The 72089-nt window shown below is 38.2% G+C and overlaps 2 long non-coding RNA genes across 8 annotated transcripts; both read right to left on the bottom strand.

Annotated features, from left to right (window-relative positions):
- Window positions 1-30123: 30123 nt before the first annotated feature.
- On the bottom strand, window positions 30124-32695 carry LOC146690164 (uncharacterized). Its single transcript, XR_014915758.1, has 4 exons — window positions 31937-32695; window positions 31417-31569; window positions 30968-31055; window positions 30124-30380 (listed from the first exon to the last, which is right to left on the bottom strand). It is a non-coding gene; the product is annotated as an uncharacterized LOC146690164 (long non-coding RNA).
- A 1600-nt stretch (window positions 32696-34295) lies between these two features.
- On the bottom strand, window positions 34296-41536 carry LOC146690165 (uncharacterized). Of its 7 annotated transcripts, XR_014915640.1 has the most exons (8): window positions 41142-41531; window positions 40347-40407; window positions 38584-38765; window positions 38069-38485; window positions 37379-37540; window positions 37019-37127; window positions 36792-36913; window positions 34296-34889 (listed from the first exon to the last, which is right to left on the bottom strand). It is a non-coding gene; the product is annotated as an uncharacterized LOC146690165 (long non-coding RNA). The 7 variants fall into 7 exon arrangements; XR_014915637.1 differs by having other exon boundaries at window positions 37379-38485; window positions 38584-38760; window positions 41142-41536; XR_014915638.1 differs by having other exon boundaries at window positions 37379-38457; window positions 41142-41536.
- Window positions 41537-72089: the final 30553 nt, after the last annotated feature.

Here is a 72089-nt window from a genome sequence, read left to right on the forward strand (position 1 = left end):
GAGTTCTATAAGATAAAGCCATAAACATGTGTATCCGAGTCTTCTATCAAAAGTTACAGCTATTTATATGAAGTTGTACAAAAACGCTTTCTTTTGCCAAGACAGTGCGTTTCTCACTGTTACATGCATTTGAATGGGGAACTCGACCGAAACAAAGTATAGGTTTTCATTATGTGAATAACTTGGAAATCTTAGCTCAAACAGCTGCAAAACCTGTTTTCCCAGCACGGAGACCTTGAGTTCTATAAGATAAAGCCATAAACATGTTTGTCTGAGTCTTCTATCAAAAGTTACAGCTATTTATATGAAGTTGTACAAAAACGCTTTCTTTCGCCAAGACAGTGCGTTTCTCACTGTTACATGCATTTGAATGGGGAACTCGACCGAAACAAAGTATAGGTTTTCATTATGTGAATAACTTGGAAATCTTAGCTCAAACAGCTGCAAAACCTGTTCTCCCAGCACGGAGACCTTGAGTTCTATAAGATAAAGCCATAAACATGTGTATCCGAGTCTTCTATCAAAAGTTACAGCTATTTATATGAAGTTGTACAAATACGCTTTCTTTCGCCAAGACAGTGCGTTTCTCACTGTTACATGCATTTGAATGGGGAACTCGACTGAAACAAAGTATAGGTTTTCATTATGTGAATAACTTGGAAATCTTAGCTCAAACAGCTGCAAAACCTGTTTTCCCAGCACGGGAACCTTGAGTTCTATAAGATAAAGCCATAAACATGTTTGTCTGAGTCTTCTATCAAAAGTTACAGCTATTTATATGAAGTTGTACAAAAACGCTTTCTTTCGCCAAGACAGTGCGTTTCTCACTGTTACATGCATTTGAATGGGGAACTCGACCGAAACAAAGTATAGGTTTTCATTATGTGAATAACTTGGAAATCTTAGCTCAAACAGCTGCAAAACCTGTTTTCCCAGCACGGAGACCTTGAGTTCTATAAGATAAAGCCATAAACATGTTTGTCCGAGTCTTCTATCAAAAGTTACAGCTATTTATATGAAGTTGTACAAAAACGCTTTCTTTCGCCAAGACAGTGCGTTTCTCACTGTTACATGCATTTGAATGGGGAACTCGACCGAAACAAAGTATAGGTTTTCATTATGTGAATAACTTGGAAATCTTAGCTCAAACAGCTGCAAAACCTGTTTTCCCAGCACGGAGACCTTGAGTTCTATAAGATAAAGCCATAAACATGTTTGTCTGAGTCTTCTATCAAAAGTTACAGCTATTTATATGAAGTTGTACAAAAACGCTTTCTTTCGCCAAGACAGTGCGTTTCTCACTGTTACATGCATTTGAATGGGAAACTCGACCGAAACAAAGTATAAGTTTTCATTATGTGAATAACTTGGAAATCTTAGCTCAAACAGCTGCAAAACCTGTTTTCCCAGCACGGAGACCTTGAGTTCTATAATATAAGGCCATAAACATGTTTGTCTGAGTCTTCTATCAAAAGTTACAGCTATTTCTATGAAGTTGTACAAAATAGCTTTCTTTCGCCAAGACAGTGCGTTTCTCACTGTTACATGCATTTGAATGGGGAACTCGACCGAAACAAAGTATAGATTTTCATTATGTGAATAACTTGGAAATCTTAGCTCAAACAGCTGCAAAACCTGTTTTCCCAGCACGGGAACCTTGAGTTCTATAAGATAAAGCCATAAACATGTGTATCCGAGTCTTCTATCAAAAGTTACAGCTATTTATATGAAGTTGTACGAAAACGCTTTCTTTCGCCAAGACAGTGCGTTTCTCACTGTTACATGCATTTGAATGGGGAACTCCACCGAAACAAAGTATAGGTTTTCATTATGTGAATAACTTGGAAATCTTAGCTCAAACAGCTGCAAATCCTGTTTTCCCAGCACGGAGACCTTGAGTTCTATAAGATAAAGCCATAAACATGTGTATCCGAGTCTTCTATCAAAAGTTACAGCTATTTATATGAAGTTGTACAAAAACGCTTTCTTTCGCCAAGACAGTGCGTTTCTCACTGTTACATGCATTTGAATGGGGAACTCGACCGAAACAAAGTATAGGTTTTCATTATGTGAATAACTTGGAAATCTTAGCTCAAACAGCTGCAAAACCTGTTTTCCCAGCACGGAGACCTTGAGTTCTATAAGATAAAGCCATAAACATGTGTATCCGAGTCTTCTATCAAAAGTTACAGCTATTTATATGAAGTTGTACAAAAACGCTTTCTTTCGCCAAGACAGTGCGTTTCTCACTGTTACATGCATTTGAATGGGGAACTCGACCGAAACAAAGTATAGGTTTTCATTATGTGAATAACTTGGAAATCTTAGCTCAAACAGCTGCAAAACCTGTTTTCCCAGCACGGAGACCTTGAGTTCTATAAGATAAAGCCATAAACATGTTTGTCTGAGTCTTCTATCAAAAGTTACAGCTATTTATATGAAGTTGTACAAAAACGCTTTCTTTCGCCAAGACAGTGCGTTTCTCACTGTTACATGCATTTGAATGGGGAACTCCACCGAAACAAAGTATAGGTTTTCATTATGTGAATAACTTGGAAATCTTAGCTCAAACAGCTGCAAAACCTGTTTTCCCAGCACGGGAACCTTGAGTTCTATAAGATAAAGCCATAAACATGTGTATCCGAGTCTTCTATCAAAAGTTACAGCTATTTATATGAAGTTGTACGAAAACGCTTTCTTTCGCCAAGACAGTGCGTTTCTCACTGTTACATGCATTTGAATGGGGAACTCCACCGAAACAAAGTATAGGTTTTCATTATGTGAATAACTTGGAAATCTTAGCTCAAACAGCTGCAAATCCTGTTTTCCCAGCACGGAGACCTTGAGTTCTATAAGATAAAGCCATAAACATGTGTATCCGAGTCTTCTATCAAAAGTTACAGCTATTTATATGAAGTTGTACAAAAACGCTTTCTTTCGCCAAGACAGTGCGTTTCTCACTGTTACATGCATTTGAATGGGGAACTCGACCGAAACAAAGTATAGGTTTTCATTATGTGAATAACTTGGAAATCTTAGCTCAAACAGCTGCAAAACCTGTTTTCCCAGCACGGAGACCTTGAGTTCTATAAGATAAAGCCATAAACATGTGTATCCGAGTCTTCTATCAAAAGTTACAGCTATTTATATGAAGTTGTACAAAAACGCTTTCTTTCGCCAAGACAGTGCGTTTCTCACTGTTACATGCATTTGAATGGGGAACTCGACCGAAACAAAGTATAGGTTTTCATTATGTGAATAACTTGGAAATCTTAGCTCAAACAGCTGCAAAACCTGTTTTCCCAGCACGGAGACCTTGAGTTCTATAAGATAAAGCCATAAACATGTTTGTCTGAGTCTTCTATCAAAAGTTACAGCTATTTATATGAAGTTGTACAAAAACGCTTTCTTTCGCCAAGACAGTGCGTTTCTCACTGTTACATGCATTTGAATGGGGAACTCCACCGAAACAAAGTATAGGTTTTCATTATGTGAATAACTTGGAAATCTTAGCTCAAACAGCTGCAAAACCTGTTTTCCCAGCACGGAGACCTTGAGTTCTATAAGATAAAGCCATAAACATGTTTGTCTGAGTCTTCTATCAAAAGTTACAGCTATTTATATGAAGTTGTACAAAAACGCTTTCTTTCGCCAAGACAGTGCGTTTCTCACTGTTACATGCATTTGAATGGGGAACTCGACCGAAACAAAGTATAGGTTTTCATTATGTGAATAACTTGGAAATCTTAGCTCAAACAGCTGCAAAACCTGTTTTCCCAGCACGGAGACCTTGAGTTCTATAATATAAGGCCATAAACATGTTTGTCTGAGTCTTCTATCAAAAGTTACAGCTATTTCTATGAAGTTGTACAAAATAGCTTTCTTTCGCCAAGACAGTGCGTTTCTCACTGTTACATGCATTTGAATGGGGAACTCGACCGAAACAAAGTATAGATTTTCATTATGTGAATAACTTGGAAATCTTAGCTCAAACAGCTGCAAAACCTGTTTTCCCAGCACGGGAACCTTGAGTTCTATAAGATAAAGCCATAAACATGTGTATCCGAGTCTTCTATCAAAAGTTACAGCTATTTATATGAAGTTGTACGAAAACGCTTTCTTTCGCCAAGACAGTGCGTTTCTCACTGTTACATGCATTTGAATGGGGAACTCCACCGAAACAAAGTATAGGTTTTCATTATGTGAATAACTTGGAAATCTTAGCTCAAACAGCTGCAAATCCTGTTTTCCCAGCACGGAGACCTTGAGTTCTATAAGATAAAGCCATAAACATGTGTATCCGAGTCTTCTATCAAAAGTTACAGCTATTTATATGAAGTTGTACAAAAACGCTTTCTTTCGCCAAGACAGTGCGTTTCTCACTGTTACATGCATTTGAATGGGGAACTCCACCGAAACAAAGTATAGGTTTTCATTATGTGAATAACTTGGAAATCTTAGCTCAAACAGCTGCAAAACCTGTTTTCCCAGCACGGAGACCTTGAGTTCTATAAGATAAAGCCATAAACATGTGTATCCGAGTCTTCTATCAAAAGTTACAGCTATTTATATGAAGTTGTACAAAAACGCTTTCTTTCGCCAAGACAGTGCGTTTCTCACTGTTACATGCATTTGAATGGGGAACTCCACCGAAACAAAGTATAGGTTTTCATTATGTGAATAACTTGGAAATCTTAGCTCAAACAGCTGCAAAACCTGTTTTCCCAGCACGGGAACCTTGAGTTCTATAAGATAAAGCCATAAACATGTGTATCCGAGTCTTCTATCAAAAGTTACAGCTATTTATATGAAGTTGTACGAAAACGCTTTCTTTCGCCAAGACAGTGCGTTTCTCACTGTTACATGCATTTGAATGGGGAACTCCACCGAAACAAAGTATAGGTTTTCATTATGTGAATAACTTGGAAATCTTAGCTCAAACAGCTGCAAATCCTGTTTTCCCAGCACGGAGACCTTGAGTTCTATAAGATAAAGCCATAAACATGTGTATCCGAGTCTTCTATCAAAAGTTACAGCTATTTATATGAAGTTGTACAAAAACGCTTTCTTTCGCCAAGACAGTGCGTTTCTCACTGTTACATGCATTTGAATGGGGAACTCGACCGAAACAAAGTATAGGTTTTCATTATGTGAATAACTTGGAAATCTTAGCTCAAACAGCTGCAAAACCTGTTTTCCCAGCACGGAGACCTTGAGTTCTATAAGATAAAGCCATAAACATGTGTATCCGAGTCTTCTATCAAAAGTTACAGCTATTTATATGAAGTTGTACAAAAACGCTTTCTTTCGCCAAGACAGTGCGTTTCTCACTGTTACATGCATTTGAATGGGGAACTCGACCGAAACAAAGTATAGGTTTTCATTATGTGAATAACTTGGAAATCTTAGCTCAAACAGCTGCAAAACCTGTTTTCCCAGCACGGAGACCTTGAGTTCTATAAGATAAAGCCATAAACATGTTTGTCTGAGTCTTCTATCAAAAGTTACAGCTATTTATATGAAGTTGTACAAAAACGCTTTCTTTCGCCAAGACAGTGCGTTTCTCACTGTTACATGCATTTGAATGGGGAACTCCACCGAAACAAAGTATAGGTTTTCATTATGTGAATAACTTGGAAATCTTAGCTCAAACAGCTGCAAAACCTGTTTTCCCAGCACGGAGACCTTGAGTTCTATAAGATAAAGCCATAAACATGTTTGTCTGAGTCTTCTATCAAAAGTTACAGCTATTTATATGAAGTTGTACAAAAACGCTTTCTTTCGCCAAGACAGTGCGTTTCTCACTGTTACATGCATTTGAATGGGGAACTCGACCGAAACAAAGTATAGGTTTTCATTATGTGAATAACTTGGAAATCTTAGCTCAAACAGCTGCAAAACCTGTTTTCCCAGCACGGAGACCTTGAGTTCTATAAGATAAAGCCATAAACATGTGTATCCGAGTCTTCTATCAAAAGTTACAGCTATTTATATGAAGTTGTACAAAAACGCTTTCTTTCGCCAAGACAGTGCGTTTCTCACTGTTACATGCATTTGAATGGGGAACTCGACCGAAACAAAGTATAAGTTTTCATTATGTGAATAACTTGGAAATCTTAGCTCAAACAGCTGCAAAACCTGTTTTCCCAGCACGGAGACCTTGAGTTCTATAATATGAGGCCATAAACATGTTTGTCTGAGTCTTCTATCAAAAGTTACAGCTATTTCTATGAAGTTGTACAAAATAGCTTTCTTTCGCCAAGACAGTGCGTTTCTCACTGTTACATGCATTTGAATGGGGAACTCGACCGAAACAAAGTATAGATTTTCATTATGTGAATAACTTGGAAATCTTAGCTCAAACAGCTGCAAAACCTGTTTTCCCAGCACGGGAACCTTGAGTTCTATAAGATAAAGCCATAAACATGTGTATCCGAGTCTTCTATCAAAAGTTACAGCTATTTATATGAAGTTGTACAAAAACGCTTTCTTTCGCCAAGACAGTGCGTTTCTCACTGTTACATGCATTTGAATGGGGAACTCGACCGAAACAAAGTATAGGTTTTCATTATGTGAATAACTTGGAAATCTTAGCTCAAACAGCTGCAAAACCTGTTTTCCCAGCACGGAGACCTTGAGTTCTATAAGATAAAGCCATAAACATGTTTGTCTGAGTCTTCTATCAAAAGTTACAGCTATTTATATGAAGTTGTACAAAAATGCTTTCTTTCGCCAAGACAGTGCGTTTCTCACTGTTACATGCATTTGAATGGGGAACTCGACCGAAACAAAGTATAGGTTTTCATTATGTGAATAACTTGGAAATCTTAGCTCAAACAGCTGCAAAACCTGTTTCCCAGCACGGGAACCTTGAGTTCTATAAGATAAAGCCATAAACATGTTTGTCTGAGTCTTCTATCAAAAGTTACAGCTATTTATATGAAGTTGTACAAAAACGCTTTCTTTCGCCAAGACAGTGCGTTTCTCACTGTTACATGCATTTGAATGGGGAACTCGACCGAAACAAAGTATAGGTTTTCATTATGTGAATAACTTGGAAATCTTAGCTCAAACAGCTGCAAAACCTGTTTTCCCAGCACGGAGACCTTGAGTTCTATAAGATAAAGCCATAAACATGTTTGTCTGAGTCTTCTATCAAAAGTTACAGCTATTTATATGAAGTTGTACAAAATAGCTTTCTTTCGCCAAGACAGTGCGTTTCTCACTGTTACATGCATTTGAATGGGGAACTCGACCGAAACAAAGTATAGGTTTTCATTATGTGAATAACTTGGAAATCTTAGCTCAAACAGCTGCAAAACCTGTTTTCCCAGCACGGGAACCTTGAGTTCTATAAGATAAAGCCATAAACATGTGTATCCGAGTCTTCTATCAAAAGTTACAGCTATTTATATGAAGTTGTACAAAAACGCTTTCTTTCGCCAAGACAGTGCGTTTCTCACTGTTACATGCATTTGAATGGGGAACTCGACCGAAACAAAGTATAGGTTTTCATTATGTGAATAACTTGGAAATCTTAGCTCAAACAGCTGCAAAACCTGTTTTCCCAGCACGGAGACCTTGAGTTCTATAAGATAAAGCCATAAACATGTTTGTCTGAGTCTTCTATCAAAAGTTACAGCTATTTATATGAAGTTGTACAAAAACGCTTTCTTTCGCCAAGACAGTGCGTTTCTCACTGTTACATGCATTTGAATGGGAAACTCGACCGAAACAAAGTATAAGTTTTCATTATGTGAATAACTTGGAAATCTTAGCTCAAACAGCTGCAAAACCTGTTTTCCCAGCACGGAGACCTTGAGTTCTATAATATAAGGCCATAAACATGTTTGTCTGAGTCTTCTATCAAAAGTTACAGCTATTTCTATGAAGTTGTACAAAATAGCTTTCTTTCGCCAAGACAGTGCGTTTCTCACTGTTACATGCATTTGAATGGGGAACTCGACCGAAACAAAGTATAGATTTTCATTATGTGAATAACTTGGAAATCTTAGCTCAAACAGCTGCAAAACCTGTTTTCCCAGCACGGGAACCTTGAGTTCTATAAGATAAAGCCATAAACATGTGTATCCGAGTCTTCTATCAAAAGTTACAGCTATTTATATGAAGTTGTACAAAATAGCTTTCTTTCGCCAAGACAGTGCGTTTCTCACTGTTACATGCATTTGAATGGGGAACTCGACCGAAACAAAGTATAGGTTTTCATTATGTGAATAACTTGGAAATCTTAGCTCAAACAGCTGCAAAACCTGTTCTCCCAGCACGGAGACCTTGAGTTCTATAAGATAAAGCCATAAACATGTGTATCCGAGTCTTCTATCAAAAGTTACAGCTATTTATATGAAGTTGTACAAAAACGCTTTCTTTCGCCAAGACAGTGCGTTTCTCACTGTTACATGCATTTGAATGGGGAACTCGACCGAAACAAAGTATAGGTTTTCATTATGTGAATAACTTGGAAATCTTAGCTCAAACAGCTGCAAAACCTGTTTTCCCAGCACGGAGACCTTGAGTTCTATAAGATAAAGCCATAAACATGTTTGTCTGAGTCTTCTATCAAAAGTTACAGCTATTTATATGAAGTTGTACAAAAACGCTTTCTTTCGCCAAGACAGTGCGTTTCTCACTGTTACATGCATTTGAATGGGGAACTCGACCGAAACAAAGTATAGGTTTTCATTATGTGAATAACTTGGAAATCTTAGCTCCAACAGCTGCAAAACCTGTTTTCCCAGCACGGAGACCTTGAGTTCTATAAGATAAAGCCATAAACATGTTTGTCTGAGTCTTCTATCAAAAGTTACAGCTATTTATATGAAGTTGTACAAAAACGCTTTCTTTCGCCAAGACAGTGCGTTTCTCACTGTTACATGCATTTGAATGGGGAACTCCACCGAAACAAAGTATAGGTTTTCATTATGTGAATAACTTGGAAATCTTAGCTCCAACAGCTGCAAAACCTGTTTTCCCAGCACGGAGACCTTGAGTTCTATAAGATAAAGCCATAAACATGTTTGTCTGAGTCTTCTATCAAAAGTTACAGCTATTTATATGAAGTTGTACAAAAACGCTTTCTTTCGCCAAGACAGTGCGTTTCTCACTGTTACATGCATTTGAATGGGGAACTCCACCGAAACAAAGTATAGGTTTTCATTATGTGAATAACTTGGAAATCTTAGCTCAAACAGCTGCAAAACCTGTTTTCCCAGCACGGAGACCTTGAGTTCTATAAGATAAAGCCATAAACATGTTTGTCTGAGTCTTCTATCAAAAGTTACAGCTATTTATATGAAGTTGTACAAAAACGCTTTCTTTCGCCAAGACAGTGCGTTTCTCACTGTTACATGCATTTGAATGGGAAACTCGACCGAAACAAAGTATAAGTTTTCATTATGTGAATAACTTGGAAATCTTAGCTCAAACAGCTGCAAAACCTGTTTTCCCAGCACGGAGACCTTGAGTTCTATAATATAAGGCCATAAACATGTTTGTCTGAGTCTTCTATCAAAAGTTACAGCTATTTCTATGAAGTTGTACAAAATAGCTTTCTTTCGCCAAGACAGTGCGTTTCTCACTGTTACATGCATTTGAATGGGGAACTCGACCGAAACAAAGTATAGATTTTCATTATGTGAATAACTTGGAAATCTTAGCTCAAACAGCTGCAAAACCTGTTTTCCCAGCACGGGAACCTTGAGTTCTATAAGATAAAGCCATAAACATGTGTATCCGAGTCTTCTATCAAAAGTTACAGCTATTTATATGAAGTTGTACGAAAACGCTTTCTTTCGCCAAGACAGTGCGTTTCTCACTGTTACATGCATTTGAATGGGGAACTCCACCGAAACAAAGTATAGGTTTTCATTATGTGAATAACTTGGAAATCTTAGCTCAAACAGCTGCAAATCCTGTTTTCCCAGCACGGAGACCTTGAGTTCTATAAGATAAAGCCATAAACATGTGTATCCGAGTCTTCTATCAAAAGTTACAGCTATTTATATGAAGTTGTACAAAAACGCTTTCTTTCGCCAAGACAGTGCGTTTCTCACTGTTACATGCATTTGAATGGGGAACTCGACCGAAACAAAGTATAGGTTTTCATTATGTGAATAACTTGGAAATCTTAGCTCAAACAGCTGCAAAACCTGTTTTCCCAGCACGGAGACCTTGAGTTCTATAAGATAAAGCCATAAACATGTGTATCCGAGTCTTCTATCAAAAGTTACAGCTATTTATATGAAGTTGTACAAAAACGCTTTCTTTCGCCAAGACAGTGCGTTTCTCACTGTTACATGCATTTGAATGGGGAACTCGACCGAAACAAAGTATAGGTTTTCATTATGTGAATAACTTGGAAATCTTAGCTCAAACAGCTGCAAAACCTGTTTTCCCAGCACGGAGACCTTGAGTTCTATAAGATAAAGCCATAAACATGTTTGTCTGAGTCTTCTATCAAAAGTTACAGCTATTTATATGAAGTTGTACAAAAACGCTTTCTTTCGCCAAGACAGTGCGTTTCTCACTGTTACATGCATTTGAATGGGGAACTCGACCGAAACAAAGTATAGATTTTCATTATGTGAATAACTTGGAAATCTTAGCTCAAACAGCTGCAAAACCTGTTTTCCCAGCACGGGAACCTTGAGTTCTATAAGATAAAGCCATAAACATGTTTGCCTGAGTCTTCTATCAAAAGTTACAGCTATTTATATGAAGTTGTACAAAATAGCTTTCTTTCGCCAAGACAGTGCGTTTCTCACTGTTACATGCATTTGAATGGGGAACTCGACCGAAACAAAGTATAGGTTTTCATTATGTGAATAACTTGGAAATCTTAGCTCAAACAGCTGCAAAACCTGTTTTCCCAGCACGGAGACCTTGAGTTCTATAAGATAAAGCCATAAACATGTTTGTCTGAGTCTTCTATCAAAAGTTACAGCTATTTATATGAAGTTGTACAAAAATGCTTTCTTTCGCCAAGACAGTGCGTTTCTCACTGTTACATGCATTTGAATGGGGAACTCGACCGAAACAAAGTATAAGTTTTCATTATGTGAATAACTTGGAAATCTTAGCTCAAACAGCTGCAAAACCTGTTTTCCCAGCACGGAGACCTTGAGTTCTATAATATAAGGCCATAAACATGTTTGTCTGAGTCTTCTATCAAAAGTTACAGCTATTTCTATGAAGTTGTACAAAATAGCTTTCTTTCGCCAAGACAGTGCGTTTCTCACTGTTACATGCATTTGAATGGAGTTCTCGCCCGACACAAAGTATAGGTTTTCATTATGTGAATAACTTGAAAATCTTAGCTCAAACAGCTGCAAAACCTTTTTGCCCAGCACGGGGATATTGAATTCTATAAGGTAAAGCCATAAATATGTGAGTCTGAATCTTCTGTCAGAAGTTACACCGATTTATATGAAGTTGTGCAAAAACGCTTTCTTTCGCCAAGACAGTGCGTTTCTCACTGTTACATGCATTTGAATGGGGAACTCGACCGAAACAAAGTATAGGTTTTCATTATGTGAATAACTTGGAAATCTTAGCTCAAACAGCTGCAAAACCTGTTTCCCAGCACGGGAACCTTGAGTTCTATAAGATAAAGCCATAAACATGTTTGTCTGAGTCTTCTATCAAAAGTTACAGCTATTTATATGAAGTTGTACAAAAACGCTTTCTTTCGCCAAGACAGTGCGTTTCTCACTGTTACATGCATTTGAATGGGGAACTCGACCGAAACAAAGTATAGGTTTTCATTATGTGAATAACTTGGAAATCTTAGCTCAAACAGCTGCAAAACCTGTTTTCCCAGCACGGAGACCTTGAGTTCTATAAGATAAAGCCATAAACATGTTTGTCTGAGTCTTCTATCAAAAGTTACAGCTATTTATATGAAGTTGTACAAAAATGCTTTCTTTCGCCAAGACAGTGCGTTTCTCACTGTTACATGCATTTGAATGGGGAACTCGACCGAAACAAAGTATAAGTTTTCATTATGTGAATAACTTGGAAATCTTAGCTCAAACAGCTGCAAAACCTGTTTTCCCAGCACGGAGACCTTGAGTTCTATAATATAAGGCCATAAACATGTTTGTCTGAGTCTTCTATCAAAAGTTACAGCTATTTCTATGAAGTTGTACAAAATAGCTTTCTTTCGCCAAGACAGTGCGTTTCTCACTGTTACATGCATTTGAATGGAGTTCTCGCCCGACACAAAGTATAGGTTTTCATTATGTGAATAACTTGAAAATCTTAGCTCAAACAGCTGCAAAACCTTTTTGCCCAGCACGGGGATATTGAATTCTATAAGGTAAAGCCATAAATATGTGAGTCTGAATCTTCTGTCAGAAGTTACACCGATTTATATGAAGTTGTGCAAAAACGCTTTCTTTCGCCAAGACAGTGCGTTTCTCACTGTTACATGCATTTGAATGGGGAACTCGACCGAAACAAAGTATAGGTTTTCATTATGTGAATAACTTGGAAATCTTAGCTCAAACAGCTGCAAAACCTGTTTTCCCAGCACGGAGACCTTGAGTTCTATAAGATAAAGCCATAAACATGTGTATCCGAGTCTTCTATCAAAAGTTACAGCTATTTATATGAAGTTGTACAAAAACGCTTTCTTTCGCCAAGACAGTGCGTTTCTCACTGTTACATGCATTTGAATGGGGAACTCGACCGAAACAAAGTATAGGTTTTCATTATGTGAATAACTTGGAAATCTTAGCTCAAACAGCTGCAAAACCTGTTTTCCCAGCACAGAGACCTTGAGTTCTATAAGATAAAGCCATAAACATGTTTGTCTGAGTCTTCTATCAAAAGTTACAGCTATTTATATGAAGTTGTACAAAATAGCTTTCTTTCGCCAAGACAGTGCGTTTCTCACTGTTACATGCATTTGAATGGGGAACTCGACCGAAACAAAGTATAGGTATTCATTATGTGAATAACTTGAAAATCTTAGCTCAAACAGCTGCAAAGTCTTCTATCAAAAGTTACAGGTGTCTTTAAGAAGACCATGAAAAAACGCTTTATTTCACCACGTTAGTGCGTTTCTCACTGTTACATGCATTTGAATGGGGAACTCGCCTGAAACAAAGTATAGGTATTCATTATGTGAATAACTTGAAAATCTTAGCTCACACAGCTTTAAAACCTGTTTGCCCAGCACGGGGATATTGAATTCTATAAGATAAAGCCATGAATATGTATTTCTGAGTCTTCTATCAAAAGTTACAGCTGTCTTTATGAAGACCAAGAAAAACGCTTTATTTCACCACGTTAGTGCGTTTCTGACGATTACATGCATTTGAATGGGGAACTCGCAAGAAACAAAGTATAGGTTTTCATTATGTGAATAACTTGAAAATCTTAGCTCAAACAGCTGCAAAGTCTTCTATCAAAAGTTACAGCTATCTTTATGAAGACCAAGAAAAACGCTTTATTTCCCCAAGACAGTGCGTTTCTCACTGTTACATGCATTTGAATGGGGAACTCGCACGAAACAAAAGTGTAGGTTTTCATTATGTGAATAACTTGGAAATCTTAGCTCAAACAGCTGCAAAACCTGTTTTCCCAGCACGGGAACCTTGAGTTCTATAAGATAAAGCCATAAACATGTGTATCCGAGTCTTCTATCAAAAGTTACAGCTATTTATATGAAGTTGTACGAAAACGCTTTCTTTCGCCAAGACAGTGCGTTTCTCACTGTTACATGCATTTGAATGGGGAACTCCACCGAAACAAAGTATAGGTTTTCATTATGTGAATAACTTGGAAATCTTAGCTCAAACAGCTGCAAATCCTGTTTTCCCAGCACGGAGACCTTGAGTTCTATAAGATAAAGCCATAAACATGTGTATCCGAGTCTTCTATCAAAAGTTACAGCTATTTATATGAAGTTGTACAAAAACGCTTTCTTTCGCCAAGACAGTGCGTTTCTCACTGTTACATGCATTTGAATGGGGAACTCGACCGAAACAAAGTATAGGTTTTCATTATGTGAATAACTTGGAAATCTTAGCTCAAACAGCTGCAAAACCTGTTTTCCCAGCACGGAGACCTTGAGTTCTATAAGATAAAGCCATAAACATGTGTATCCGAGTCTTCTATCAAAAGTTACAGCTATTTATATGAAGTTGTACAAAAACGCTTTCTTTCGCCAAGACAGTGCGTTTCTCACTGTTACATGCATTTGAATGGGGAACTCGACCGAAACAAAGTATAGGTTTTCATTATGTGAATAACTTGGAAATCTTAGCTCAAACAGCTGCAAAACCTGTTTTCCCAGCACGGAGACCTTGAGTTCTATAAGATAAAGCCATAAACATGTTTGTCTGAGTCTTCTATCAAAAGTTACAGCTATTTATATGAAGTTGTACAAAAACGCTTTCTTTCGCCAAGACAGTGCGTTTCTCACTGTTACATGCATTTGAATGGGGAACTCGACCGAAACAAAGTATAGATTTTCATTATGTGAATAACTTGGAAATCTTAGCTCAAACAGCTGCAAAACCTGTTTTCCCAGCACGGGAACCTTGAGTTCTATAAGATAAAGCCATAAACATGTTTGCCTGAGTCTTCTATCAAAAGTTACAGCTATTTATATGAAGTTGTACAAAATAGCTTTCTTTCGCCAAGACAGTGCGTTTCTCACTGTTACATGCATTTGAATGGGGAACTCGACCGAAACAAAGTATAGGTTTTCATTATGTGAATAACTTGGAAATCTTAGCTCAAACAGCTGCAAAACCTGTTTTCCCAGCACGGAGACCTTGAGTTCTATAAGATAAAGCCATAAACATGTTTGTCTGAGTCTTCTATCAAAAGTTACAGCTATTTATATGAAGTTGTACAAAATAGCTTTCTTTCGCCAAGACAGTGCGTTTCTCACTGTTACATGCATTTGAATGGGGAACTCGACCGAAACAAAGTATAGGTTTTCATTATGTGAATAACTTGGAAATCTTAGCTCAAACAGCTGCAAAACCTGTTTTCCCAGCACGGAGACCTTGAGTTCTATAAGATAAAGCCATAAACATGTTTGTCTGAGTCTTCTATCAAAAGTTACAGCTATTTATATGAAGTTGTACAAAAATGCTTTCTTTCGCCAAGACAGTGCGTTTCTCACTGTTACATGCATTTGAATGGGGAACTCGACCGAAACAAAGTATAAGTTTTCATTATGTGAATAACTTGGAAATCTTAGCTCAAACAGCTGCAAAACCTGTTTTCCCAGCACGGAGACCTTGAGTTCTATAATATAAGGCCATAAACATGTTTGTCTGAGTCTTCTATCAAAAGTTACAGCTATTTCTATGAAGTTGTACAAAATAGCTTTCTTTCGCCAAGACAGTGCGTTTCTCACTGTTACATGCATTTGAATGGAGTTCTCGCCCGACACAAAGTATAGGTTTTCATTATGTGAATAACTTGAAAATCTTAGCTCAAACAGCTGCAAAACCTTTTTGCCCAGCACGGGGATATTGAATTCTATAAGGTAAAGCCATAAATATGTGAGTCTGAATCTTCTGTCAGAAGTTACACCGATTTATATGAAGTTGTGCAAAAACGCTTTCTTTCGCCAAGACAGTGCGTTTCTCACTGTTACATGCATTTGAATGGGGAACTCGACCGAAACAAAGTATAGGTTTTCATTATGTGAATAACTTGGAAATCTTAGCTCAAACAGCTGCAAAACCTGTTTCCCAGCACGGGAACCTTGAGTTCTATAAGATAAAGCCATAAACATGTTTGTCTGAGTCTTCTATCAAAAGTTACAGCTATTTATATGAAGTTGTACAAAAACGCTTTCTTTCGCCAAGACAGTGCGTTTCTCACTGTTACATGCATTTGAATGGGGAACTCGACCGAAACAAAGTATAGGTTTTCATTATGTGAATAACTTGGAAATCTTAGCTCAAACAGCTGCAAAACCTGTTTTCCCAGCACGGAGACCTTGAGTTCTATAAGATAAAGCCATAAACATGTTTGTCTGAGTCTTCTATCAAAAGTTACAGCTATTTATATGAAGTTGTACAAAAATGCTTTCTTTCGCCAAGACAGTGCGTTTCTCACTGTTACATGCATTTGAATGGGGAACTCGACCGAAACAAAGTATAAGTTTTCATTATGTGAATAACTTGGAAATCTTAGCTCAAACAGCTGCAAAACCTGTTTTCCCAGCACGGAGACCTTGAGTTCTATAATATAAGGCCATAAACATGTTTGTCTGAGTCTTCTATCAAAAGTTACAGCTATTTCTATGAAGTTGTACAAAATAGCTTTCTTTCGCCAAGACAGTGCGTTTCTCACTGTTACATGCATTTGAATGGAGTTCTCGCCCGACACAAAGTATAGGTTTTCATTATGTGAATAACTTGAAAATCTTAGCTCAAACAGCTGCAAAACCTTTTTGCCCAGCACGGGGATATTGAATTCTATAAGGTAAAGCCATAAATATGTGAGTCTGAATCTTCTGTCAGAAGTTACACCGATTTATATGAAGTTGTGCAAAAACGCTTTCTTTCGCCAAGACAGTGCGTTTCTCACTGTTACATGCATTTGAATGGGGAACTCGACCGAAACAAAGTATAGGTTTTCATTATGTGAATAACTTGGAAATCTTAGCTCAAACAGCTGCAAAACCTGTTTTCCCAGCACGGAGACCTTGAGTTCTATAAGATAAAGCCATAAACATGTGTATCCGAGTCTTCTATCAAAAGTTACAGCTATTTATATGAAGTTGTACAAAAACGCTTTCTTTCGCCAAGACAGTGCGTTTCTCACTGTTACATGCATTTGAATGGGGAACTCGACCGAAACAAAGTATAGGTTTTCATTATGTGAATAACTTGGAAATCTTAGCTCAAACAGCTGCAAAACCTGTTTTCCCAGCACAGAGACCTTGAGTTCTATACGATAAAGCCATAAACATGTTTGTCTGAGTCTTCTATCAAAAGTTACAGCTATTTATATGAAGTTGTACAAAATAGCTTTCTTTCGCCAAGACAGTGCGTTTCTCACTGTTACATGCATTTGAATGGGGAACTCGACCGAAACAAAGTATAGGTATTCATTATGTGAATAACTTGAAAATCTTAGCTCAAACAGCTGCAAAGTCTTCTATCAAAAGTTACAGGTGTCTTTAAGAAGACCATGAAAAAACGCTTTATTTCACCACGTTAGTGCGTTTCTCACTGTTACATGCATTTGAATGGGGAACTCGCCTGAAACAAAGTATAGGTATTCATTATGTGAATAACTTGAAAATCTTAGCTCAAACAGCTGCAAAACCTTTTTGCCCAGCACGGGGATATTGAATTCTATAAGGTAAAGCCATAAATATGTGAGTCTGAATCTTCTGTCAGAAGTTACACCGATTTATATGAAGTTGTGCAAAAACGCTTTCTTTCGCCAAGACAGTGCGTTTCTCACTGTTACATGCATTTGAATGGGGAACTCGACCGAAACAAAGTATAGGTTTTCATTATGTGAATAACTTGGAAATCTTAGCTCAAACAGCTGCAAAACCTGTTTTCCCAGCACGGAGACCTTGAGTTCTATAAGATAAAGCCATAAACATGTGTATCCGAGTCTTCTATCAAAAGTTACAGCTATTTATATGAAGTTGTACAAAAACGCTTTCTTTCGCCAAGACAGTGCGTTTCTCACTGTTACATGCATTTGAATGGGGAACTCGACCGAAACAAAGTATAGGTTTTCATTATGTGAATAACTTGGAAATCTTAGCTCAAACAGCTGCAAAACCTGTTTTCCCAGCACAGAGACCTTGAGTTCTATAAGATAAAGCCATAAACATGTTTGTCTGAGTCTTCTATCAAAAGTTACAGCTATTTATATGAAGTTGTACAAAATAGCTTTCTTTCGCCAAGACAGTGCGTTTCTCACTGTTACATGCATTTGAATGGGGAACTCGACCGAAACAAAGTATAGGTATTCATTATGTGAATAACTTGAAAATCTTAGCTCAAACAGCTGCAAAGTCTTCTATCAAAAGTTACAGGTGTCTTTAAGAAGACCATGAAAAAACGCTTTATTTCACCACGTTAGTGCGTTTCTCACTGTTACATGCATTTGAATGGGGAACTCGCCTGAAACAAAGTATAGGTATTCATTATGTGAATAACTTGAAAATCTTAGCTCACACAGCTTTAAAACCTGTTTGCCCAGCACGGGGATATTGAATTCTATAAGATAAAGCCATGAATATGTATTTCTGAGTCTTCTATCAAAAGTTACAGCTGTCTTTATGAAGACCAAGAAAAACGCTTTATTTCACCACGTTAGTGCGTTTCTGACGATTACATGCATTTGAATGGGGAACTCGCAAGAAACAAAGTATAGGTTTTCATTATGTGAATAACTTGAAAATCTTAGCTCAAACAGCTGCAAAGTCTTCTATCAAAAGTTACAGCTATCTTTATGAAGACCAAGAAAAACGCTTTATTTCCCCAAGACAGTGCGTTTCTCACTGTTACATGCATTTGAATGGGGAACTCGCACGAAACAAAAGTGTAGGTTTTCATTATGTGAATAACTTGGAAATCTTAGCTCAAACAGCTGCAAAACCTGTTTTCCCAGCACGGGAACCTTGAGTTCTATAAGATAAAGCCATAAACATGTGTATCCGAGTCTTCTATCAAAAGTTACAGCTATTTATATGAAGTTGTACGAAAACGCTTTCTTTCGCCAAGACAGTGCGTTTCTCACTGTTACATGCATTTGAATGGGGAACTCCACCGAAACAAAGTATAGGTTTTCATTATGTGAATAACTTGGAAATCTTAGCTCAAACAGCTGCAAATCCTGTTTTCCCAGCACGGAGACCTTGAGTTCTATAAGATAAAGCCATAAACATGTGTATCCGAGTCTTCTATCAAAAGTTACAGCTATTTATATGAAGTTGTACAAAAACGCTTTCTTTCGCCAAGACAGTGCGTTTCTCACTGTTACATGCATTTGAATGGGGAACTCGACCGAAACAAAGTATAGGTTTTCATTATGTGAATAACTTGGAAATCTTAGCTCAAACAGCTGCAAAACCTGTTTTCCCAGCACGGAGACCTTGAGTTCTATAAGATAAAGCCATAAACATGTGTATCCGAGTCTTCTATCAAAAGTTACAGCTATTTATATGAAGTTGTACAAAAACGCTTTCTTTCGCCAAGACAGTGCGTTTCTCACTGTTACATGCATTTGAATGGGGAACTCGACCGAAACAAAGTATAGGTTTTCATTATGTGAATAACTTGGAAATCTTAGCTCAAACAGCTGCAAAACCTGTTTTCCCAGCACGGAGACCTTGAGTTCTATAAGATAAAGCCATAAACATGTTTGTCTGAGTCTTCTATCAAAAGTTACAGCTATTTATATGAAGTTGTACAAAAACGCTTTCTTTCGCCAAGACAGTGCGTTTCTCACTGTTACATGCATTTGAATGGGGAACTCGACCGAAACAAAGTATAGATTTTCATTATGTGAATAACTTGGAAATCTTAGCTCAAACAGCTGCAAAACCTGTTTTCCCAGCACGGGAACCTTGAGTTCTATAAGATAAAGCCATAAACATGTTTGCCTGAGTCTTCTATCAAAAGTTACAGCTATTTATATGAAGTTGTACAAAATAGCTTTCTTTCGCCAAGACAGTGCGTTTCTCACTGTTACATGCATTTGAATGGGGAACTCGACCGAAACAAAGTATAGGTTTTCATTATGTGAATAACTTGGAAATCTTAGCTCAAACAGCTGCAAAACCTGTTTTCCCAGCACGGAGACCTTGAGTTCTATAAGATAAAGCCATAAACATGTTTGTCTGAGTCTTCTATCAAAAGTTACAGCTATTTATATGAAGTTGTACAAAATAGCTTTCTTTCGCCAAGACAGTGCGTTTCTCACTGTTACATGCATTTGAATGGGGAACTCGACCGAAACAAAGTATAGGTTTTCATTATGTGAATAACTTGGAAATCTTAGCTCAAACAGCTGCAAAACCTGTTTTCCCAGCACGGAGACCTTGAGTTCTATAAGATAAAGCCATAAACATGTTTGTCTGAGTCTTCTATCAAAAGTTACAGCTATTTATATGAAGTTGTACAAAAATGCTTTCTTTCGCCAAGACAGTGCGTTTCTCACTGTTACATGCATTTGAATGGGGAACTCGACCGAAACAAAGTATAAGTTTTCATTATGTGAATAACTTGGAAATCTTAGCTCAAACAGCTGCAAAACCTGTTTTCCCAGCACGGAGACCTTGAGTTCTATAATATAAGGCCATAAACATGTTTGTCTGAGTCTTCTATCAAAAGTTACAGCTATTTCTATGAAGTTGTACAAAATAGCTTTCTTTCGCCAAGACAGTGCGTTTCTCACTGTTACATGCATTTGAATGGAGTTCTCGCCCGACACAAAGTATAGGTTTTCATTATGTGAATAACTTGAAAATCTTAGCTCAAACAGCTGCAAAACCTTTTTGCCCAGCACGGGGATATTGAATTCTATAAGGTAAAGCCATAAATATGTGAGTCTGAATCTTCTGTCAGAAGTTACACCGATTTATATGAAGTTGTGCAAAAACGCTTTCTTTCGCCAAGACAGTGCGTTTCTCACTGTTACATGCATTTGAATGGGGAACTCGACCGAAACAAAGTATAGGTTTTCATTATGTGAATAACTTGGAAATCTTAGCTCAAACAGCTGCAAAACCTGTTTCCCAGCACGGGAACCTTGAGTTCTATAAGATAAAGCCATAAACATGTTTGTCTGAGTCTTCTATCAAAAGTTACAGCTATTTATATGAAGTTGTACAAAAACGCTTTCTTTCGCCAAGACAGTGCGTTTCTCACTGTTACATGCATTTGAATGGGGAACTCGACCGAAACAAAGTATAGGTTTTCATTATGTGAATAACTTGGAAATCTTAGCTCAAACAGCTGCAAAACCTGTTTTCCCAGCACGGAGACCTTGAGTTCTATAAGATAAAGCCATAAACATGTTTGTCTGAGTCTTCTATCAAAAGTTACAGCTATTTATATGAAGTTGTACAAAAATGCTTTCTTTCGCCAAGACAGTGCGTTTCTCACTGTTACATGCATTTGAATGGGGAACTCGACCGAAACAAAGTATAAGTTTTCATTATGTGAATAACTTGGAAATCTTAGCTCAAACAGCTGCAAAACCTGTTTTCCCAGCACGGAGACCTTGAGTTCTATAATATAAGGCCATAAACATGTTTGTCTGAGTCTTCTATCAAAAGTTACAGCTATTTCTATGAAGTTGTACAAAATAGCTTTCTTTCGCCAAGACAGTGCGTTTCTCACTGTTACATGCATTTGAATGGAGTTCTCGCCCGACACAAAGTATAGGTTTTCATTATGTGAATAACTTGAAAATCTTAGCTCAAACAGCTGCAAAACCTTTTTGCCCAGCACGGGGATATTGAATTCTATAAGGTAAAGCCATAAATATGTGAGTCTGAATCTTCTGTCAGAAGTTACACCGATTTATATGAAGTTGTGCAAAAACGCTTTCTTTCGCCAAGACAGTGCGTTTCTCACTGTTACATGCATTTGAATGGGGAACTCGACCGAAACAAAGTATAGGTTTTCATTATGTGAATAACTTGGAAATCTTAGCTCAAACAGCTGCAAAACCTGTTTTCCCAGCACGGAGACCTTGAGTTCTATAAGATAAAGCCATAAACATGTGTATCCGAGTCTTCTATCAAAAGTTACAGCTATTTATATGAAGTTGTACAAAAACGCTTTCTTTCGCCAAGACAGTGCGTTTCTCACTGTTACATGCATTTGAATGGGGAACTCGACCGAAACAAAGTATAGGTTTTCATTATGTGAATAACTTGGAAATCTTAGCTCAAACAGCTGCAAAACCTGTTTTCCCAGCACAGAGACCTTGAGTTCTATACGATAAAGCCATAAACATGTTTGTCTGAGTCTTCTATCAAAAGTTACAGCTATTTATATGAAGTTGTACAAAATAGCTTTCTTTCGCCAAGACAGTGCGTTTCTCACTGTTACATGCATTTGAATGGGGAACTCGACCGAAACAAAGTATAGGTATTCATTATGTGAATAACTTGAAAATCTTAGCTCAAACAGCTGCAAAGTCTTCTATCAAAAGTTACAGGTGTCTTTAAGAAGACCATGAAAAAACGCTTTATTTCACCACGTTAGTGCGTTTCTCACTGTTACATGCATTTGAATGGGGAACTCGCCTGAAACAAAGTATAGGTATTCATTATGTGAATAACTTGAAAATCTTAGCTCACACAGCTTTAAAACCTGTTTGCCCAGCACGGGGATATTGAATTCTATAAGATAAAGCCATGAATATGTATTTCTGAGTCTTCTATCAAAAGTTACAGCTGTCTTTATGAAGACCAAGAAAAACGCTTTATTTCACCACGTTAGTGCGTTTCTGACGATTACATGCATTTGAATGGGGAACTCGCAAGAAACAAAGTATAGGTTTTCATTATGTGAATAACTTGAAAATCTTAGCTCAAACAGCTGCAAAGTCTTCTATCAAAAGTTACAGCTGTCTTTATGAAGACCAAGAAAAACGCTTTATTTCCCCAAGACAGTGCGTTTCTCACTGTTACATGCATTTGAATGGGGAACTCGCACGAAACAAAAGTGTAGGTTTTCATTATGTGAATAACTTGAAAATCTTAGCTCACACAGCTTTAAAACCCGTTTGCCCAGCACGGTGATATTGACGTCTAGAAAATAAAGCCATAAATATGTATTTCTGAGTCTTCTATCAAAAGTTACAGCTGTCTTTAAGAAGACCATGAAAAACGCTTTATTTCACCAAGACAGTGCGTTTCTCGCTATTACATGCATTTGAATGGGGAACTCGCCTGAAACAAAGTATAGGTTTTCATTATGTGAATAACTTGAAAATCTTAGCTCAAACAGCTGCAAAACGTTTTTGCCCAGCACAGGGAAATTGAATTCTATAAGATAAAGCCATAAATATGTATTTCTGGCTTTAAGTTACAGCTGTCTTTATGAAGACCATGAAAAAGGCTTTATTTCACCACGTTAGTGCGTTTCTGACGATTACATGCATTTGAATGGGGAACTCGCACGAAACAAAGTATAGGTTTTCATTATGTGAATAACTTGAAAATCTTAGCTCAAACAGCTGCAAAACCTGTTTGCCCAGCACGGGGATATTGAATTCTATAAGATAAAGCCATGAACATGTATTTCTGAGTCTTCTATCAAAGGTTACAGCTATTTATATGAAGTTGTGCAAAAACGCTTTATTTCGCCAAGACAGTGCGTTTCTCACTGTTACATGCATTTGAATGGGAAACTCGCCTGAAACAAAGTATAGGTTTTCATTATGTGAATAACTTGAAAATCTTAGCTCAAACAGCTGCAAAACCTTTTTGCCCAGCACGGGGATATTGAATTCCATAAGAAATAGCCATAAACATGTATTTCTGAGTCTTCTATCAAAAGTTACAGCTGTCTTTATGAAGACCATGAAAAAGGCTTTATTTCACCACGTTAGTGCGTTTCTCGCTATTACATGCATTTGAATGGAGTTCTCGCCCGACACAAAGTATAGGTTTTCATTATGTGAATAACTTGAAAATCTTAGCTCACACAGCTTTAAAACCTGTTTGCCCAGCACGGGGATATTGAATTCTATAAGATAAAGCCATGAATACGTATATCTGAATCTTCTATCAAAAGTTACACCGATTTATATGAAGTTGTGCAAAAACGCTTTATTTCGCCAAGACAGTGCGTTTCTGACGATTACATGCATTTGAATGGGGAACTCGCACGAAACAAAGTATAGGTTTTCATTATGTGAATAACTTGAAAATCTTAGCTCAAACAGCTGCAAAACCTTTTTGCCCAGCACGGGGATATTGAATTCTATAAGAAATAGCCATAAACATGTATTTCTGAGTCTTCTATCAAAAGTTACAGCTGTCTTTATGAAGACCATGAAAAAGGCTTTATTTCACCACGTTAGTGCGTTTCTCGCTATTACATGCATTTGAATGGAGTTCTCGTCCGACACAAAGTATAGGTTTTCATTATGTGAATAATTTTAAAATCTTAGCTCAAACAGCTGCAAAACCTGTTTGCCCAAGACGGGGATATTGAATTCTATAAGATAAAGCCATAAATGTGTATTTCTGAGTCTTCTATCAAAAGTTACAGCTGTCTTTATGAAGACCAAGAAAAACGCTTTATTTCGCCACGTTAGTGCGTTTCTGACGATTACATGCATTTGAATGGGGAACTCGCACGAAACAAAGTATAGGTTTTCATTATGTGAATAACTTGAAAATCTTAGCTCAAACAGCTGCAAAACCTTTTTGCCCAGCACGGGGATATTGAATTCTATAAGATAAAGCCATGAACATGTATTTCTGAGTCTTCTATCAAAGGTTACAGCTATTTATATGAAGTTGATGAAAAACGCTTTATTTCGCCAAGACAGTGCGTTTCTCACTGTTACATGCATTTGAATGGGGAACTCGCCTGAAACAAAGTATTGGTTTTCATTATGTGAATAACTTGAAAATCTTAGCTCAAACAGCTGCAAAACCTTTTTGCCCAGCACGGGGATATTGAATTCTATAAGATAAAGCCATAAATATGTATTTCTGAGTCTTCTATCAAACGTTACAGCTGTCTTTATTAAGACCAAGAAAAACGCTTCATTTCACCACGTTAGTGCGTTTCTGACGATTACATGCATTTGAATGGAGTTCTCGTCCGACACAAAGTATAGGTTTTCATTATGTGAATAACTTGAAAATCTTAGCTCAAACAGCTGCAAAACCTGTTTGCCCAGCACGGGGATATTGAAGTCTATAAGATAAAGCCATGAATACGTATATCTGAATCTTCTATCAAAAGTTACACCCATTTATATGAAGTTGTGCAAAAACGCTTTATTTCGCCACGTTAGTGCGTTTCTGACGATTACATGCATTTGAATGGGGAACTCGCACGAAACAACGTATAGGTTTTCATTATGTGAATAACTTGAAAATCTTAGCTCAAACAGCTGCAAAACCTGTTTGCCCAGCACGGGGATATTGAATTCTATAAGATGAAGCCATGAACATGTGAGTCTGAATCTTCTATCAAAAGTTACAGCTATTTATATGAAGTTGTGCAAAAACGCTTTATTTCGCCAAGACATTGCGTTTCTGACGATTACATGCATTTGAATGGGGAACTCGCACGAAACAAAGTATAGATTTTCATTATGTGAATAACTTGAAAATCTTAGCTCAAACATCTGCAAAACCCGTTTGCCCAGCATGGGGATATTGAATTCTATAAGATAAAGCCATAAACATGTATTTCTGAGTCTTCTATCAAAGGTTACAGCTGTCATTATGAAGACCATGAAAAACGCTTAATTTCACCACGTTAGTGCGTTTCTGACGATTACATGCATTTGAATGGGGAACTCGCACCAAACAAAGTATAGGTTTTCATTATGTGAATAACTTGAAAATCTTAGCTCAAACAGCTGCAAAACCTGTTTGCCCAGCACGGGGATATTGAATTCTATAAGATGAAGCCATGAACATGTGAGTCTGAATCTTCTATCAAAAGTTACAGCTATTTATATGAAGTTGTGCAAAAACGCTTTATTTCGCCAATACAGTGCGTTTCTGACGATTACATGCATTTGAATGGGGAACTCGCACGAAACAAAGTATAGGTTTTCATTATGTGAACAACTTTAACATCTTAGCTCAAACAGCTGCAAAAACCGCTTGCTCAACACGGGGATATTGAATTCTATCACGCAAATGCATTTGAATGGCGTTCTCCCCCGACACAAAGTCGGGGATATTGAATTCTATAAGATAAATCCATAAATATGTATTTCTGGCTTTAAGTTACAGCTGTCTTTATGAAGACCATGAAAAACGCTTAATTTCACCACGTTAGTGCGTTTCTGACGATTACATGCATTTGAATGGGGAACTCGCACCAAACAAAGTATAGGTTTTCATTATGTGAATAACTTGAAAATCTTAGCTTAAACAGCTGCAAAACCCGTTTGCCCAGCACGGGGATATTGAATTCTATAAGATAAAGCCATAAACATGTATTTCTGAGTCTTCTATCAAAGGTTACAGCTGTCTTTATGAAGACCATGAAAAACGCTTAATTTCACCACGTTAGTGCGTTTCTGACGATTACATGCATTTGAATGGCGTTCTCGCACGACACAAAGTATAGGTATTCATTTTGTGAATAACTTGAAAATCTTAGCTCAACAGCTGCAAAACCTGTTTGCCCAGCACACGGATATTGGATTCTATAAGATAAAGCCATGAATACGTATATCTGAATCTTCTATCAAAAGTTACACCGATTTACTTGAAGTTGTGCAAAAACGCTTTATTTCGCCAAGACAGTGCGTTTCTCGCTATTACATGCATTTGAATGGAGTTCTCGCCCGACACAAAGTATAGGTTTTCATTATGTGAATAACTTGAAAATCTTAGCTCAAATAGCTGCGAAACCTGTTTGCCCAGCACGGGGATATTGAATTCTATAAGATAAAGCCATGAATACTTATATCTGAATCTTCTATCAAAAGTTAAACCGATTTATATGACGTTGTGCAAAAACGCTTTATTTCGCCAAGACAGTGCGTTTCTGACGATTACATGCATTTGAATTGGGATCTCGCACGAAACAAAGTATAGGATTTCATTATGTGAATAACTTGAAAATCTTAGCTCAAACAGCTGCAAAACCTTTTTGCCCAGCACGGGGATATTGAATTCTATAAGATGAAGCCATAAACATGTGTGTCTGAGTCGTCTATCAAAAGTTACAGCTATTTATATGAAGTTGTGCAAAAACGCTTTATTTCGCCAAGACAGTGCGTTTCTGACGATTACATGCATTTGAATGGGGAACTCGCACGAAACAAAGTATAAGTTTTCATTATGTGAATAACTTGAAAATCTTAGCTCACACAGCTTTAAAAAGTAGCTGAGCAGATTTCATCTCAAGTAAGCAATTAAAGTAAGCGTTTGTTCATCTGTTCTTCCACTTAAAGAGCATTTAAGGACGTCTTTCGAGTGTCCAGTTGAATTAATTCTACTGGCTCCCATGGTCCTTTGTTATTATAGACATATTTTTCATGTTCATACAGCTATTTAGTAAATTCTATCTATTTAGTAATATCCGTCAGCTATAAAATGTAATATAAATATAAAAAATATCCAAATATCTCCTGCCCTTTCTATTTTAATGATGTAAGTCTGTTATCGTGTAACATATCAATGAGATGCTGTACAGTACAATCCTACTGACGCAGCAAAGGGATAACGACGGCTATTCAACATTTGAGCTGCATGACACAGACAAAGTGACTAAATCATCTTTTTTGTGGTTTATTGTCTTCAAACCAGCAGACAAAGCTGATGGCAGAAGATGTCGGAGAAGAACTTCAGGCCGTGTACTGAAAAGGTATTTTTTTCTTGTTATCAAAAGACATTTGGAGTGACGGCTTCTACAACTGGTTGTGCTAAAGTAAAGCTTACAGTCTAAGAAATCACAGTGTTGATATTCAGCACAAAGAGAAAAAAATTTATTTACAATCATAGTTTTACAAATTCTGACTGTAAACATCTTTTACAGCTTTGATATTGTTTGACACTAGATATCAGGTTTAATTTAAAGGTTTCTGTGTCCCAATGAGCCATTTACACTGACCAGTGTTTCACTTTAACTGTAACACATTCATTATTTAGTTCCAACATTTCTAAGAGAAATAACTGAATGTAAAAAATGGCAGCCCTCAGGCCAGGTTTAATTGATAGAGATATATGCATGCATTATGAAATTTATGTATCCCATATAATTGTTATTCATCTAATCATGGCATACCCACCCCTTCCTCCCTAGTTAACTGCAACCCAAAAGAACTAGTGGGGCTATTTGCACACTCACAACCAGTGTAGGGTAAAAAGAGCCACCAAAAAGCTGTCAGCCACAGATGTGCTAGAAGAGTCAGAAACTCTACTTATGGAGAAACTTTCTAAGTCTAACAGGGGACAGGAACTCCTGCCCAAATAACATGATATAACCCCACATACAGCCCAGCCATAAACTGAACCAAGTCATTTAGTTAAAGACAGCATTGGGACCAAATCCCTGTACCAACCTGGCATTTCTTCCTCCTGAATTAAATGAATGAATGGATGAAAGTTAAATGACTACAAATGTAAAGCCACTAGTTCCCACACTGGAATTCCCTGACACAGTGTGTTAACCATAGTTAGCTTGTATCAACAGTTGTAACAGGCTAAGCCACTTGAGACACTGCATTGAATTTGTTCCTGTCTTAATGATTTCAGCTGACTGGTTTCAGCTCAGATGTTCTTCCTTTCAGTAGATCAAATCAGCTCGTGCTCCTTCTGCTTCCAATTTAATGGCAAGAAGAAGAAGAAGAAGAAGAAGAAGAAGAAGAATGTTCAGCGAAGTGGCATTCATGGTCTCAGTGAACAGTCATGGTCACACACTGCATGTGGTTTTAAAAGCAACATGTCTGTTCACTACAACGATCGAGATGTGTAATATTAGTGCAGCTACAGTTTGTTTTTGAACATCAGTTCTGTTTTCTACTTTGATCACTTAGACCAAAAAAGTGTTGTTTTCAGATTCTTTCTTTTAAATCTATAAAGCACCTGCTCATTTTTTATTACAATTAGTTTCACATAAATGTTAGTGTTTCCTGTATGATCTTTTAATGCTTACACTACACTGAAAAAAATATGTTGTTGGATTTACTTAATTCAATGGTGGACATTTGTTGCACACAGATGTTTTGCTTTGGCAGCAACTTAAACAATTGAGTTAAATTAACACAATTTATTCATGTTCAATAAACCTGTGCAATTTGTGTTGATAAAATGTGACTTAAACATGTTTTGATGAAGTAATTTGAGCTCTTGAAATATTTTAATCCTTCACAATTTTCTCACTTTATCCCAACACCATTCAATAACTTTTACCCAATACTACTTGGTCACTTAAATGCTACATGTTATCTTCAAATTACATTTTGCTATTATATTCTAGCATCAAATACACAATTTTCAAATGGAGGCCTTATAACAGATTATATTGTTCTCTTCCAAGATGGTTGCTGGCATCCACCAGTAACCTTTCAAAACACAATGTCTAATTTCACTGCATTGACAGTAGGTAAAGAATTAAACTGACATTACTCCTCCACTGAATCTATATAAATCAACAGTTAAATAATGTCAGTTCTTCCGTGTTCTCTGGAATCAATCACAGCAAAGAAATTAGACTGTTTCTTTTGAAAAATGTTGGGAAAGAACAAATCAAAACATTCTATTTAAGGCCTCTGACGTCAAGATTCAGTTAAACAACAATTATAACTAAACAATTTGAGGTAATGTTAGTTTCCATTAACATTAAATTAGGTTACTGAATTGGCAAACACCTTCCTATTAACACCTCCCATTTTACCCCAATAACTAAAGAAATTAGCACCTGCAGGTCAAAACCTTTATTCAAGAGATGCAAAAATAACATTGATACAGTGACTGTCAAAAATACAGCACTGATCATACTGTGACATCTTGGTTCAAAACAGCACACTTAGAAATATTCAACGTTCTTTACTTCAAATGAATGAAACTGAAAATACCATTTCACACGACCCATATGGGATATTTAGACTGTATAACTGTTCACGCTACATCTCTTCACTAGTAAAAGAAAGAAAAAATACAAAGACAAATTTAAAAATGCTGCCAAACAGACAAACAGAACTTGTACAGAGCAAAAGGAAAAACAAACAACAAAAAAAACGGCTCGTCCTCATGGCAGTTGCAGAGTATATAAAAATGAACCCTGCGATCCGTTTCTGGAATTGAGCTTCAAAATGCAGCAGAACAAGTGTGAGATTTAAATGTCCTCTCACCTAGAGCTGATCAGCTTGCATGCATAACAGTGAGCTTTCCTTGCAGGAGCAGTTTTGTCTCAGTTGTGAGCTTTTCTTGAGAGCTGAGTTGCATCCAACTCCATTACCACCCTTTGAATCACCTCAAAAGTGTAGCAGAGTTGTGATGGGTAACTCATATTGAAGGAATAAAAAAGGTCCAAACAGCATGGCTACTGCAAAGGTCACGTTATCCAGATCTTGAAGAACTACTATACCCTCGATGATGATGCCAACATCAGAAAAGTCATTGCCTGGTGCATCCTCTGGAGACAGATGTTCATTGTGGTTTTCTCAATCTGTGCAGTGGCCTCAGTCAAGTCCTGGTTAAACACAAAACATTTCTTTAAGATTCCTTTTTAAACTCATCTCTTTTGAATCTACCAGTTCTAATGTTAGAGTAATTTAAACCAATGCAAGCAACATAGTAAATAGCTATAGCCAAAGAGTTGCCTGCCATGCTGCCATTCATGGTCTAACGGAGTTTCTAAGACAGAGTGAAAAACATAATAATTTCAAATGCTTTACATTAGTTTTTGTTAGAAAGACACCGGCCCATCAGAAATCCAGGTTTTGTCACTCAGAAGATGTTAGAATTTAGACTTTCAGCCCCACAATTTGGTTAGCTGTTGGTCTTTTTTTTTTTTCAAACAAAAGCTAATGTAAATACTGGTGGGATTTTCCTTTGTTCACTAGAATGACAAATTTAAAGTTTTTTCACACTGATGTGACCCCTAATATAGGGGGGTGGGGCCTCAAGGGGGGGCGGCCGAGTTCACTACCAGGCCTCATGTGAACTTCAAATTATTAAAGAGGACTACTGGTCCTAACTGGTCCAATGAGGATCAAGTGGATAACTAAATGCATTTTTAAATGTTGCAAAGCCACAATCTACTCATAAAACACTCACCATGAACTCCTGCACCAAGATGTTGCAATTGTCTTTCACACGGATGCGGAGCACTTTGATGAGACTCCCTTCGAGCATTAACGTCATCCTAAAGTATTATAACAAAGAAAACAGAGATTTGTGAACTTTTCAGTAGCACAGAAGAAAATGATCCCAGACAAAAACTTAAACCAGTCAACATGCAACACCAGCATCTACAAAGAAATATCAAAAGTTTCTGTTTGACATCAACTTTATGGATATATAGTTTCCAGAACATTTATTTTTTTAAAAAGATAAATTTTTCTCAGTGGGCCAGTAAATGCATAACGAAAATTATGGCATCCTTTCGGTGGAATCAGTACTCACAGGTAATAGTTGACTGTTTCAATGGATGCAGCATAAAAATCTTTTACTGACCTAATGCAATACATATACACTTTGTAGTTAAAGAATTTTAAAGTTCTTACTGTCATCATGGCAGCTACATCCTTTAGCTTTGTGCCCTGTTCCCCCGATCACTTTGCAAACACTTTCAGCAGACTGTCAGAGAGAAACTCAGCTCCGTCAGAAACCTTGACTGTAAAGGCATGGTTGGGATGCACTGGAATGCTGCATTTCATCTGAAATGACATAAAATTATTTTGAAATAACAGCAGGCACTGTGCTTGGTTAATCAGTAATGTTTTGTTGAATAAAAACTGTGTTTCCAGATCTTATGGGATTAAAAAAATCCAAAGATGTTTGTTTCTGATTTGCAACCCAAGAACCCACAAGTTACAACCTCATTTTAGTTCAAGTGTGCATTAATGTGAGTCCAGTAATCACCTTTCTGACAATACATACAGGTTAAACCTATGGCAGATTTTGGATTTCTCAGTTGTATTAATAGGGTGGTCTATTTGAGTATGCATGCACCTAATAATTATAAAAAACCTATTATAATTAAGTTACAGAAACCTTAAGCGAAAATAGAATATACTTTCTTACCATAACACCTTGAACCCACAATCCATCAGCTGACTCCTGGTGAAATGCAGAATAGAGGTCGTCTCTCAATGTGCAGCAAAAAAAAACAAAAACAAAAGGACAGCAGGTGAGGGCAGGAGGGGTAGGGATGTAAGCTAGCATAATGCCGCTGATGATATTAGCTAAAGCTGTTCAATGTCCAAAATCTCACTAACACCACGGTGCAGTAAATACACAATGTAACTGAAGAGTCAGTTGGCAAATCTATTCACACAGAAAACCAAATTATGTTATGAGTGCCTCGTAATTAGGTTTAATGTGATATTACGGCTCTTGTGCCAAAGACAAATTCAAATGAAAAAGCGCCAATTCTTTGACAACAGATAAAACAGCAAATAAGCTAACGGCTCTTTTTTAGCATGTTACATGGCGGCACTCTAGACGTTTAACTACATTTGGCTGAAATATGGTAAATATTAATTCAAAAAATCAAGACATACCAAAAAACGTAGAGTTGGCTGCTCGACTTGACTGAGATGGATGCATTTTTTAAACCACGATCCAAAGCCCGCGAGATGAAATCACGCGTGGTTTCACGAGATTTAACGTTGCTATCTTATTGACTTACTTCACCTGAACATGATATGAACAATTTAATACACCCTTTCTGCATATCATGTAGTTTTTACACTATATAGTTACATTTATCTTTAAAACATGAGGCAATTGCGTTAAATACATGCAAGATGCTTACATAAATCCAAGAGATGGCCAGTCCCTTTTTTTCAGTGTACACTGTACATGTCTACATTAGAGACATTTCTGTTACCTGTTTCTGTTGACTCAGAGTTGTGAAATGTTCTTTTATTTGATACACAATATGAAGTTCATAATTTTCTTACAAATAAAACTCTAATGACAAACATGAACAGCTGTGCTTATTTCTGAGACATGAGTTTTTGAATGTGTGCATCTGTATGCTGAAACTGTAATGGTGAACCTGAGGTGATGGTCAACAGAAGGCAAATATATATCAATATAAAACAATATTGAAGTAATGTCTTTACCCTCTGCAGAGTGTGGACGCTGTGCACACAATCACCTTATTTACTGCAGTAAACATGCACCGCTAGCTCACGGGACTGACTGTCTCCATAGTTACATCGTATATTATTAGCTATGTAAACAGCTTCCAAAGATACCGCCATAGCTCTCTGTAGCTGTAACACTTTCACACTTTGCAAATCATTTCACGTTTTTGATAGTTATGAAGACAGAATATGTTTTTAAGGTCATGCTAGGCGGTTGCTATGGTGGTTGCTGTGGACTTGGCTGGACCGCGTCCGATTCCTGTTATTAGCTGTCCGCCGTAGGAAGGCTGCGTTCCATTTACAAGTAGTGACAGTCTGCCGTAACTCGAACTCAAACCCCGCTTTGATCTTTAATTATAGGCCTTTTATAGCCGTTCATGACACGGGCACACACACACATAAAGCACTTTGCCTCACCATGAGAATGCAACTTTACCTAACCTATCCTTTAAAGTTAGGTTAGGTAAAAAAGTGTACAGTTAGCAGGAAGGGGAAAAAAACAGCTACAATCTGGGTTTGGAGTTTTGTTGCTGTTCCTTTCTTTCTTTGTCTGATATAGGATAGAAAAATGAAGCAACCAGAGATTTAATGATGAATACTATGGGTTCTGTAGTGACCTGAATGACTCTTTGCATACAATTTATTGAAGAGGACTTTAGAATGCACTTTACATTTAGACTGTTGCTGTTTAATTTTTTACATTGTTGCCGTGTTATGTCATGAATGATCAGCTGGACAATACAGTCAAAGACAGACCATTCATCATATGCAAGAATCCTAGTTGGATTTTTGTTGTCACTCATGTTTTTGAACCAAATATTGAAAACAATTCTGACAGACTGGATACCTGGCCAAGGGTGTACATTACCTTGTACTCAAGCATCCCAGGACAGAGCCCTGCCCCACCATGAGCCTGGGTGGATACGTGGTTATAATATAAAAGGATCGATACTGAATATGAATATTTCATGAAAATTGAATTATAATACAAATTAGTAATAAGGGTTTCTTATCTACCCCATACTCAAAGAGCTGCGGGCAGAGAGGGTGACAGGAGAGGATGGCACTGAAGAGAAGATGCTCGGTTTCTGGAGTCTCCTGGTCCTGTCAGTATTAGTAGGATGCATCTGCTGTGTCTTCTCGTGGATGCTCACCTACCTTGACTCGTTCCAGCCTGGTATGGATTTCCCAACACTGCGGACAGTGGTGAGTTAATAAAAGGAATCTGTGACACATGCAACACATTCACAGAGGAAGAGGACACAAAGGGAGGACACGAAGAGTCTGTGTTAAAGTCAGAAATCCAAATCTTTAGTCAAAAACAGGCGGCGGTAACAAACAGGAAGACAAGCAGTCCATCAAACTGTCTACAGGGTCAAACATTCAGAGAATTCAAACAGCAGTAAAAAATAACTGGACACTGAAAAACTTAAAGCAATGTGTGACGCAATAAAAGGAAGCAGCGCAGTATATTCACTGCAGCGCAGTGACTTTTGTAATTGTCATCAATTACAAAAGAGAAAAAGAGAAAAGGAGAAAAACTATGATTTCTAAGAAATTAAACCTTGACGCAGAATGTAAACTGTGTGAGTTTGGTGAACTTTGTTAGTAACAAATGAGGTAAAAACCCAAAACAGACAAAACACAGAAAGAGGCTCTCAGTATTCATTAATAATTAGAAAGCATCTAAACATTCTGGTCGTGGATTTTTACAGTCTTAGTTCTGCTCGCTGTCATCATTATAATCATCATAATCAATGGGTCCTGAGGTGGGCGGGACTGTCTCTGGTGATGTCACCATGAAGGAACAGCATCTGGCACGTGTTGCTGAAACATCCCAGTACACTGGTGTAGTTTCTTCTCCAGCTGTTTGACATTTGACACTTGAACATTAAGGGGAAGAGGAAGAAACAGTGTTAGGTCAGGTGACCACATGGTTTCTAAAGTAACTGACAGGTACTCACACTCTCATTACAAATACATATAGGATCTTGGGGGTGGGCACGATGCACGGAATCCAAGTTACCATCACGGTGTACACCTCACCCCTGGCGTCGTTGCCCACCTCTCAATTTTAAATACACGTAGACATTGAGGGCTAGCAGGAGGGACCATGCGCTTACCTGCTGCTCTCTGGCAGGTAGCTCCATGCCCTCCTGGGTTTTAAATGCACCTTAGAACACACATGTATCAACACTACAATGAGCGGGTGGAGGGAGGTTTGGAGTCTTCTCTCACCCCCATTCTCTGCGGCTTGTTGGAGCGGGGGGCTAGGAGGAGGAGTTGGCCGTCCGGCTGCGGTCTGGAGTGTGGGGCCTCCTTGCTGCTGTGGAGTCGGGGCGGTCTGCCTCTCCCCACCGCAGGGAAAAGGGTAACACCACCTGGGTCTAGGTGCAGTTCCCCCCTCCAGGGGCAAGGGTACCTAGACCCGATTCGTAGAGTACGCTTGGGGAGTGTGATCGTGTGTACAGCGTCTCTTTATGTCTGTCTCCACGTTGGTTGAGTAAGTGCATATGAGAGCATGAGGGTGGGAATGGATGTTTGTATCTGTGTGTGCCTGTATGTCTGTGTCTACATGTCAGGTTGGGTATCAGACGCCACCTCTCTGGGGACATCTCAGGCCCTCCAAGGTTTGGAGGTCTATCTCCCCCCACCACTCCCCCTGCCAGTGGCAGACTCCCTCAGACATCGGTGCGTTGGTGGTTCTTTATGTCTGGGGATGGGCATCCGGGTACACACCGGCTCACTCCTTGGCGGCCGCTTATCGGGGCCTGGAGCCTGGGGCTCGCTCGGGCCACTTCGGAGGTGGGGTGCCCCCGGCCTCTCGGCCTGGGGCTCGGTCACTCAGGCACAGCTGGCTGGAGCCGGCGGAGCTCACGGGCGCGTCACTGCAACTCCCACTGGCTTCTGCTCCGCGGCTGCTGAGTGAGCCCTCATCTGGGACTCTCCTCAGCTCTTTCTGGGACAGTGGTGCGGCTGCCCCTCTGTTGGTCTTCCTTGGTCTCTTGTGTTCTGGGGGCCTCTGGATGTCTGGAGTTTTGATCTCCTCCATACCTGCTTCATGCCCTGGAGGACGGGGCTGTGGCCCCCCCACACCCTCTAGCAGATCATTACATGAAGGAACCTTTTAAAAAAGCAAGCGTGTCCATGCTCACAGGTGTACACACGGGTGATCACACCCACAAACTACACCCTTTTTGGCTCCTACCTCAAAGCACACTGTGTTCTGTTGATCTTATGTGCTGCACAATAATGTTTAATATTTAGTATTTACTGTCATATTCCCATATATCATTGTGATGTTGTTTATTCTATTACTCTTGTTCTCTTCTGCTTGTTTTCTTTTTTCTTTCTCAACAGGTGATCCCAGGTGATCGATATATGCATTTTCTTTTTTCCCTGCCCATTCTGTTGGTTTTTGTCTTTTGCCCTTCTCCCCCGTCCCTCTTCTCAGCTGTTTCTCTTTCCCTCTTTCTTTCTCCCCTTCTTTCCCCCAGTCAAGTCTGTCCCGTATTCAGTAAATGAAAATAAAATAAACAATAAAAGGTGAATCAAATGGACCATTATGGCAAGGCTGGGATGGTCAATTTGGTAAAGTAAATCCGTTGGGCATCTTTCTTTGCCTTTAGACAATAATTCTGATGGCAAAAGAGCCAAACGGGACAGGCAAAAAAATAAAAATAAAAAAAATAAAAAATAAAATAAAGTAACTGACAGGAAGTAACCAGGCCGTTAGAAATGGATGGCATGTGTTTAGAGTTACTGGAGTTGGGTAACTCACTTACCAAAAGCAGCAGCACACAGATGAAGGATCAGATGCTGAATGTTGCAGGAACATGCTCATGTGCGGTGGTCATTCAATGCTGCTCCGGCAGGTTAGACAGTCCAAGACTGATATCCTGCCCATCTGAGAGTTTGAAAACACACATGCAAAGATTTATTTTGTATTACAGTCAAACTTGGATGTTCATTTTTGTCCTTTAAAAATGTTTGTGTATTTGAAAGCACTAACATTTAAGGATGACTTGGATCGTCTCCTTTAAAGGGGAGACAAGTGTATCCACTGATCTACGTCACTTTACCTGGATGATGACTCCTCTCCCCCTCACTCAGAAACACTCCTAATATAACCAAGCAAATAAATAATATTGAAGATTTACTTACATCATTACAAAAACATCAAAAACATCTCCCTTTGATTCTATTTCTCCATTCCTGCTGAACATCAGGCAACAAATATCTCAATAAATCACAGTAAAATGTAAAGCACATATTTTCTCTGCTTTGTCTAACCTCTGCAGAGCCTCTGTCAAGAAAAACATATCTGTAAGCATAAAACAAATATACATTCATAACACGTCACTGGACAAACCTCGGTCAGTTGATTTCCTCTGTGCAGTGCAGACGAACATCAGTCAGCAAGTCAAGGTGGTGAGATGGACTGGTGTCCTTTGTGACTCTGCTGGTTCTTCTGAGGAAACACCACCGTCTCTCCACACTGTCACCATCTGTGAGCACAAATTGCCGCTCTGCTCTGCCAGCATGTAGGAAATCACATATCACACACACAGGGGTGAAGAAACATCAGAGCTCAACTTTGGATACTTTAGATCTAAACAGATCAAACTAGCTCTTAGTTTCAACAATCAGTGAGCAGACAAACAATGATACCATACTGATTCTATATGAATACAATATGGTATTTTCAATACAGGTGTCAAATTAATTAATTAAAACTAATACAGACATATGTATATATATTTTTTTGATAAATTAGTTTGCTTAATTATAAGAATATATATTTTTTTCATTTAACAATTGCAACTGAAAGAAATTAAATATTGAACAAAAATATATTGTCACATTCTGAGCATGCTCAGCATGCTGACAGACTTGAAGTTGCTACAGATTTTAAGAAGTGATAATTATAGGGATTATAGGGTTTAATCAAACATTTGATGCCTCAGCTGTCTCAGTCCTATAGCATTCTGCAACTACAACTAAGCTGAAGCTTGGATTTGGCTGCAGGTGCCCCTGTACATCCTTCTCAACATGTTGGTACCATTTAATCACACTTCTTCCTGAGCTTTGCTTCATCACAAGACCAAAGGTGGCATCCCGTGTCACGGTCATATCATCATCCAGAAGAAACATTTGAAGAAACATCATGGAGAAGAAACATTTACGCGCCTCCTGGTTTTGCTTTCTGATCCTGCAAAAAGACTGAGGACAACAAAGCCCAGAGAACACGAGATACACAACATCCAACATTCAGACTCAACAGCCTCCATAAATGAAGAGCACCAGGTTGGTTCAGTTATAGTAGATATGAGCATACTTCACATTACTGGGTATGAATAATAATCAAGAGACAAACTTTAAAGATGCAGAGCATGATGTCCCATCATCAGACTGTAAACAAACATCCACCAGGCTTCTTTGTTGGATCTCCTATCAGGGATCAGTAGAGTGTATTAACCTGTGGTATAAGCAGCAGTCACTGAAATATTACTGTTTCAGATAAGAAATCCAGCACATAAAAGCCAGGGTAGGAGGGATCTCTGCAAACTGACTTACCTCTGCAAGTGTGAAGCTCAACAAAAATCTGACTCTCCAGTCACTGACAAACAAAAACCTCCAGCTGGGAGATAGAAAACGCTGTCTGGGTCCTGCTGGATGTTGCTGGTCAGAGTCCACACATTAGCAGAGTGCTTCTTGGTCCCACTGACCCATATGGACAGCGACTGTGGAGAACTGTTCTGGAAAACAGAAAAGAGAATTAAAATAACAAAAAGCCAAACACGATTTCCACAAAGACTATCTTGGAATCAGCAATCAAAAAAAAAACACTGGTTCATATTTCAATTAAATATGAACAGGTTCCTCAAATGTACGCAGTTCAGACCTGATTTAATTTAATTTCCTTCACACAGCACATTCGTCCAGGCTGACAGGTAAACATAGAATTAATCTCAGGTAACATGACTCATAGTAGAGATTCAGTAAGAAAGATTACTAGCTCTAATATTATTACCACACAATCCAAGGACACACCAACAGCTCAGATTTGTAGAACTATTTAAACAAATGTCTTCTGAATATTCAATTCATGTTCACAGTGGGAGGGTGGGGGGGGGGGGGGGGGGTCGTGGAATTTTTTAAATAAAGTCTGCAACACAGAAAGAGCTGTGATCAAGCTATTTATTACTGCGCCAACACACATCAAACATTACAGTTCAGTCATGTCAGCGCTGCCACAGACGTTGTGCTCCTCCTCCTTTATGCATTCCAAGGAAGAGGGAGGAAGTTACAAACTGATCCTACCACACTTCACGTGTCTCGCTATGAAACCTAACGGATCAATGGTTAAGCTGTTTTGTGCCCTTGGCCTTATCAGCACCTGTAAAGGGAGTTGTTTTCTCAAACTGCTGACGCTGAAGTAAGTTCATCTAGTTTTAGAAACTTTCACTGAACACTCTATAACAGTGTCACAACTAAGCATATGCATAAGCACTTAAATACTTTAAATGAAAATATCAGAAAAATTCTATTACAGAGGCTAGAGCCTGTCCCAGTAGTCATAGGTAGAGCACACCTGGACAGGTCACCAGTCTGTCAGAGGACTAACACAGAGACTGTCACGGCTGGCGGAGTGAGCCGTGTGGTGTGGAGGAAAAGGAGGACCCAAAATGCGGCAGTGACTGATGATTCGAGTGACGTTTATTTGCAAGGTGGCAGTGGCAGAAACAGGCAGCGAATCGTGAGAGATTACTAACGGAAACCTAAACTGGGAGAAACTAAAGAGCAAACCTGAAATCTTAACAAAACGGAGAGCAGAGCAGAGAGACGCAGACTAAGGAACAGGATACCAAGAAACACAGAGATACACAGATGAACGCAGATGAGCTGACAATGAACACAGACCGACACCCACTAAATATACACACACACAAGGTAATCACACACAGGAGGGACGAACAGCTGAACCCAATACACATGAGGACCGGAGGAGACAGGCTGAACACAATGACAACAGACACAGACCTTCAGAACAAAACAGGAAATCTAGAACCCTAACCGGACACAAGGGGGGAGGACACAGAATAACTAGAACAGAGGAAAATAATCACAAAACACAAAACGCTGGGTCAACGACCCAGGACCATGACAGAGACAGACATCAGAGTAACAAATCTATTTAAAATTAATGTAAGTTTGCTGCAGCTGTATGTATGAACGTGTTTCTGTGCTCACAGTCCACCTCTCAGGAAAGTCTACTTTAAACAGACCTCACAAAAGGCTGATGTGGCTGGATCAGTAGTGTGATTTAAGTACGATACCTTTGGCCAGGGATTAATCTGGTACATCGCTTCACTGCAGTCTTACGTATTTTCCCCACACCTGAATTAAAAAAAAATACTGATATATACAAATAACAGCTTCAGCTGATGCAGCCTGACTCAATCCTAAATGTTCAGCACACAGAGACACAGAGGTACTGTTTAAAGTTTAGTGTTAACTTGAGTCACTGATCATTTGCAGTATTACAGAGTCTGGCAGTCTTTGCATGATGTCAACGTCACTGTACGTTTCTAGCTGACTCTCAGGTGTGACAGGTGTGCCAGCAGGAAAGAGTAATAATAGCCTGCATCCTGAGGTTTGCCATGCAGGATTAAAGGAGCCAGGCTTTATTCACACAGCTAGGATTGTATTTTACACTGACCCTGGGTCAGTATAAGTATCATACAGTTTAAACGAAGCACTGAAACTTGCACATATTTATTACAGATGCACTGAAGCTAATCGAGATATTTGCTGTCAATCTGTGGCTGCGATTAAACACTTTAATGGAAACTTTATTAACTAGTAATGACATCTGTCATGACAGAAGCTAATATTTCTGTGCAAACGTCGTTTAAACAGTAACAGCTTTACTCTAATATAAGCTAACGTTTACACCGTAACTTTAAGCTAGCACCATAAAGACGGTAAAACACGTAATAACATCTACAAATGCATCTTAAAGCTATTATATTAGCACTCGGTGTATTACTAACATAACCACATTAACATTATTGACACTCGCTGACTTTTAATAGTCATTCTATAAATGCTGTCCGTTTAAACGGTCTTACCTGTAAACACTGCTGTATCCACCGGATTCCAGCCAGAGTGAATTCTGGAGTCTTCCCACGCTCCTGTTAGTGATCCTCCATCTGGATGGATGATAACAACCTTCTGAACAATCTAGCAGGAGATTGTCCATATCTATGGGACTGATTTGTGCTAATAACGCCCATTGTATGGACTGATAACAGCCGAAGCGGGTGAATAAAGTCACCCAGTCGCTAGCTGTGCCATTACCCAGCATACACCAGCACAATATTAGGCACAGCACCACCATAGACATTTTCAGTGGTTTTGAATGCAGGACATGGTTATCTTACCCTGTAAAATGCATGACAATAAAACAGCTAACCACCATAAAATGGTGTGTGTGTGTGTGTGTGTGTGTGTGTGTGTGTGTGTGTGTGTGTGTGTGTGTGTGTGTGTGTGTGAGAGAGAGAGAGAGAGAGAGAGAGAAAGAGAGGGGGGGGGGGGGGATCAAAGGCGTGCGTTTATGTTTTTTCTTGATCAAGCGTGAGCCTCCTCTCTCTTATTGGATATGCTATAGCATGTTTATTCAGGTGCACCTTTGAAGTCTATGAGAATACTTTACAGCCTGGTCTGAGTGCTCATTTCTGCACAGACACAATGAAGCGTGCACTCAGTTTAGAGGAGGCTGTTGCTGCGGTTTTGCACTCTTCAGAAAGTGAAAACGATACCACAAGCAGTGGAGATACTTCTGACAGCGAAGAAGAATTTTTGCCAGGCACCGAGGAGCTTTGCAGCTCATGTGAGGAGGAGGACGACGAAGAGCAGGATGAAGAGACAAGACTGGAGGATGGCCAGTGGAGATCTAAAAATGGAAAAAATGTGGCAACCCACACATGAAGAGGTCCTGCCATTTTTTCCTCCTCCCATTTTAACCCGAGGACCATTATGCAATTTGTAGCAGCCCTGTGAGCACTTTCCATCTTTTTTTTGCAGAGGACATTATGCAGCTAATCCTGCATTTCACCAACCTGCAGGGCAACAGGTAGGTAAAAGACTGGAAGGACATAGATGAGGAGGAGTTGCAGGCTTACATGGGGCTTGTAAGCCTGCAACTGGCCTGTACTGGTCTCACATGAAACAACAACAAGCCTGTGGGATCGGGAGACAGGGCTCTTCTATTTCCTGCTACCATGTCAAAAAAAAAGATTTGAGCAAATTAATCGGGCTGTAAGATTCGATAATCGTCTCTCCTGTCCAGGTCGCTACAGGGGGGATAAGGCTGTGGTTTCCTACATCCCCAAGCAAAGAAAAAATGTTGTCTTATTGGGCACCAGGCACCTTGAGCTACAAGTCCAGGACTCTGGGAAGAGAAAGCCCCACATCATCCTGGATTATAACAAATCCAAAGGGGCTGTGGATCATCTGGACCAGGTAAGCACAATTATAAGTCATTTATTTGCAAATTGTTGACCGTTTAGACTATGATAGTTTTGATAGTTACAGAAAGGAGGGGGGGGGGGGTCTAGTTTGACGCCCACAGGCAGGAAGACTCTATGAAGTTTATGAAAAAACGCTTTATTTCACCACGTTAGTGCGTTTCTCGCTATTACATGCATTTGAATGGAGTTCTCGCCATACGCAAAGTATAGGTTTTCATTATGTGAATAACTTGAAAATCTTAGCTCAAACAGCTGCAAAACCTGTTTTCCCAGCACGGGGATATTGAATTCTATGAGATAAAGCCATGAATACATATATCTGAATCTTCTATCAAAAGTTACACCGATTTATATGAAGTTGTGCAAAAACGCTTTATTTCGCCAAGACAGTGCGTTTCTGACGATTACATGCATTTGAATGGGGAACTCGCCCGAAACAAAGTATAGGTTTTCATTATGTGAATAACTTGAAAATCTTAGCTCAAACAGCTGCAAAACCTGTTTGCCCAGCACGGGGATAATGAATTCTATAAGATAAAGCCATAAATATGTGAGTCTGAATCTTCTATCAGAAGTTACAGCGATTTATATGAAGTTGTACAAAAACGCTTTCTTTCGCCAAGACAGTGCGTTTCTGACGATTACATGCATTTGAATGGGGAACTCGCCCGAAACAAATTATAGGTTTTCATTATGTGAATAACTTGAAAATCTTAGCTCAAACAGCTGCAAAACCCGTTTGCCCAGCACGGGGATATTGAGTTCTATTCATAATAATATAATAATAATAATAATTCTATTCATAATGTGTCTGAGTCTTCTATCAAAAGTTACAGCTATTTATATGAAGTTCAATATCCCCGTGCTGGGCAAACAGGTTTTGCAGCTGTTTGAGCTAAGATTTCCAAGTTATTCACATAATGAAAACTTATACTTTGTTTCGGTCGAGTTCCCCATTCAAAATGCATGTAACAGTGAGAAACGCACTGTCTTGGCGAAAGAAAGCGTTTTTGTACAACTTCATATAAATAGCTGTAACTTTTGATAGAAGACTCGGATACACATGTTTATGGCTTTATCTTATAGAACTCAAGGTTCCCGTGCTGGGCAAACAGGTTTTGCAGCTGTTTGAGCTAAGATTTCCAAGTTATTCACATAATGAAAATCTATATGAAGGAAAAAATGTCCATCCCGGTTTTCCCTCCAAGGCACGAGCGATAAGCAGAGTTCTGTCCTTTCCTTCTAAGATTCCTAATTATTTAAAGTAACACTCAGGTGTGCCATTCAGCGTGTTAGTACGAGCTCGGGAGCAGCTTGGGAGAACAAGAAAACAGAGACTGCTTTAGGTTGCCTTCCCAATCGACTCAAAGGTTTATTTGATACACAGCAGTTTATATAGAGGAAAAAAGGTTCGTGTGTCAGCTTTCCCAGTTCAAACCGGTACAGACTAAATAAGGAAACGTCTTCCTGCCTTCTGAGCAAAGTATCCCTTGTGTAGTTTATCAGTTCAGCTATAATTTATGATCATCCCAGCAAAATACACTCCTAGACATAAAATACAGAGTTCTTTCATTAGTGAATTCTGAAACAAACCACCTAGCCTTTAACGAGCCTTTTCCAGGAGATAAAGAAAAAGGGAGGATGGGAGTAAGGAAGTGGTCTCATCTCTGTGGTGTTTTCGACCTTCTGGTACCAGCTTGTGAGTCCTACACATTAATTCTTGGGTCACAGAGAAAGAGAAAAACAACTAGTATATGGGCCTTATTGAGTAACAGTTTTCCTGTATAAAACAATCTTCTGTAAATGCTAACCGTGGTATCAAAATATCATAACACTATACTTTGTTTCGGTCGAGGTCCCCATTCAAATGCATGTAACAGTGAGAAACGCACTGTCTTGGCGAAAGAAAGCTATTTTGTACAACTTCATAGAAATAGCTGTAACTTTTGATAGAAGACTCAGACAAACATGTTTATGGCCTTATATTATAGAACTCAAGGTCTCCGTGCTGGGAAAACAGGTTTTGCAGCTGTTTGAGCTAAGATTTCCAAGTTATTCACATAATGAAAACTTATACTTTGTTTCGGTCGAGTTCCCCATTCAAATGCATGTAACAGTGAGAAACGCACTGTCTTGGCGAAAGAAAGCGTTTTTGTACAACTTCATAGAAATAGCTGTAACTTTTGATAGAAGACTCGGATACACATGTTTATGGCTTTATCTTATAGAACTCAAGGTCTCCGTGCTGGGCAAACAGGTTTTGCAGCTGTTTGAGCTAAGATTTCCAAGTTATTCACATAATGAAAACCTATACTTTGTTTCGGTCGAGTTCCCCATTCAAATGCATGTAACAGTGAGAAACGCACTGTCTTGGCGAAAGAAAGCGTTTTTGTACAACTTCATATAAATAGCTGTAACTTTTGATAGAAGACTCGGATACACATGTTTATGGCTTTATCTTATAGAACTCAAGGTCTTCGTGCTGGGCAAAAAGGTTTTGCAGCTGTTTGAGCTAAGATTTCCAAGTTATTCACATAATGAAAACCTATACTTTGTTTCGGTCGAGTTCCCCATTCAAATGCATGTAACAGTGAGAAACACACTGTCTTGGCGAAAGAAAGCTATTTTGTACAACTTCATATAAATAGCTGTAACTTTTGATAGAAGACTCGGATACACATGTTTATGGCTTTATCGCATAGAACTCAAGGTTCCCGTGCTGGGCAAACAGGTTTTGCAGCTGTTTGAGCTAAGATTTCCAAGTTATTCACATAATGAAAATCTATACTTTGTTTCGGTCGAGTTCCCCATTCAAATGCATGTAACAGTGAGAAACGCACTGTCTTGGCGAAAGAAAGCTATTTTGTACAACTTCATAGAAATAGCTGTAACTTTTGATAGAAGACTCAGACAAACATGTTTATGGCCTTATATTATAGAACTGAAGGTCTCCGTGCTGGGAAAACAGGTTTTGCAGCTGTTTGAGCTAAGACTTCCAAGTTATTCACATAATGAAAACTTATACTTTGTTTCGGTCGAGTTCCCCATTCAAATGCATGTAACAGTGAGAAACGCACTGTCTTGGCGAAAGAAAGCTATTTTGTACAACTTCATAGAAATAGCTGTAACTTTTGATAGAAGACTCAGACAAACATGTTTATGGCCTTATATTATAGAACTCAAGGTCTCCGTGCTGGGAAAACAGGTTTTGCAGCTGTTTGAGCTAAGATTTCCAAGTTATTCACATAATGAAAACTTATACTTTGTTTCGGTCGAGTTCCCCATTCAAATGCATGTAACAGTGAGAAACACACTGTCTTGGCGAAAGAAAGCGTTTTTGTACAACTTCATATAAATAGCTGTAACTTTTGATAGAAGACTCGGATACACATGTTTATGGCCTTATATTATAGAACTCAAGGTCTCCGTGCTGGGAAAACAGGTTTTGCAGCTGTTTGAGCTAAGATTTCCAAGTTATTCACATAATGAAAACCTATACTTTGTTTCGGTCGAGTTCCCCATTCAAATGCATGTAACAGTGAGAAACGCACTGTCTTGGCGAAAGAAAGCTATTTTGTACAACTTCATATAAATAGCTGTAACTTTTGATAGAAGACTCGGATACACATGTTTATGGCTTTATCTTATAGAACTCAAGGTTCCCGTGCTGGGCAAACAGGTTTTGCAGCTGTTTGAGCTAAGATTTCCAAGTTATTCACATAATGAAAATCTATACTTTGTTTCGGTCGAGTTCCCCATTCAAATGCATGTAACAGTGAGAAACGCACTGTCTTGGCGAAAGAAAGCTATTTTGTACAACTTCATAGAAATAGCTGTAACTTTTGATAGAAGACTCAGACAAACATGTTTATGGCCTTATATTATAGAACTCAAGGTCTCCGTGCTGGGAAAACAGGTTTTGCAGCTGTTTGAGCTAAGATTTCCAAGTTATTCACATAATGAAAACTTATACTTTGTTTCGGTCGAGTTCCCCATTCAAATGCATGTAACAGTGAGAAACGCACTGTCTTGGCGAAAGAAAGCGTTTTTGTACAACTTCATATAAATAGCTGTAACTTTTGATAGAAGACTCGGATACACATGTTTATGGCCTTATATTATAGAACTCAAGGTCTCCGTGCTGGGAAAACAGGTTTTGCAGCTGTTTGAGCTAAGATTTCCAAGTTATTCACATAATGAAAACCTATACTTTGTTTCGGTCGAGTTCCCCATTCAAATGCATGTAACAGTGAGAAACGCACTGTCTTGGCGAAAGAAAGCTATTTTGTACAACTTCATATAAATAGCTGTAACTTTTGATAGAAGACTCGGATACACATGTTTATGGCTTTATCTTATAGAACTCAAGGTTCCCGTGCTGGGCAAACAGGTTTTGCAGCTGTTTGAGCTAAGATTTCCAAGTTATTCACATAATGAAAATCTATACTTTGTTTCGGTCGAGTTCCCCATTCAAATGCATGTAACAGTGAGAAACGCACTGTCTTGGCGAAAGAAAGCGTTTTTGTACAACTTCATATAAATAGCTGTAACGTTTGATAGAAGACTCGGATACACATGTTTATGGCTTTATCTTATAGAACTCAAGGTCTTCGTGCTGGGCAAAAAGGTTTTGCAGCTGTTTGAGCTAAGATTTCCAAGTTATTCACATAATGAAAACCTATACTTTGTTTCGGTCGAGTTCCCCATTCAAATGCATGTAACAGTGAGAAACGCACTGTCTTGGCGAAAGAAAGCTATTTTGTACAACTTCATATAAATAGCTGTAACTTTTGATAGAAGACTCGGATACACATGTTTATGGCTTTATCTTATAGAACTCAAGGTTCCCGTGCTGGGCAAACAGGTTTTGCAGCTGTTTGAGCTAAGATTTCCAAGTTATTCACATAATGAAAATCTATACTTTGTTTCTGTCGAGTTCCCCATTCAAATGCATGTAACAGTGAGAAACGCACTGTCTTGGCGAAAGAAAGCTATTTTGTACAACTTCATAGAAATAGCTGTAACTTTTGATAGAAGACTCAGACAAACATGTTTATGGCCTTATATTATAGAACTCAAGGTCTCCGTGCTGGGAAAACAGGTTTTGCAGCTGTTTGAGCTAAGACTTCCAAGTTATTCACATAATGAAAACTTATACTTTGTTTCGGTCGAGTTCCCCATTCAAATGCATGTAACAGTGAGAAACGCACTGTCTTGGCGAAAGAAAGCTATTTTGTACAACTTCATAGAAATAGCTGTAACTTTTGATAGAAGACTCAGACAAACATGTTTATGGCCTTATATTATAGAACTCAAGGTCTCCGTGCTGGGAAAACAGGTTTTGCAGCTGTTTGAGCTAAGACTTCCAAGTTATTCACATAATGAAAACTTATACTTTGTTTCGGTCGAGTTCCCCATTCAAATGCATGTAACAGTGAGAAACGCACTGTCTTGGCGAAAGAAAGCTATTTTGTACAACTTCATAGAAATAGCTGTAACTTTTGATAGAAGACTCAGACAAACATGTTTATGGCCTTATATTATAGAACTCAAGGTCTCCGTGCTGGGAAAACAGGTTTTGCAGCTGTTTGAGCTAAGATTTCCAAGTTATTCACATAATGAAAACTTATACTTTGTTTCGGTCGAGTTCCCCATTCAAATGCATGTAACAGTGAGAAACGCACTGTCTTGGCGAAAGAAAGCGTTTTTGTACAACTTCATAGAAATAGCTGTAACTTTTGATAGAAGACTCGGATACACATGTTTATGGCTTTATCTTATAGAACTCAAGGTCTCCGTGCTGGGCAAAAAGGTTTTGCAGCTGTTTGAGCTAAGATTTCCAAGTTATTCACATAATGAAAACCTATACTTTGTTTCGTTCGAGTTCCCCATTCAAATGCATGTAACAGTGAGAAACGCACTGTCTTGGCGAAAGAAAGCGTTTTTGTACAACTTCATATAAATAGCTGTAACTTTTGATAGAAGACTCGGATACACATGTTTATGGCTTTATCTTATAGAACTCAAGGTCTTCGTGCTGGGCAAAAAGGTTTTGCAGCTGTTTGAGCTAAGATTTCCAAGTTATTCACATAATGAAAACCTATACTTTGTTTCGGTCGAGTTCCCCATTCAAATGCATGTAACAGTGAGAAACGCACTGTCTTGGCGAAAGAAAGCTATTTTGTACAACTTCATATAAATAGCTGTAACTTTTGATAGAAGACTCGGATACACATGTTTATGGCCTTATATTATAGAACTCAAGGTCTCCGTGCTGGGAAAACAGGTTTTGCAGCTGTTTGAGCTAAGATTTCCAAGTTATTCACATAATGAAAACCTATACTTTGTTTCGGTCGAGTTCCCCATTCAAATGCATGTAACAGTGAGAAACGCACTGTCTTGGCGAAAGAAAGCTATTTTGTACAACTTCATATAAATAGCTGTAACTTTTGATAGAAGACTCGGATACACATGTTTATGGCTTTATCTTATAGAACTCAAGGTTCCCGTGCTGGGCAAACAGGTTTTGCAGCTGTTTGAGCTAAGATTTCCAAGTTATTCACATAATGAAAATCTATACTTTGTTTCGGTCGAGTTCCCCATTCAAATGCATGTAACAGTGAGAAACGCACTGTCTTGGCGAAAGAAAGCGTTTTTGTACAACTTCATATAAATAGCTGTAACGTTTGATAGAAGACTCGGATACACATGTTTATGGCTTTATCTTATAGAACTCAAGGTCTTCGTGCTGGGCAAAAAGGTTTTGCAGCTGTTTGAGCTAAGATTTCCAAGTTATTCACATAATGAAAACCTATACTTTGTTTCGGTCGAGTTCCCCATTCAAATGCATGTAACAGTGAGAAACGCACTGTCTTGGCGAAAGAAAGCTATTTTGTACAACTTCATATAAATAGCTGTAACTTTTGATAGAAGACTCGGATACACATGTTTATGGCTTTATCTTATAGAACTCAAGGTTCCCGTGCTGGGCAAACAGGTTTTGCAGCTGTTTGAGCTAAGATTTCCAAGTTATTCACATAATGAAAATCTATACTTTGTTTCTGTCGAGTTCCCCATTCAAATGCATGTAACAGTGAGAAACGCACTGTCTTGGCGAAAGAAAGCTATTTTGTACAACTTCATAGAAATAGCTGTAACTTTTGATAGAAGACTCAGACAAACATGTTTATGGCCTTATATTATAGAACTCAAGGTCTCCGTGCTGGGAAAACAGGTTTTGCAGCTGTTTGAGCTAAGACTTCCAAGTTATTCACATAATGAAAACTTATACTTTGTTTCGGTCGAGTTCCCCATTCAAATGCATGTAACAGTGAGAAACGCACTGTCTTGGCGAAAGAAAGCTATTTTGTACAACTTCATAGAAATAGCTGTAACTTTTGATAGAAGACTCAGACAAACATGTTTATGGCCTTATATTATAGAACTCAAGGTCTCCGTGCTGGGAAAACAGGTTTTGCAGCTGTTTGAGCTAAGACTTCCAAGTTATTCACATAATGAAAACTTATACTTTGTTTCGGTCGAGTTCCCCATTCAAATGCATGTAACAGTGAGAAACGCACTGTCTTGGCGAAAGAAAGCTATTTTGTACAACTTCATAGAAATAGCTGTAACTTTTGATAGAAGACTCAGACAAACATGTTTATGGCCTTATATTATAGAACTCAAGGTCTCCGTGCTGGGAAAACAGGTTTTGCAGCTGTTTGAGCTAAGATTTCCAAGTTATTCACATAATGAAAACTTATACTTTGTTTCGGTCGAGTTCCCCATTCAAATGCATGTAACAGTGAGAAACGCACTGTCTTGGCGAAAGAAAGCGTTTTTGTACAACTTCATAGAAATAGCTGTAACTTTTGATAGAAGACTCGGATACACATGTTTATGGCTTTATCTTATAGAACTCAAGGTCTCCGTGCTGGGCAAAAAGGTTTTGCAGCTGTTTGAGCTAAGATTTCCAAGTTATTCACATAATGAAAACCTATACTTTGTTTCGTTCGAGTTCCCCATTCAAATGCATGTAACAGTGAGAAACGCACTGTCTTGGCGAAAGAAAGCGTTTTTGTACAACTTCATATAAATAGCTGTAACTTTTGATAGAAGACTCGGATACACATGTTTATGGCTTTATCTTATAGAACTCAAGGTCTTCGTGCTGGGCAAAAAGGTTTTGCAGCTGTTTGAGCTAAGATTTCCAAGTTATTCACATAATGAAAACCTATACTTTGTTTCGGTCGAGTTCCCCATTCAAATGCATGTAACAGTGAGAAACGCACTGTCTTGGCGAAAGAAAGCTATTTTGTACAACTTCATATAAATAGCTGTAACTTTTGATAGAAGACTCGGATACACATGTTTATGGCTTTATCTTATAGAACTCAAGGTTCCCGTGCTGGGCAAACAGGTTTTGCAGCTGTTTGAGCTAAGATTTCCAAGTTATTCACATAATGAAAATCTATACTTTGTTTCGGTCGAGTTCCCCATTCAAATGCATGTAACAGTGAGAAACGCACTGTCTTGGCGAAAGAAAGCTATTTTGTACAACTTCATAGAAATAGCTGTAACTTTTGATAGAAGACTCAGACAAACATGTTTATGGCCTTATATTATAGAACTCAAGGTCTCCGTGCTGGGAAAACAGGTTTTGCAGCTGTTTGAGCTAAGACTTCCAAGTTATTCACATAATGAAAACTTATACTTTGTTTCGGTCGAGTTCCCCATTCAAATGCATGTAACAGTGAGAAACGCACTGTCTTGGCGAAAGAAAGCTATTTTGTACAACTTCATAGAAATAGCTGTAACTTTTGATAGAAGACTCAGACAAACATGTTTATGGCCTTATATTATAGAACTCAAGGTCTCCGTGCTGGGAAAACAGGTTTTGCAGCTGTTTGAGCTAAGACTTCCAAGTTATTCACATAATGAAAACTTATACTTTGTTTCGGTCGAGTTCCCCATTCAAATGCATGTAACAGTGAGAAACGCACTGTCTTGGCGAAAGAAAGCTATTTTGTACAACTTCATAGAAATAGCTGTAACTTTTGATAGAAGACTCAGACAAACATGTTTATGGCCTTATATTATAGAACTCAAGGTCTCCGTGCTGGGCAAACAGGTTTTGCAGCTGTTTGAGCTAAGACTTCCAAGTTATTCACATAATGAAAACTTATACTTTGTTTCGGTCGAGTTCCCCATTCAAATGCATGTAACAGTGAGAAACGCACTGTCTTGGCGAAAGAAAGCTATTTTGTACAACTTCATAGAAATAGCTGTAACTTTTGATAGAAGACTCAGACAAACATGTTTATGGCCTTATATTATAGAACTCAAGGTCTCCGTGCTGGGAAAACAGGTTTTGCAGCTGTTTGAGCTAAGATTTCCAAGTTATTCACATAATGAAAACTTATACTTTGTTTCGGTCGAGTTCCCCATTCAAATGCATGTAACAGTGAGAAACGCACTGTCTTGGCGAAAGAAAGCGTTTTTGTACAACTTCATAGAAATAGCTGTAACTTTTGATAGAAGACTCGGATACACATGTTTATGGCTTTATCTTATAGAACTCAAGGTCTCCGTGCTGGGCAAAAAGGTTTTGCAGCTGTTTGAGCTAAGATTTCCAAGTTATTCACATAATGAAAACCTATACTTTGTTTCGTTCGAGTTCCCCATTCAAATGCATGTAACAGTGAGAAACGCACTGTCTTGGCGAAAGAAAGCTATTTTGTACAACTTCATAGAAATAGCTGTAACTTTTGATAGAAGACTCAGACAAACATGTTTATGGCCTTATATTATAGAACTCAAGGTCTCCGTGCTGGGAAAACAGGTTTTGCAGCTGTTTGAGCTAAGATTTCCAAGTTATTCACATAATGAAAACTTATACTTTGTTTCGGTCGAGTTCCCCATTCAAATGCATGTAACAGTGAGAAACGCACTGTCTTGGCGAAAGAAAGCGTTTTTGTACAACTTCATATAAATAGCTGTAACTTTTGATAGAAGACTCAGACAAACATGTTTATGGCCTTATATTATATAACTGAAGGTCTCCGTGCTGGGAAAACAGGTTTTGCAGCTGTTTGAGCTAAGATTTCCAAGTTATTCACATAATGAAAACCTATACTTTGTTTCGGTCGAGTTCCCCATTCAAATGCATGTAACAGTGAGAAACGCACTGTCTTGGCGAAAGAAAGCTATTTTGTACAACTTCATATAAATAGCTGTAACTTTTGATAGAAGACTCGGATACACATGTTTATGGCTTTATCTTATAGAACTCAAGGTTCCCGTGCTGGGCAAACAGGTTTTGCAGCTGTTTGAGCTAAGATTTCCAAGTTATTCACATAATGAAAATCTATACTTTGTTTCGGTCGAGTTCCCCATTCAAATGCATGTAACAGTGAGAAACGCACTGTCTTGGCGAAAGAAAGCTATTTTGTACAACTTCATAGAAATAGCTGTAACTTTTGATAGAAGACTCAGACAAACATGTTTATGGCTTTATCTTATAGAACTCAAGGTCCCCGTGCTGGGAAAACAGGTTTTGCAGCTGTTTGAGCTAAGACTTCCAAGTTATTCACATAATGAAAACTTATACTTTGTTTCGGTCGAGTTCCCCATTCAAATGCATGTAACAGTGAGAAACGCACTGTCTTGGCGAAAGAAAGCGTTTTTGTACAACTTCATATAAATAGCTGTAACTTTTGATAGAAGACTCGGATACACATGTTTATGGCTTTATCTTATAGAACTCAAGGTCTCCGTGCTGGGCAAACAGGTTTTGCAGCTGTTTGAGCTAAGATTTCCAAGTTATTCACATAATGAAAACCTATACTTTGTTTCGGTCGAGTTCCCCATTCAAATGCATGTAACAGTGAGAAACGCACTGTCTTGGCGAAAGAAAGCTATTTTGTACAACTTCATATAAATAGCTGTAACTTTTGATAGAAGACTCGGATACACATGTTTATGGCTTTATCTTATAGAACTCAAGGTCTCCGTGCTGGGCAAAAAGGTTTTGCAGCTGTTTGAGCTAAGATTTCCAAGTTATTCACATAATGAAAATCTATACTTTGTTTCGGTCGAGTTCCCCATTCAAATGCATGTAACAGTGAGAAACGCACTGTCTTGGCGAAAGAAAGCTATTTTGTACAACTTCATAGAAATAGCTGTAACTTTTGATAGAAGACTCAGACAAACATGTTTATGGCCTTATATTATAGAACTGAAGGTCTCCGTGCTGGGAAAACAGGTTTTGCAGCTGTTTGAGCTAAGATTTCCAAGTTATTCACATAATGAAAACTTATACTTTGTTTCGGTCGAGTTCCCCATTCAAATGCATGTAACAGTGAGAAACGCACTGTCTTGGCGAAAGAAAGCGTTTTTGTACAACTTCATATAAATAGCTGTAACTTTTGATAGAAGACTCGGATACACATGTTTATGGCTTTATCTTATAGAACTCAAGGTCTCCGTGCTGGGCAAACAGGTTTTGCAGCTGTTTGAGCTAAGATTTCCAAGTTATTCACATAATGAAAATCTATACTTTGTTTCGGTCGAGTTCCCCATTCAAATGCATGTAACAGTGAGAAACGCACTGTCTTGGCGAAAGAAAGCTATTTTGTACAACTTCATATAAATAGCTGTAACTTTTGATAGAAGACTCGGATACACATGTTTATGGCTTTATCTTATAGAACTCAAGGTTCCCGTGCTGGGCAAACAGGTTTTGCAGCTGTTTGAGCTAAGATTTCCAAGTTATTCACATAATGAAAATCTATACTTTGTTTCGGTCGAGTTCCCCATTCAAATGCATGTAACAGTGAGAAACGCACTGTCTTGGCGAAAGAAAGCGTTTTTGTACAACTTCATATAAATAGCTGTAACTTTTGATAGAAGACTCGGATACACATGTTTATGGCTTTATCTTATAGAACTCAAGGTCTTCGTGCTGGGCAAAAAGGTTTTGCAGCTGTTTGAGCTAAGATTTCCAAGTTATTCACATAATGAAAACCTATACTTTGTTTCGGTCGAGTTCCCCATTCAAATGCATGTAACAGTGAGAAACGCACTGTCTTGGCGAAAGAAAGCTATTTTGTACAACTTCATATAAATAGCTGTAACTTTTGATAGAAGACTCGGATACACATGTTTATGGCTTTATCTTATAGAACTCAAGGTTCCCGTGCTGGGCAAACAGGTTTTGCAGCTGTTTGAGCTAAGATTTCCAAGTTATTCACATAATGAAAATCTATACTTTGTTTCGGTCGAGTTCCCCATTCAAATGCATGTAACAGTGAGAAACGCACTGTCTTGGCGAAAGAAAGCTATTTTGTACAACTTCATAGAAATAGCTGTAACTTTTGATAGAAGACTCAGACAAACATGTTTATGGCCTTATATTATAGAACTCAAGGTCTCCGTGCTGGGAAAACAGGTTTTGCAGCTGTTTGAGCTAAGACTTCCAAGTTATTCACATAATGAAAACTTATACTTTGTTTCGGTCGAGTTCCCCATTCAAATGCATGTAACAGTGAGAAACGCACTGTCTTGGCGAAAGAAAGCGTTTTTGTACAACTTCATAGAAATAGCTGTAACTTTTGATAGAAGACTCGGATACACATGTTTATGGCTTTATCTTATAGAACTCAAGGTCTCCGTGCTGGGCAAAAAGGTTTTGCAGCTGTTTGAGCTAAGATTTCCAAGTTATTCACATAATGAAAACCTATACTTTGTTTCGTTCGAGTTCCCCATTCAAATGCATGTAACAGTGAGAAACGCACTGTCTTGGCGAAAGAAAGCGTTTTTGTACAACTTCATATAAATAGCTGTAACTTTTGATAGAAGACTCGGATACACATGTTTATGGCTTTATCTTATAGAACTCAAGGTCTTCGTGCTGGGCAAAAAGGTTTTGCAGCTGTTTGAGCTAAGATTTCCAAGTTATTCACATAATGAAAACCTATACTTTGTTTCGGTCGAGTTCCCCATTCAAATGCATGTAACAGTGAGAAACGCACTGTCTTGGCGAAAGAAAGCTATTTTGTACAACTTCATATAAATAGCTGTAACTTTTGATAGAAGACTCGGATACACATGTTTATGGCTTTATCTTATAGAACTCAAGGTTCCCGTGCTGGGCAAACAGGTTTTGCAGCTGTTTGAGCTAAGATTTCCAAGTTATTCACATAATGAAAATCTATACTTTGTTTCGGTCGAGTTCCCCATTCAAATGCATGTAACAGTGAGAAACGCACTGTCTTGGCGAAAGAAAGCTATTTTGTACAACTTCATAGAAATAGCTGTAACTTTTGATAGAAGACTCAGACAAACATGTTTATGGCCTTATATTATAGAACTGAAGGTCTCCGTGCTGGGAAAACAGGTTTTGCAGCTGTTTGAGCTAAGACTTCCAAGTTATTCACATAATGAAAACTTATACTTTGTTTCGGTCGAGTTCCCCATTCAAATGCATGTAACAGTGAGAAACGCACTGTCTTGGCGAAAGAAAGCTATTTTGTACAACTTCATAGAAATAGCTGTAACTTTTGATAGAAGACTCAGACAAACATGTTTATGGCCTTATATTATAGAACTCAAGGTCTCCGTGCTGGGAAAACAGGTTTTGCAGCTGTTTGAGCTAAGACTTCCAAGTTATTCACATAATGAAAACTTATACTTTGTTTCGGTCGAGTTCCCCATTCAAATGCATGTAACAGTGAGAAACGCACTGTCTTGGCGAAAGAAAGCTATTTTGTACAACTTCATAGAAATAGCTGTAACTTTTGATAGAAGACTCAGACAAACATGTTTATGGCCTTATATTATAGAACTCAAGGTCTCCGTGCTGGGCAAACAGGTTTTGCAGCTGTTTGAGCTAAGACTTCCAAGTTATTCACATAATGAAAACTTATACTTTGTTTCGGTCGAGTTCCCCATTCAAATGCATGTAACAGTGAGAAACGCACTGTCTTGGCGAAAGAAAGCTATTTTGTACAACTTCATAGAAATAGCTGTAACTTTTGATAGAAGACTCAGACAAACATGTTTATGGCCTTATATTATAGAACTCAAGGTCTCCGTGCTGGGAAAACAGGTTTTGCAGCTGTTTGAGCTAAGATTTCCAAGTTATTCACATAATGAAAACTTATACTTTGTTTCGGTCGAGTTCCCCATTCAAATGCATGTAACAGTGAGAAACGCACTGTCTTGGCGAAAGAAAGCGTTTTTGTACAACTTCATAGAAATAGCTGTAACTTTTGATAGAAGACTCGGATACACATGTTTATGGCTTTATCTTATAGAACTCAAGGTCTCCGTGCTGGGCAAAAAGGTTTTGCAGCTGTTTGAGCTAAGATTTCCAAGTTATTCACATAATGAAAACCTATACTTTGTTTCGTTCGAGTTCCCCATTCAAATGCATGTAACAGTGAGAAACGCACTGTCTTGGCGAAAGAAAGCTATTTTGTACAACTTCATAGAAATAGCTGTAACTTTTGATAGAAGACTCAGACAAACATGTTTATGGCCTTATATTATAGAACTCAAGGTCTCCGTGCTGGGAAAACAGGTTTTGCAGCTGTTTGAGCTAAGATTTCCAAGTTATTCACATAATGAAAACTTATACTTTGTTTCGGTCGAGTTCCCCATTCAAATGCATGTAACAGTGAGAAACGCACTGTCTTGGCGAAAGAAAGCGTTTTTGTACAACTTCATATAAATAGCTGTAACTTTTGATAGAAGACTCGGATACACATGTTTATGGCCTTATATTATAGAACTCAAGGTCTCCGTGCTGGGAAAACAGGTTTTGCAGCTGTTTGAGCTAAGATTTCCAAGTTATTCACATAATGAAAACCTATACTTTGTTTCGGTCGAGTTCCCCATTCAAATGCATGTAACAGTGAGAAACGCACTGTCTTGGCGAAAGAAAGCTATTTTGTACAACTTCATATAAATAGCTGTAACTTTTGATAGAAGACTCGGATACACATGTTTATGGCTTTATCTTATAGAACTCAAGGTTCCCGTGCTGGGCAAACAGGTTTTGCAGCTGTTTGAGCTAAGATTTCCAAGTTATTCACATAATGAAAATCTATACTTTGTTTCGGTCGAGTTCCCCATTCAAATGCATGTAACAGTGAGAAACGCACTGTCTTGGCGAAAGAAAGCTATTTTGTACAACTTCATAGAAATAGCTGTAACTTTTGATAGAAGACTCAGACAAACATGTTTATGGCCTTATATTATAGAACTCAAGGTCTCCGTGCTGGGAAAACAGGTTTTGCAGCTGTTTGAGCTAAGACTTCCAAGTTATTCACATAATGAAAACTTATACTTTGTTTCGGTCGAGTTCCCCATTCAAATGCATGTAACAGTGAGAAACGCACTGTCTTGGCGAAAGAAAGCGTTTTTGTACAACTTCATATAAATAGCTGTAACTTTTGATAGAAGACTCGGATACACATGTTTATGGCTTTATCTTATAGAACTCAAGGTCTCCGTGCTGGGCAAACAGGTTTTGCAGCTGTTTGAGCTAAGATTTCCAAGTTATTCACATAATGAAAACCTATACTTTGTTTCGGTCGAGTTCCCCATTCAAATGCATGTAACAGTGAGAAACGCACTGTCTTGGCGAAAGAAAGCTATTTTGTACAACTTCATATAAATAGCTGTAACTTTTGATAGAAGACTCGGATACACATGTTTATGGCTTTATCTTATAGAACTCAAGGTCTCCGTGCTGGGCAAAAAGGTTTTGCAGCTGTTTGAGCTAAGATTTCCAAGTTATTCACATAATGAAAATCTATACTTTGTTTCGGTCGAGTTCCCCATTCAAATGCATGTAACAGTGAGAAACGCACTGTCTTGGCGAAAGAAAGCTATTTTGTACAACTTCATAGAAATAGCTGTAACTTTTGATAGAAGACTCAGACAAACATGTTTATGGCCTTATATTATAGAACTCAAGGTCTCCGTGCTGGGAAAACAGGTTTTGCAGCTGTTTGAGCTAAGACTTCCAAGTTATTCACATAATGAAAACTTATACTTTGTTTCGGTCGAGTTCCCCATTCAAATGCATGTAACAGTGAGAAACGCACTGTCTTGGCGAAAGAAAGCTATTTTGTACAACTTCATAGAAATAGCTGTAACTTTTGATAGAAGACTCAGACAAACATGTTTATGGCCTTATATTATAGAACTCAAGGTCTCCGTGCTGGGAAAACAGGTTTTGCAGCTGTTTGAGCTAAGACTTCCAAGTTATTCACATAATGAAAACTTATACTTTGTTTCGGTCGAGTTCCCCATTCAAATGCATGTAACAGTGAGAAACGCACTGTCTTGGCGAAAGAAAGCTATTTTGTACAACTTCATAGAAATAGCTGTAACTTTTGATAGAAGACTCAGACAAACATGTTTATGGCCTTATATTATAGAACTCAAGGTCTCCGTGCTGGGAAAACAGGTTTTGCAGCTGTTTGAGCTAAGATTTCCAAGTTATTCACATAATGAAAACTTATACTTTGTTTCGGTCGAGTTCCCCATTCAAATGCATGTAACAGTGAGAAACGCACTGTCTTGGCGAAAGAAAGCGTTTTTGTACAACTTCATAGAAATAGCTGTAACTTTTGATAGAAGACTCGGATACACATGTTTATGGCTTTATCTTATAGAACTCAAGGTCTCCGTGCTGGGCAAAAAGGTTTTGCAGCTGTTTGAGCTAAGATTTCCAAGTTATTCACATAATGAAAACCTATACTTTGTTTCGTTCGAGTTCCCCATTCAAATGCATGTAACAGTGAGAAACGCACTGTCTTGGCGAAAGAAAGCTATTTTGTACAACTTCATAGAAATAGCTGTAACTTTTGATAGAAGACTCAGACAAACATGTTTATGGCCTTATATTATAGAACTCAAGGTCTCCGTGCTGGGAAAACAGGTTTTGCAGCTGTTTGAGCTAAGATTTCCAAGTTATTCACATAATGAAAACTTATACTTTGTTTCGGTCGAGTTCCCCATTCAAATGCATGTAACAGTGAGAAACGCACTGTCTTGGCGAAAGAAAGCGTTTTTGTACAACTTCATATAAATAGCTGTAACTTTTGATAGAAGACTCGGATACACATGTTTATGGCCTTATATTATAGAACTCAAGGTCTCCGTGCTGGGAAAACAGGTTTTGCAGCTGTTTGAGCTAAGATTTCCAAGTTATTCACATAATGAAAACCTATACTTTGTTTCGGTCGAGTTCCCCATTCAAATGCATGTAACAGTGAGAAACGCACTGTCTTGGCGAAAGAAAGCTATTTTGTACAACTTCATATAAATAGCTGTAACTTTTGATAGAAGACTCGGATACACATGTTTATGGCTTTATCTTATAGAACTCAAGGTTCCCGTGCTGGGCAAACAGGTTTTGCAGCTGTTTGAGCTAAGATTTCCAAGTTATTCACATAATGAAAATCTATACTTTGTTTCGGTCGAGTTCCCCATTCAAATGCATGTAACAGTGAGAAACGCACTGTCTTGGCGAAAGAAAGCTATTTTGTACAACTTCATAGAAATAGCTGTAACTTTTGATAGAAGACTCAGACAAACATGTTTATGGCCTTATATTATAGAACTCAAGGTCTCCGTGCTGGGAAAACAGGTTTTGCAGCTGTTTGAGCTAAGACTTCCAAGTTATTCACATAATGAAAACTTATACTTTGTTTCAGTCGAGTTCCCCATTCAAATGCATGTAACAGTGAGAAACGCACTGTCTTGGCGAAAGAAAGCGTTTTTGTACAACTTCATATAAATAGCTGTAACTTTTGATAGAAGACTCGGATACACATGTTTATGGCTTTATCTTATAGAACTCAAGGTCTCCGTGCTGGGCAAACAGGTTTTGCAGCTGTTTGAGCTAAGATTTCCAAGTTATTCACATAATGAAAACCTATACTTTGTTTCGGTCGAGTTCCCCATTCAAATGCATGTAACAGTGAGAAACGCACTGTCTTGGCGAAAGAAAGCTATTTTGTACAACTTCATATAAATAGCTGTAACTTTTGATAGAAGACTCGGATACACATGTTTATGGCTTTATCTTATAGAACTCAAGGTCTCCGTGCTGGGCAAAAAGGTTTTGCAGCTGTTTGAGCTAAGATTTCCAAGTTATTCACATAATGAAAATCTATACTTTGTTTCGGTCGAGTTCCCCATTCAAATGCATGTAACAGTGAGAAACGCACTGTCTTGGCGAAAGAAAGCTATTTTGTACAACTTCATAGAAATAGCTGTAACTTTTGATAGAAGACTCAGACAAACATGTTTATGGCCTTATATTATAGAACTGAAGGTCTCCGTGCTGGGAAAACAGGTTTTGCAGCTGTTTGAGCTAAGATTTCCAAGTTATTCACATAATGAAAACTTATACTTTGTTTCGGTCGAGTTCCCCATTCAAATGCATGTAACAGTGAGAAACGCACTGTCTTGGCGAAAGAAAGCGTTTTTGTACAACTTCATATAAATAGCTGTAACTTTTGATAGAAGACTCGGATACACATGTTTATGGCTTTATCTTATAGAACTCAAGGTCTCCGTGCTGGGCAAACAGGTTTTGCAGCTGTTTGAGCTAAGATTTCCAAGTTATTCACATAATGAAAACCTATACTTTGTTTCGGTCGAGTTCCCCATTCAAATGCATGTAACAGTGAGAAACGCACTGTCTTGGCGAAAGAAAGCTATTTTGTACAACTTCATATAAATAGCTGTAACTTTTGATAGAAGACTCGGATACACATGTTTATGGCTTTATCTTATAGAACTCAAGGTCTCCGTGCTGGGCAAAAAGGTTTTGCAGCTGTTTGAGCTAAGATTTCCAAGTTATTCACATAATGAAAACCTATACTTTGTTTCGTTCGAGTTCCCCATTCAAATGCATGTAACAGTGAGAAACGCACTGTCTTGGCGAAAGAAAGCTATTTTGTACAACTTCATATAAATAGCTGTAACTTTTGATAGAAGACTCGGATACACATGTTTATGGCTTTATCTTATAGAACTCAAGGTTCCCGTGCTGGGCAAACAGGTTTTGCAGCTGTTTGAGCTAAGATTTCCAAGTTATTCACATAATGAAAATCTATACTTTGTTTCGGTCGAGTTCCCCATTCAAATGCATGTAACAGTGAGAAACGCACTGTCTTGGCGAAAGAAAGCTATTTTGTACAACTTCATAGAAATAGCTGTAACTTTTGATAGAAGACTCAGACAAACATGTTTATGGCCTTATATTATAGAACTGAAGGTCTCCGTGCTGGGAAAACAGGTTTTGCAGCTGTTTGAGCTAAGATTTCCAAGTTATTCACATAATGAAAACTTATACTTTGTTTCGGTCGAGTTCCCCATTCAAATGCATGTAACAGTGAGAAACGCACTGTCTTGGCGAAAGAAAGCGTTTTTGTACAACTTCATATAAATAGCTGTAACTTTTGATAGAAGACTCGGATACACATGTTTATGGCTTTATCTTATAGAACTCAAGGTCTCCGTGCTGGGCAAACAGGTTTTGCAGCTGTTTGAGCTAAGATTTCCAAGTTATTCACATAATGAAAACCTATACTTTGTTTCGGTCGAGTTCCCCATTCAAATGCATGTAACAGTGAGAAACGCACTGTCTTGGCGAAAGAAAGCTATTTTGTACAACTTCATATAAATAGCTGTAACTTTTGATAGAAGACTCGGATACACATGTTTATGGCTTTATCTTATAGAACTCAAGGTCTCCGTGCTGGGCAAAAAGGTTTTGCAGCTGTTTGAGCTAAGATTTCCAAGTTATTCACATAATGAAAACCTATACTTTGTTTCGTTCGAGTTCCCCATTCAAATGCATGTAACAGTGAGAAACGCACTGTCTTGGCGAAAGAAAGCTATTTTGTACAACTTCATATAAATAGCTGTAACTTTTGATAGAAGACTCGGATACACATGTTTATGGCTTTATCTTATAGAACTCAAGGTTCCCGTGCTGGGCAAACAGGTTTTGCAGCTGTTTGAGCTAAGATTTCCAAGTTATTCACATAATGAAAATCTATACTTTGTTTCGGTCGAGTTCCCCATTCAAATGCATGTAACAGTGAGAAACGCACTGTCTTGGCGAAAGAAAGCTATTTTGTACAACTTCATAGAAATAGCTGTAACTTTTGATAGAAGACTCAGACAAACATGTTTATGGCCTTATATTATAGAACTCAAGGTCTCCGTGCTGGGAAAACAGGTTTTGCAGCTGTTTGAGCTAAGATTTCCAAGTTATTCACATAATGAAAACTTATACTTTGTTTCGGTCGAGTTCCCCATTCAAATGCATGTAACAGTGAGAAACGCACTGTCTTGGCGAAAGAAAGCGTTTTTGTACAACTTCATATAAATAGCTGTAACTTTTGATAGAAGACTCGGATACACATGTTTATGGCTTTATCTTATAGAACTCAAGGTTCCCGTGCTGGGCAAACAGGTTTTGCAGCTGTTTGAGCTAAGATTTCCAAGTTATTCACATAATGAAAACCTATACTTTGTTTCGGTCGAGTTCCCCATTCAAATGCATGTAACAGTGAGAAACGCACTGTCTTGGCGAAAGAAAACGTTTTTGTACAACTTCATAGAAATAGCTGTAACTTTTGATAGAAGACTCAGACAAACATGTTTATGGCCTTATATTATAGAACTCAAGGTCTCCGTGCTGGGAAAACAGGTTTTGCAGCTGTTTGAGCTAAGATTTCCAAGTTATTCACATAATGAAAACTTATACTTTGTTTCGGTCGAGTTCCCCATTCAAATGCATGTAACAGTGAGAAACGCACTGTCTTGGCGAAAGAAAGCTATTTTGTACAACTTCATAGAAATAGCTGTAACTTTTGATAGAAGACTCAGACAAACATGTTTATGGCCTTATATTATAGAACTCAAGGTCTCCGTGCTGGGAAAACAGGTTTTGCAGCTGTTTGAGCTAAGATTTCCAAGTTATTCACATAATGAAAACTTATACTTTGTTTCGGTCGAGTTCCCCATTCAAATGCATGTAACAGTGAGAAACGCACTGTCTTGGCGAAAGAAAGCGTTTTTGTACAACTTCATAGAAATAGCTGTAACTTTTGATAGAAGACTCGGATACACATGTTTATGGCTTTATCTTATAGAACTCAAGGTCTCCGTGCTGGGCAAAAAGGTTTTGCAGCTGTTTGAGCTAAGATTTCCAAGTTATTCACATAATGAAAACCTATACTTTGTTTCGTTCGAGTTCCCCATTCAAATGCATGTAACAGTGAGAAACGCACTGTCTTGGCGAAAGAAAGCTATTTTGTACAACTTCATAGAAATAGCTGTAACTTTTGATAGAAGAGTCAGACAAACATGTTCATGGCCTTATATTATAGAACTCAAGGTCTCCGTGCTGGGAAAACAGGTTTTGCAGCTGTTTGAGCTAAGATTTCCAAGTTATTCACATAATGAAAACTTATACTTTGTTTCGGTCGAGTTCCCCATTCAAATGCATGTAACAGTGAGAAACGCACTGTCTTGGCGAAAGAAAGCGTTTTTGTACAACTTCATATAAATAGCTGTAACTTTTGATAGAAGACTCGGATACACATGTTTATGGCCTTATATTATAGAACTCAAGGTCTCCGTGCTGGGAAAACAGGTTTTGCAGCTGTTTGAGCTAAGATTTCCAAGTTATTCACATAATGAAAACCTATACTTTGTTTCGGTCGAGTTCCCCATTCAAATGCATGTAACAGTGAGAAACGCACTGTCTTGGCGAAAGAAAGCTATTTTGTACAACTTCATATAAATAGCTGTAACTTTTGATAGAAGACTCGGATACACATGTTTATGGCTTTATCTTATAGAACTCAAGGTTCCCGTGCTGGGCAAACAGGTTTTGCAGCTGTTTGAGCTAAGATTTCCAAGTTATTCACATAATGAAAATCTATACTTTGTTTCGGTCGAGTTCCCCATTCAAATGCATGTAACAGTGAGAAACGCACTGTCTTGGCGAAAGAAAGCTATTTTGTACAACTTCATAGAAATAGCTGTAACTTTTGATAGAAGACTCAGACAAACATGTTTATGGCCTTATATTATAGAACTCAAGGTCTCCGTGCTGGGAAAACAGGTTTTGCAGCTGTTTGAGCTAAGACTTCCAAGTTATTCACATAATGAAAACTTATACTTTGTTTCGGTCGAGTTCCCCATTCAAATGCATGTAACAGTGAGAAACGCACTGTCTTGGCGAAAGAAAGCGTTTTTGTACAACTTCATATAAATAGCTGTAACTTTTGATAGAAGACTCGGATACACATGTTTATGGCTTTATCTTATAGAACTCAAGGTCTCCGTGCTGGGCAAACAGGTTTTGCAGCTGTTTGAGCTAAGATTTCCAAGTTATTCACATAATGAAAACCTATACTTTGTTTCGGTCGAGTTCCCCATTCAAATGCATGTAACAGTGAGAAACGCACTGTCTTGGCGAAAGAAAGCTATTTTGTACAACTTCATATAAATAGCTGTAACTTTTGATAGAAGACTCGGATACACATGTTTATGGCTTTATCTTATAGAACTCAAGGTCTCCGTGCTGGGCAAAAAGGTTTTGCAGCTGTTTGAGCTAAGATTTCCAAGTTATTCACATAATGAAAACCTATACTTTGTTTCGTTCGAGTTCCCCATTCAAATGCATGTAACAGTGAGAAACGCACTGTCTTGGCGAAAGAAAGCTATTTTGTACAACTTCATATAAATAGCTGTAACTTTTGATAGAAGACTCGGATACACATGTTTATGGCTTTATCTTATAGAACTCAAGGTTCCCGTGCTGGGCAAACAGGTTTTGCAGCTGTTTGAGCTAAGATTTCCAAGTTATTCACATAATGAAAATCTATACTTTGTTTCGGTCGAGTTCCCCATTCAAATGCATGTAACAGTGAGAAACGCACTGTCTTGGCGAAAGAAAGCTATTTTGTACAACTTCATAGAAATAGCTGTAACTTTTGATAGAAGACTCAGACAAACATGTTTATGGCCTTATATTATAGAACTGAAGGTCTCCGTGCTGGGAAAACAGGTTTTGCAGCTGTTTGAGCTAAGATTTCCAAGTTATTCACATAATGAAAACTTATACTTTGTTTCGGTCGAGTTCCCCATTCAAATGCATGTAACAGTGAGAAACGCACTGTCTTGGCGAAAGAAAGCGTTTTTGTACAACTTCATATAAATAGCTGTAACTTTTGATAGAAGACTCGGATACACATGTTTATGGCTTTATCTTATAGAACTCAAGGTCTCCGTGCTGGGCAAACAGGTTTTGCAGCTGTTTGAGCTAAGATTTCCAAGTTATTCACATAATGAAAACCTATACTTTGTTTCGGTCGAGTTCCCCATTCAAATGCATGTAACAGTGAGAAACGCACTGTCTTGGCGAAAGAAAGCTATTTTGTACAACTTCATATAAATAGCTGTAACTTTTGATAGAAGACTCGGATACACATGTTTATGGCTTTATCTTATAGAACTCAAGGTCTCCGTGCTGGGCAAAAAGGTTTTGCAGCTGTTTGAGCTAAGATTTCCAAGTTATTCACATAATGAAAACCTATACTTTGTTTCGTTCGAGTTCCCCATTCAAATGCATGTAACAGTGAGAAACGCACTGTCTTGGCGAAAGAAAGCTATTTTGTACAACTTCATATAAATAGCTGTAACTTTTGATAGAAGACTCGGATACACATGTTTATGGCTTTATCTTATAGAACTCAAGGTTCCCGTGCTGGGCAAACAGGTTTTGCAGCTGTTTGAGCTAAGATTTCCAAGTTATTCACATAATGAAAATCTATACTTTGTTTCGGTCGAGTTCCCCATTCAAATGCATGTAACAGTGAGAAACGCACTGTCTTGGCGAAAGAAAGCGTTTTTGTACAACTTCATATAAATAGCTGTAACTTTTGATAGAAGACTCGGATACACATGTTTATGGCTTTATCTTATAGAACTCAAGGTCTCCGTGCTGGGCAAACAGGTTTTGCAGCTGTTTGAGCTAAGATTTCCAAGTTATTCACATAATGAAAACCTATACTTTGTTTCGGTCGAGTTCCCCATTCAAATGCATGTAACAGTGAGAAACGCACTGTCTTGGCGAAAGAAAACGTTTTTGTACAACTTCATAGAAATAGCTGTAACTTTTGATAGAAGACTCAGACAAACATGTTTATGGCCTTATATTATAGAACTCAAGGTCTCCGTGCTGGGAAAACAGGTTTTGCAGCTGTTTGAGCTAAGATTTCCAAGTTATTCACATAATGAAAACTTATACTTTGTTTCGGTCGAGTTCCCCATTCAAATGCATGTAACAGTGAGAAACGCACTGTCTTGGCGAAAGAAAGCGTTTTTGTACAACTTCATATAAATAGCTGTAACTTTTGATAGAAGACTCGGATACACATGTTTATGGCTTTATCTTATAGAACTCAAGGTCTCCGTGCTGGGCAAACAGGTTTTGCAGCTGTTTGAGCTAAGATTTCCAAGTTATTCACATAATGAAAACCTATACTTTGTTTCGGTCGAGTTCCCCATTCAAATGCATGTAACAGTGAGAAACGCACTGTCTTGGCGAAAGAAAGCGTTTTTGTACAACTTCATATAAATAGCTGTAACTTTTGATAGAAGACTCGGATACACATGTTTATGGCTTTATCTTATAGAACTCAAGGTCTCCGTGCTGGGAAAACAGGTTTTGCAGCTGTTTGAGCTAAGATTTCCAAGTTATTCACATAATGAAAACCTATACTTTGTTTCGGTCGAGTTCCCCATTCAAAATGCATGTAACAGTGAGAAACGCACTGTCTTGGCGAAAGAAAACGTTTTTGTACAACTTCATAGAAATAGCTGTAACTTTTGATAGAAGACTCAGACAAACATGTTTATGGCCTTATATTATAGAACTGAAGGTCTCCGTGCTGGGAAAACAGGTTTTGCAGCTGTTTGAGCTAAGATTTCCAAGTTATTCACATAATGAAAACCTATACTTTGTTTCGGTCGAGTTCCCCATTCAAATGCATGTAACAGTGAGAAACGCACTGTCTTGGCGAAAGAAAGCTATTTTGTACAACTTCATATAAATAGCTGTAACTTTTGATAGAAGACTCGGATACACATGTTTATGGCTTTATCTTATAGAACTCAAGGTCTCCGTGCTGGGAAAACAGGTTTTGCAGCTGTTTGAGCTAAGATTTCCAAGTTATTCACATAATGAAAACTTATACTTTGTTTCGGTCGAGTTCCCCATTCAAATGCATGTAACAGTGAGAAACGCACTGTCTTGGCGAAAGAAAGCTATTTTGTACAACTTCATAGAAATAGCTGTAACTTTTGATAGAAGACTCAGACAAACATGTTTATGGCCTTATATTATAGAACTCAAGGTCTCCGTGCTGGGAAAACAGGTTTTGCAGCTGTTTGAGCTAAGATTTCCAAGTTATTCACATAATGAAAATCTATACTTTGTTTCGGTCGAGTTCCCCATTCAAATGCATGTAACAGTGAGAAACGCACTGTCTTGGCGAAAGAAAGCGTTTTTGTACAACTTCATATAAATAGCTGTAACTTTTGATAGAAGACTCGGATACACATGTTTATGGCTTTATCTTATAGAACTCAAGGTCTCCGTGCTGGGAAAACAGGTTTTGCAGCTGTTTGAGCTAAGATTTCCAAGTTATTCACATAATGAAAACCTATACTTTGTTTCGGTCGAGTTCCCCATTCAAATGCATGTAACAGTGAGAAACGCACTGTCTTGGCGAAAGAAAGCGTTTTTGTACAACTTCATATAAATAGCTGTAACTTTTGATAGAAGACTCAGACAAACATGTTTATGGCTTTATCTTATAGAACTCAAGGTCTCCGTCCTGGGAAAACAGGTTTTGCAGCTGTTTGAGCTAAGATTTCCAAGTTATTCACATAATGAAAACCTATACTTTGTTTCGGTCGAGTTCCCCATTCAAAATGCATGTAACAGTGAGAAACGCACTGTCTTGGCGAAAGAAAACGTTTTTGTACAACTTCATAGAAATAGCTGTAACTTTTGATAGAAGACTCAGACAAACATGTTTATGGCCTTATATTATAGAACTGAAGGTCTCCGTGCTGGGAAAACAGGTTTTGCAGCTGTTTGAGCTAAGATTTCCAAGTTATTCACATAATGAAAACTTATACTTTGTTTCGGTCGAGTTCCCCATTCAAATGCATGTAACAGTGAGAAACGCACTGTCTTGGCGAAAGAAAGCTATTTTGTACAACTTCATAGAAATAGCTGTAACTTTTGATAGAAGACTCGGATACACATGTTTATGGCTTTATCTTATAGAACTCAAGGTCTCCGTGCTGGGCAAAAAGGTTTTGCAGCTGTTTGAGCTAAGATTTCCAAGTTATTCACATAATGAAAATCTATACTTTGTTTCGGTCGAGTTCCCCATTCAAATGCATGTAACAGTGAGAAACGCACTGTCTTGGCGAAAGAAAGCTATTTTGTACAACTTCATAGAAATAGCTGTAACTTTTGATAGAAGACTCAGACAAACATGTTTATGGCCTTATATTATAGAACTGAAGGTCTCCGTGCTGGGAAAACAGGTTTTGCAGCTGTTTGAGCTAAGATTTCCAAGTTATTCACATAATGAAAACTTATACTTTGTTTCGGTCGAGTTCCCCATTCAAATGCATGTAACAGTGAGAAACGCACTGTCTTGGCGAAAGAAAACGTTTTTGTACAACTTCATATAAATAGCTGTAACTTTTGATAGAAGACTCGGATACACATGTTTATGGCTTTATCTTATAGAACTCAAGGTCTCCGTGCTGGGCAAACAGGTTTTGCAGCTGTTTGAGCTAAGATTTCCAAGTTATTCACATAATGAAAACCTATACTTTGTTTCGGTCGAGTTCCCCATTCAAATGCATGTAACAGTGAGAAACGCACTGTCTTGGCGAAAGAAAGCTATTTTGTACAACTTCATATAAATAGCTGTAACTTTTGATAGAAGACTCGGATACACATGTTTATGGCTTTATCTTATAGAACTCAAGGTCTCCGTGCTGGGCAAAAAGGTTTTGCAGCTGTTTGAGCTAAGATTTCCAAGTTATTCACATAATGAAAACCTATACTTTGTTTCGGTCGAGTTCCCCATTCAAATGCATGTAACAGTGAGAAACGCACTGTCTTGGCGAAAGAAAGCTATTTTGTACAACTTCATATAAATAGCTGTAACTTTTGATAGAAGACTCGGATACACATGTTTATGGCTTTATCTTATAGAACTCAAGGTTCCCGTGCTGGGCAAACAGGTTTTGCAGCTGTTTGAGCTAAGATTTCCAAGTTATTCACATAATGAAAACTTATACTTTGTTTCGGTCGAGTTCCCCATTCAAATGCATGTAACAGTGAGAAACGCACTGTCTTGGCGAAAGAAAGCTATTTTGTACAACTTCATATAAATAGCTGTAACTTTTGATAGAAGACTCGGATACACATGTTTATGGCTTTATCTTATAGAACTCAAGGTTCCCGTGCTGGGCAAACAGGTTTTGCAGCTGTTTGAGCTAAGATTTCCAAGTTATTCACATAATGAAAACTTATACTTTGTTTCGCTCGAGTTCCCCATTCAAATGCATGTAACAGTGAGAAACGCACTGTCTTGGCGAAAGAAAGCTATTTTGTACAACTTCATAGAAATAGCTGTAACTTTTGATAGAAGACTCAGACAAACATGTTTATGGCCTTATATTATAGAACTGAAGGTCTCCGTGCTGGGCAAACAGGTTTTGCAGCTGTTTGAGCTAAGATTTCCAAGTTATTCACATAATGAAAACTTATACTTTGTTTCGGTCGAGTTCCCCATTCAAATGCATGTAACAGTGAGAAACGCACTGTCTTGGCGAAAGAAAGCTATTTTGTACAACTTCATAGAAATAGCTGTAACTTTTGATAGAAGACTCAGACAAACATGTTTATGGCCTTATATTATAGAACTGAAGGTCTCCGTGCTGGGCAAACAGGTTTTGCAGCTGTTTGAGCTAAGATTTCCAAGTTATTCACATAATGAAAACTTATACTTTGTTTCGGTCGAGTTCCCCATTCAAATGCATGTAACAGTGAGAAACGCACTGTCTTGGCGAAAGAAAGCGTTTTTGTACAACTTCATATAAATAGCTGTAACTTTTGATAGAAGACTCGAATACACATGTTTATGGCTTTATCTTATAGAACTCAAGGTCTCCGTGCTGGGCAAACAGGTTTTGCAGCTGTTTGAGCTAAGATTTCCAAGTTATTCACATAATGAAAACCTATACTTTGTTTCGGTCGAGTTCCCCATTCAAATGCATGTAACAGTGAGAAACGCACTGTCTTGGCGAAAGAAAGCTATTTTGTACAACTTCATATAAATAGCTGTAACTTTTGATAGAAGACTCGGATACACATGTTTATGGCTTTATCTTATAGAACTCAAGGTTCCCGTGCTGGGCAAACAGGTTTTGCAGCTGTTTGAGCTAAGATTTCCAAGTTATTCACATAATGAAAACTTATACTTTGTTTCGGTCGAGTTCCCCATTCAAATGCATGTAACAGTGAGAAACGCACTGTCTTGGCGAAAGAAAGCGTTTTTGTACAACTTCATATAAATAGCTGTAACTTTTGATAGAAGACTCGGATACACATGTTTATGGCTTTATCTTATAGAACTCAAGGTTCCCGTGCTGGGCAAACAGGTTTTGCAGCTGTTTGAGCTAAGATTTCCAAGTTATTCACATAATGAAAACTTATACTTTGTTTCGGTCGAGTTCCCCATTCAAATGCATGTAACAGTGAGAAACGCACTGTCTTGGCGAAAGAAAGCGTTTTTGTACAACTTCATATAAATAGCTGTAACTTTTGATAGAAGACTCAGACAAACATGTTTATGGCTTTATCTTATAGAACTCAAGGTCTCCGTGCTGGGCAAAAAGGTTTTGCAGCTGTTTGAGCTAAGATTTCCAAGTTATTCACATAATGAAAACCTATACTTTGTTTCGGTCGAGTTCCCCATTCAAATGCATGTAACAGTGAGAAACGCACTGTCTTGCGAAAGAAAGCTATTTTGTACAACTTCATATAAATAGCTGTAACTTTTGATAGAAGACTCAGACAAACATGTTTATGGCCTTATATTATAGAACTGAAGGTCTCCGTGCTGGGAAAACAGGTTTTGCAGCTGTTTGAGCTAAGATTTCCAAGTTATTCACATAATGAAAACTTATACTTTGTTTCGGTCAAGTTCCCCATTCAAATGCATGTAACAGTGAGAAACGCACTGTCTCGGCGAAAGAAAGCTATTTTGTACAACTTCATATAAATAGCTGTAACTTTTGATAGAAGACTCGGATACACATGTTTATGGCTTTATCTTATAGAACTCAAGGTTCCCGTGCTGGGCAAACAGGTTTTGCAGCTGTTTGAGCTAAGATTTCCAAGTT

Source organism: Copadichromis virginalis, linkage group LG16, assembly GCF_057382275.1.
Source record: "Copadichromis virginalis isolate Kocher_CV1m ecotype Utaka linkage group LG16, C_Virginalis_male_GT1.1, whole genome shotgun sequence".
NCBI classification, from domain to species: domain Eukaryota; kingdom Metazoa; phylum Chordata; class Actinopteri; order Cichliformes; family Cichlidae; genus Copadichromis; species Copadichromis virginalis.